Here is a 72,089-nt window from a genome sequence, read left to right as displayed (position 1 = left end):
ATCCAGCAGCGCAACTGCCTCTGCCTTACCTCTCCAAGGTTAAGCACGCATGTATATTTTAGGCGGAGGACACCCGGCGTGGGCCACTATAGTTCTGGATGCGTCGGCAAAAAGAAAAGATGAATTACTATATTTAAATAATTAGCCGACCACATCCAAATCTCTACTATAACTCCGCCTCACCTCCGTCAACAGCACCTACACCCGGGGCAGACGTGCCCACGGCACGAGCGGACTGAATGACAGGACCACAGAAGCAGGGGTCTGCCGAGAGCACCTGCAGAGTTAAGGCTCATACATAGTCTGGATTTACGGTGGTTAGGTGACCACCGAACTACAACATGACATCACGAGCCGCGGTGAAGAGCAAACCACCGCCACCGCTCCAGCCCATCTCTCTGTTTTTACTCACCACCGCTCAATGTCATTTCAGCTCCGGTGGTCAGCTCACCACCGGAGCGGTGGTCACCTCATCACCAAAAGTCCAGACTATGAATAGGCCTTTAGTGTAGCCCCCTCCGGTAGATAGATACGTCACAAGGCGTTCTTTTTTGTACAGACATTTATTTAGCGTATGCTAAATGCCGTGAGAACTGAATAAAAACATAAAAGACAATATACATTCAGTACAATATTCTCATAGAGAACAATAATGAAGAAACAATACAGGTTACAATAAACAAACACAAATGTAACAAAAATACCTCATTGGCCGCATCCACTTTGGGGGGAATAAAAGGGGGAAAACTTCTCAGTATCAGTACAATTGACTCTGATATCATGAACTGGAAAACAGCAGATCTGTGTGTGGCAGCAGCAATGCATTTTAGCTGTTGCACGCTGAAGCTCTCTCTCTGAATGAACTGGCTCTGCCCTGCTCTGCTAATTATGAGTGATCCAAACCACCCTTGCTCAATCAGCAGATCAGGCTTCCACTGCTCAGAGGTTTAAGTGACCTTAGTCAATCAATCAAACATAAATCACCCCAAAACACATTGAACACAAAGTAGAAACACATAGAAACATGAAATTGACATGAAACAAAAAACATTATGAACTTCTTAACTTATGTACTTCTTTATAAATGAACTTTTAATTCTGTAGGCAGCTTTTAATCTTGATGACAGCTACAGTTAGGGCAGTACTATATTAAGTATAAATGACGCCAAGCAGCGACAAACATTAAGTGTAGGCTACCCAAGTGCAGGTACCATACCTTGATCCCGAGACGCTCTTGCCTACGACCCCCCCAACAAACAGACAAGCAATGTCGACTACACGCCATGCCGCTCTCGGCTCCCATTAATCAGCCTGACGAGGATGTGGGCGTTGCGTTGCTAGGGGCAACCCGTAAAGCTCAACCCACTACATTAAGTTTGATTTGGACCTCTCCCGCTTAGCATTTTTCTGTAAAGCACTTTGAGCTGCATTTCATGTCATGAAAGGTGCTATACAAATAAAGTTTTATTATTATTATTATTAGCGGAGAGTGGGGTGTGGTAGAGGACATCTCCCTGAACACGTGGGTATGTCCAGATAGTTGCCTCGCGGAGGCCTCTTTTGTCCAGTGTCCACTCTGGGTCTGGAAACGGCACTTTTTTGACCGTTCGTTGACCCCAGTAGATTAGTAGATTGTAGAACAGATTCAACAATGGAAAGATTGAGCCTACTCAATCGGTGCGTGTAAAGTTCCATGGGGAACTCCCAGAAAGGATCTATGTGGATTATGTCACATACAGGGTCAGGCCGTATGATACAGGTCCTCTCCGATGCTACCGCTGTCAGGAGTATGGACATGCTGCGGCAGTTTGTAAAGGAGCCAGAAAGTGTGGGAGATGTGGGGCAGTGGGGAGGTAGAGTGCAAAGACGAGGCATGTGAAATGGAGAAGGAACCAGTCACCAGAATGTATACATTGCAAGGGAAAACATTATGCAGGGGCATTAGAGTGTCCTAAAAGGAAAAAGGAAGCAAATGTTAAGAGGATCAGAGAGAAAAGGGGAATCTCGTATGCTGAGGCAGTGAGGAGAACGGAGGGGAATGTGGAGAAGGCGGGCTGCCAGGAGGAGGCAGCTAAACACGAAAGGAAGGAAGAATTGAATGGAAACGGGCAAAACATTTGGATGGACAAGAGGAAGTTCCTTGCGTTTATCGCGATGGTTATCAACTGTGCTATCGAAATACAAGGAAAATCAGAAAGGATAAAGATGGTTCTGGATGCGGCCAGGAAATTCCTGGACATCGATGACATAACAGGAGAGGACCTTGATTATACCCTGAGAGAAAGGGTTTGCTCCGCCTGAGACCATTGGGTCTGGGCGGTATAGAGTTTAAATATTTTTGCAAGGGGATATGGTGAAGGGCACTGTAAATAAGTTGCACTGTCTGTTATGAGAATCAAAAACGACTCGTGTACAGTAGGTGGCGGTATGCACCTTTACGTTGGTGCGATCTTCCATTAAACCCAGAGAAGAAGAAGAAGAAGAGGCTGTGACGTGTTGAGGGCGTGCAGGAAGAGCCCTGCGAGTAGCATTAAATGGCACCTGTGTGAGCTGGCTCAGGCAGATTAAGCCAAGTTGCAGGGGTGAGATGAACTCGTCTCACTCCACAAAGAATGTCCATAAATAATAAGAGATAGAAGAGAATTCAGAGTAGCTCCTAAAGAATCGCAGAAGGCGCACACGGTACGTTACATGTTGTTTGGTTCTTTGTTTGTAAATATTGTCGTAGTTCCGTTGATTGTTTGTATGTTTGTTTACAATAATAATCCGGAAGTCATGATTGACCGACAAACAAGGACATTCACATTGCAATTCCACGGTGTTTAAGAGAATGTATGTATGTTTTTTGTTACAGTTTTCACGTTGTTCAACATGGGGAAAATAAAAAAGACCCTTAAAGACATCAGTCGGAGCGTTGTCATATTTCTGCTGGATAGGAGCCGCTACAGTGAAAACGTAGCCACTACCGCCGAAGAGGAAGAGAAGACCAGGTCCAGAGGAGACGTACGGGACGCCGGCCATTCCTCCTCCTCGTAACGGCGGTGAGCTTCGGGACAAAGCGTTCCGGACCTACACAACACGAGAAGATGCGCGAGTCGAGGGGCACTTTCCAAGGAGTCCGCTTCCAGTGCCACGGACCACCTGGCACCCTGTCTTTCTGCGTGCTCCAGCCAGCATGCATTTGGAGTGACATAGCGCACATGAACGAAACCTAAAGAGACGGAACGTGTGGACCTGCGGAGCAAAGAGGCGACGCTGCAGTAGTCAAGACGGCCACAAGAAGGCGGCGTCGTTCCTTTTCGGGTCCAAGTTCTACAGGAGAACGTTCATTGCGCAAAGAGTCACGTGACAGGTCAGACCGCAGCCTATATATTGTGTGGGTGAAGGAGAAGATCAAAGTTATATTAAAGTCTACTCGTGAATCAATTCACTATGGGTTATGTCCATTCTTGGACGTAAGACAGAAGAAATCTTATACACTCACGTTCTAATGGTATTAGAACGGGCTTTACGTCATGACGCAGTGCAAGTCCCTCCCCCGAGGCTATAAGTGCCTGCACTGCTGTCTGGACGTCATTCGTTTTCTTCTTCTGCGTTAAGACAGACAAGCTAAATCACAAGAGAAAGGCCCGACTTCCTTATATATCTCAACAGGACGAGTGGCCTCGGTTGCTCGGTACCACGAGGTGGAATTGGTGTTTTTTTCTTAGTGTAAGCTACACTCACGAAGAAAAAATAATAATAAAATAAGCTGTTTTTGTTTCCGTGATAGACCTACCAGCTCCGGACAAAACCAAAACTCAGCTTTCCAACGCAGGTAGGCAAAGCTAGGAGCAGCTAACCTGATAGCTAACGCTAGCCAGTTTGCAACAGGCTAACAATTAGCATTATATTGTCCAGGCGCTAGGAGCCCACAGAGACAATTTCCAACACAGGTAGACAAAGCTAAGAGCAGCTAACTTGATAGCTAACGCTAGCCAGTCTGCAACATGCTAACAATTAGCATTCTATTGTCCAGGCGCTAGGAGCCCACAGAGACAATTTCCAACACAGGTAGACAAAGCTAAGAGCAGCTAACTTGATAGCTAACGCTAGCCAGTCTGCAACATGCTAACAATTAGCATTCTATTGTCCAGGCGCTAGAAGCCCACAGCGACAATTTCCAACACGGGTAAGTAAACTAGCAGGGCTAGGAGCGGCTAACCTGATAGCTAACGCGAGCCAGTTAGCAGCAGGCCAACAATTGGCATCCTACTGTCGAGGCACTAGATGCCCACAGAGACAACTTTTTCTTTGCTGAGAACGTGGAATTCCGCAAGAAAATGGCAGAAAAGACGACAAAGTCCTGAGCGGCGGCCCGTCGCCAACGTAGAGGGGCTGTTTTTCCTGCCACAGAAGCAATGCCGAGCAGACCACTGTGGCAACGCTATGCTATGGATGGACCCGCACGACACGTGCGTCTACTCTACTGTACATCATTTTGGTTCTCACGGTATTGATGTATCGTTGTACTGTTCTCAATGCTCTGACTGTATTGTTCTCAAATGCTCTGGCAATGTAAACGTTGTTTTCTCATGCCAATAAAGCCCTTTGAAATGAACTAAAAATGACTATAGGCAGGCCGAGGCGACGCTGAACGTCCCAGACCAATGCCAGAAATGTGTGACCATAGACCGCCACATGAAACTGAGGCGCGGAGACGTCTTAGTTTCGTTCATTTTCCCAGTGTTCTTTTGCCCAGGCACGGCGCAGTGGCCTCAGGCCGAGAGGACGTTAAGGTTAGCACCGGACTCGAATGTTCATACTGCTTTACCCCTAAGAGGAGCTGCTGCTGCACAGCACTTTATAAAGAATGTGTCGCTGAATACTCTGCCTCCCATGTCCCTCCCTTGGTTCAAATAAATTTGTGCAGAACGAACCAGCTGAATCATTGCCTGTACCCCTGTGTAAACATGCGGGATATGAGCCCACTACCGCGCCGATCGTTACAACGATCAGCGGCAGTGAGACAATACAACACGATGACAAAACCTCTAGCAGGTTTTGCCATCGTGAGACGGGGCCACCACGCCAAATTTCTCAAAAGCACGATGGCAGAGCCTCTAACCAGAGGCACTGCCATCATGAGACGGGGCCACCACGCCAAATTTCTCAAAAGCACGATGGCAGAGCCTCTAACCAGAGGCACTGCCATCATGAGACGGGGCCGCCACGCCAACATTTTCAAAAGCATGATGGCAGAGTCTATAACCAAAGGCACTGCCATCATGAGACGGGACCACCACGCCAAAATCTTTGACACGGTGCCCTCCAAAATGAATAGAATGCGTAGCACACGCACACCCATGGGTGGCGGGCAGTGTACAAGCTGCAATTCACTGCGGAACCACCCACGTTCGAGAAAATAATATCCTCTCATGCGAGTGGGCAGGCGGCCGAGATCCTTCGGACCAAAATACTCTCCCTATTAGGCAATAATGCCACTCGGGAAGTCCCCCTAAATCAACCGTTTTCCCAGATCCAAAGGACAGGGCGGATTCAGCCTCACTCAAACGGATCTACGATTCTACGGCCACCCTGTAGCCGTGGCAAGAGCCCTGAATGCCGAGGCCCTTTTGTAGGGCTCCCTCACAGTGCTGACGGAGCTCATTGCTGCCGGTAAGAACAGCAGGAGGAATGCGGAGGGGCTGCGTCACCTACTACTAGAACCAGCCCCACCATATCGTCCGCCAACGGCGGGGCCCAGCCCTTCCGCCGGCTGAAAGAGGCAACACAAGAGTGCTCTGGAAGTTCCGTGCGGAGCAAGGACAGGCTCGTGCTTAGCCTGCCGACAGAGCGGCAGCTGGCCGCGCTCGCAACCAGCCAGTGCAGCCACGAGAGTACGTCCCCCAGAGGACTCCTCGTGGCAGAGGCTCTTACCGTGGATGGCGATGCGGGTTGCGGACACGCTGGATAGCATGAATTTTGAAAGGACTGCTCAAAGGTTCAAACCCAATTCCGATCATAGAGGCCACGGGCCCCACGTCGGAACCGATGGTAAGGAAGAGGAAAATGTTAATGCCTACCGCAGAGCGGGAAAGAGACTACGAACATTCCTCATTCAGCTGTTGCTGTGTTGAATACCGCTGTGAAATGCGGCTGTGTACAAACCACAAATGTACAAAATCATGTTTAATAAAGCGCTTGATTGCATCGATGCCTCTTATATTAAAGACAAAACACAATGAAACAACAACTTCGAACCACATGACAGGGGCATGAGCCCACCGCGGAAAGAGTCGCTAGACCTCTCGACAGCGGTGGGACGGACGGCGTTTTTGGCCTGTAGCGAGCAAAAGCTCGCCGCAGGCTGGAGACGTCGCGACCGCAAACTCTCCTCGCCAGCCCGATTAGGCGAGGAGAGGCTCCTAGGATAGGAGCACCACGACAGTTACATCCCCAAGCCACTAGGGAATGCTGCCACTTGCAATGAATCCCATGCTAGGGAGCTCGTGTTTTTAACAGTGGAAGCTATGTGGCGCGTCCCCCTGGGTATTACTCACAGTGAAGACGGGTTACAAACTGCGATTTGTACAGTGACCACCCAAGTTCGGGAAGATAATTCTCTCTCAAATGGGGGGCAGGCAGCGGAAGTACGTCGGGCCGAGATCCTCGAATTACTGGCCAAAATAAATGAAAAAATAAAAACAATAATAATAATAATAATATATATATATATATATATATATAAAAGCTGTCAGAGAGGTTCCTTTTAGACCAACAACACGACGGTTTCTACAGCCGCTATTTTCTGGTCAAAAATAAGGGGGGGGGGAAACTACGACCTCCTGGATCTCAGAGCTCTCAACACATACCTCAGAATTTTCAAATTCAAAATGCTGACAGCAGCGACCCTACTGCGCTCTCTGCACCAGGGCGACCGGTACACCAAGCGGTATCGATCTCGAATACGATTTTTTCCGTATCCCTATCTATCCACCACACAGGAAACTCCTGCGCTTTGGATGGGATGTCACTACCCCCCAGGGTATTCGTGAAATGCACTCAGGCGGCACTAGCTCCTCTGTGTCACCAAGGGACTCGTATTGTCTCCTCTATCTCCTGCTGTGCGCAAGTTAAGCCAACAGAGGCGCTGCTTCACACGAGACTCGTGGTGGATCAGCTATCCTCCCTGGGCCTTTTACTATAAATCATGCGAAGAGCACGATGACGACTGAGAGACGCATGAGATGGCATAGGCATAACGTTGAATTATCTCTCCTTCTCAGCCAGGCTGAGCCAAGAGGGTGGAACCGTTTCTCAAATGTGTGACACTTTTCAGGATCATGCGTCCGTCATTTCACTAAATACGTCTAGGCAGACTACATATGAGGCCATTCCAAGAATGAATGCGGTCTCTACGTTTCATTTTTCGCGCAGACGAAATGTAAGCCTGGGTATCGAGGCTAGTCTCTAGTCTACGTATTCCTTCCAACCGCCGATATCAGGAGTCAGAGTGACAGTGGGGTGCGTTCAAGCACTCAATTGGTGGGAAAACAGAGCCACGCTTACAGAGGGCGTCCCTATGAGAATAAACACTTCCAGGAAAGTGGCTACTACGGACGCCAGCACGTCGGGGTGGGGTGCCACTGTCGACGAAATGGCAAACAGGGGGGTGCGGCGCTCTGAGAAACGCCCACATCAATTACCTCGAACTGATGGCAGTATTACTGGTACTGCGTCAGTTCAAACCATTTATTCATGGCCGCCACGTCCTAGAAAGGACGGACAACACTACTACGATGTGTTATATCAACAAGCAGGGCGGACTTTAGTCCAAGACCCTGCATCTACTAGCCTACAGACTAGTCACGTGGTGCGACACACACCTCCTTTCGATCAGAGCCCGTCACGCCCCAGGGCTCCTGAATGCAGGAGCGGACCTGCTATCCAGGGGCCAGCTCCGCTACGCGGTTTGGTCTCTCCACCAAGAAGTGGCCGCTCAGTTATGGGACAGGTTTTTGGCATAGCCAAGGTGGACCTGTCTGAATCGGAAGAGAACACGAAGTGCTGTCCGTTCTTCTTCATCAAAGGGTGCTCGTCACTGGGACTGGATGCACTAACTCACAAGTGACCGCAGGGCCTGTCTTTCCTCCCCTGTCACTAATACTTTTACAACTAAAGTTTTATCTCTATAAAAGTAATACGACCCACCTTGGACAGAGTGAGAACTCAGGGCCTAGAGGTGGCTCTCATAGCTCTGGCGTGGGGGTCGTGGAGGTCAGAGATATCCTCTCTCCTATGCGACCAGGCATGGCAGCTTCCGCTGTGGAAGGATCTGCTCACACAGACTGGATAAGGGTCTTTTCACCCTTGCCCTCAGACCCTGGATCTATGGGCCTGGCCCGTGAAAGGAACTTTTAAGTGCTGAGGGTTTGCCCCTGAACGTGATGGCCACAATTCAGGGGCTAGGGCCCAGTCCACTAGGAAACAACACAATGTTGCCTGGAAGGTTTTCGAGCGATGGTGCAGGAAGACCAGGCCAGGAATAACCATTCCGGGCCTAAGTGAGGACGGCTCTGACCCTCCTACAGGGTCTGCTGGATGACGGGTAGTCCCAATCATCAATCAAGGTCAATCTGGTAGCTATGTCAGCATGTCATACTGGCATGGGGGATAAGGCCCTGGGTGAACACCCACTCATACGATAGTACATAAGAGGGGTTCGGAGGGACCGCCCGGTTACTCAGTCTCTGATTCCTTCCTGGGACCTGTCATTAGTGCTGAACGCTCTAACAAGGGCACCTTTCGAGTCATTGGATTCAGTAGGATGGAGATTCTTAATTTTAAAAGCCGTCCTTCTATTGGCTCTCACTACAGCTAAAAAAAAAAAAAAATATATATATATATATATATATATATATATATATATATATATATATATATATCTACAGAGCGATCTACAGGCGCTCTTGGTGAGCCCTGATTGCACTATCTTTAGTGGGGATAGAATGCGGGTCATGGTAAAACCAAACCTGGCCTTCATGCCCAAGAATTCCAACCTGGCTAGTGTTCCGGTGGACCTAAGGTCGTTCTATCCACCGCCACTTAGATGGAGGAGGACGAGAGGCTGCATCGTCTATGCCCAGTGCGGGCCCTACGAGTGTACATGGACAGGGTGGCTCCCTTCAGGAAGGGCAGCCAGATGTTTGTGGCCTGGGGTGCTAGCGTAAAGGGAGAACCGGTCACTAAGGTGCGGTTGTCCCAATGGATCATGGAGGCCATACAGATGGCTTACTCCACGGCTGGGTCAGTGCCACCAGTGGGGTTAAGGGCACACTCCACCAGAGGTATTTCGACATCCTGGGCGCTCTACGAAGGTATCTCGATACAGGATGTCTGTACGACGGCAAGTTGGTCCTCGCCTTCGACTTTTGCTAGGTTCTATAACCTGGACGTAACAGAACCTAATGTGGCACATGCGATCCTGCAGGTTGCTTCCCGGTGAGGCATGTCCTTTAAGATATATATATATATATATATATATATATATATATATATATATATATATATATATATAAATAAGGGAAGCGAGTATATAATATATATGTATATGTACGTATATATGTATATATGTAAACACATAAGTGAATAAACAGTCAACCTAGCTCTATATACCTTGAAGCCTGTATATTAGCGACTAGGATAAGACTGAGGCCAGAACTCATGAGACGGCTGGGACCGTCAGTGGTTAGGCCTCGGGGCACGTAAGATGACGTGGTTCATCGGCTCCTTAAGGTAGGAACAGGGACCATGTGGACGGGTCCATTTGGTTCCGCCTCTTATCAAAGTCAAAAGGTCGGTGACCTTCTGACCTCGAAATGGTTGTCTCATAGCCTAGGGGACGTGACCGTCACGCCTGTGACGTCACAGTCCGGGGACACACATGAGGACGGGTGTGTACTTCAGTGATTTGAAGGGAGTTTATTAGGTCTCCCATAGTGAATTGATTCACGAGTAGACTTTAATATAACTGGAGGTTATGCAATAACCATGGTTATATAAAGGATATGAGTGAATCAATTCACCAAATTGCCCTTCTAGCTTGTTAACGGCAGAAGGAGAAAGTATTACCGAATGACGTCCAGACAGCAGTGCAGGCACTTATAGCCTCGGGGGAGGGACTTGCACTGCGTCATGACGTAAAGCCCGTTCTAATACCATTAGAACGTGAGTGTATAAGATTTCTTCTGTCTTACGTCCAAGAATGGACATAACCCATAGTGAATTGATTCACTCATATCCTTTATATAACCATGGTTATTGCATAACCTCCAGTTATACTAAGACAAGTTTAATTGTCTTGGTAGGTGGAACATTCATCTTGTCTGAGAAAAATTAGGTTTGAGTTTGAGACATCCTGCTCATTTGCTATCCTCTAAGTGACATATTTGCTGCCTAGTGCCTACAGAGGCACACCATTAAAAATGAAATGCAGTGAAGGGCCTAAACTATGTATAAATATATTAAAAATCTTACACCCATTTTGACCCGAGATCAGATTCTAAAAAGGTCTTCTACATCCTGACAGTTTTCTGAAAAAGCTATGTTTCAGTCGTTCTTCGATTTTTCAAATAGCAGATCTACAAGCTCATAGCGCGCCACTCGGTGGCACGCTACAAGCTTGTAGATCTGCTATTTTTCAATAGCTAAAGCATAACATAATGCTAACACCAAATGGGTTAATATCTCATATAATACCTATACAGAAGGGAAAATATGTGGTCACAATTTAACACTTAGGCCTACAGAGTTAGGGAACTATATTTTTATTGTGATCAGGACATAACATTATAAAATACTTGTACACTGGAGAATGCAGGAATGCAGTGTCTGTGTTCGGATCTCCACGACTCAATTTTCTAGTAAAAAAGAAGCAATCACAATTTAGGAATCTTGTGCATTATAGTTCATGGAAAACACCCGGTAGGCTACTCCTGCGCAAAATAAATATTACTTTCGTCAGTATATAAAGACAATAAAGTGAAATCTAATGTTTGTTTTGAGGACTTAAACATTAGCAGCTTCAAACATTGTTGTAAGATGATAAGAGTGCCCCTCACTTCACACGGGTGTGATTTTTTTTAAATATAAGGACGTGCAAAACGACCTCTAAAGTGCTCCCCACGCCTTCATAAGATTCTGCGCAGGGGACCCTTGTATGGTGCATAGTAGTTTACTTGACAATCTCCAAAGAAGTTTCCTTTTTGATAACTACAATAAATACACAATAACCTACCTTTTCATAGATGGTTCCTTGTAATTTACAGCGACATGACATCTCCTCCTTGGGCGCAAGGCTCCATCATCATTCTCCCTCCCTGTTGTAGCAAACAAATTCAAATAAGCTGGAATCATATGATCAACACATTTGGCTAAAACAGACTAATAATATAGTAATGCCGATTTGAAGTGTCTGGGAGTGTGCATGTGATGGTAAAGGACATGTATAGCACCACCAGTAATGCCGATTTGAAGTGTATGGGAGTGTGCATGTGAAGTTCGACACCGATCAGTCCAGTGGTTTGCAAGATTAGCTGCAAAAACTAAATTGATCTTGATCAGTGAGGATGCATAATCTCACCTGGAGATGCTTCATCTGGAACACTAGGGCCTTCATCTACAGTTCCACTGGCTGAAGGGACTCCGTCTGTCGGGTCATGTATGGCTTGGAATGCTCCAGCACGTCTCCTTAGTCGTTTATCTCTGGCCGTAGAGTTTGGACTGTGTCTAACTGCCCAATCTGTGGATGAAGTATCTTAATATGATATAGACCTATCCAAGATGGATACTATATTGGAACTATATTTTTATTGTGATCAGAGGACATAAAATTATAAAATACTTAAAATGTAATTTAAATTAAAATCAATGAATTTACTCTAGAAACTTCTTTAGACTTTGGCTTCTTGGGTTTGGTCTTGTAGCATCCGATAGTAGACTTGTACACTGGAGAATGCAAGAATGCAGTGTCTGTGTTCGGATCTCCACGACTCAATGTTCTTTTCATAGATGGTTCCTTGTAATTTACAGCGACATGACATCTCCTTGGGCGCAAGGCTCCATCATCATTCTCCCTCCCTGGAGATGCTTCATCTGGAACACTAGGGCCTTCATCTACAGTTCCACTGGCTGAAGGGACTCCGTCTGTCGAGTCATGTATGGCTTGGAATGCTCCAGCACGTCTCCTTAGTCGTTTATCTCTGGCCGTAGAGTTTGGACTGTGTCTAACTGCCCAATCTGTGGATGAAGTATCTTAATATGATATAGACCTATCCAAGATGGATACTATATTGGAACTATATTTTTATTGTGATCAGAGGACATAAAATTATAAAATACTTAAAATGTAATTTAAATTAAAATCAATGAATTTACTCGAGAAACTTCTTTAGACTTTGGCTTCTTGGTTTTGGTCTTGTAGCATCCGATAGTAGACTTGTACACTGGAGAATGCAAGAATGCAGTGTCTGTGTTCGGATCTCCACGACTCAATGTTCTTTTCATAGATGGTTCCTTGTAATTTACAGCGACATGACATCTCCTTGGGCGCAAGGCTCATCATCATTCTCCCTCCCTGGAGATGCTTCATCTGGAACACTAGGGCCTTCATCTACAGTTCCACTGGCTGAAGGGACTCCGTCTGTCGGGTCATGTATGGCTTGGAATGCTCCAGCACGTCTCCTTAGTCGTTTATCTCTGGCCGTAGAGGTGTTGGTTATTGATTTTAATATTCTCTCTGGAAATGCTTCAGCTGGAAGTGTACCAGGCACCTCCTCTGTAGAACCTGGTACTGGTACCGAACACTGTACAGTGTGTATTGTAATGGTGTCAAATGCAGTCAGGTCCATGTCCATCATGAGCGTCGTGTGCTCTTGTTCAGCAGCAGAGTTACTGTCTACCACCACTCGATGCAGACTGAGATGATCTTTCTTTGGCTCTGGAGCTCTTCGTGACTGGGTCCATGACATCAAGCACGGGTACGACAATGTTTGGGAGATTTGAGATGGCAGAGATAAATCAAAAAGACCAGATTGTAAATATTACCATTATTTTTTTATCACTTCCTGAAGGTCTAACTATGTACAGAATAGAAAGTAGTATTAAAAAGAACACATGTAGCATACAGAATGTTACCACACCTGGAAATGCTTCAGCTGGAAGTGTACCAGGCACCTCCTCTGTATAGTGTTCGGTACCAGTACCAGGTTCTACAGTGTGTATTGCAATGGTGTCAGATAACTGATTTAATGAGCCTTTCGCAGTTTCACTGTACAAGCCGTTTGTACTTAGACATGCATGGCTTAATCTTTGAGACAAGCATATGCTACTGGCAGGTCCATGTCCATGTCCAACATGGCCATGTCCAACATGAGCGTCGTGTGCTCTTGTTCAGCAGCAGAGTTACTACCACCACTCAATGCAGACTGAGATAATCTCTGTGACATCCTCGTTAGCCTGTTGGACTAAATTATAAATTAATCACAATTTAATTAAAATGGAAAATAAAATGCTGACTCCTTTCAAATTAACCACCTTTGGAACCCCCCCCCCCCCCCCCACTTTAAAAACCTGTGATGAAGAAAGAATAATTTGAAATATCCTTACGTCATCTGGAAGGTCTGTTGTCATGCAGACATCATATAGGGTGTTGATGTCTTTGAGGAAGAGCATCTGTGGAGAACATGTCAAATACATATTTTGTATTTGACATGTTCTCCACAGACCGACCCAGACTCCCCTAGGTCTGAGGCCGGTAACACATGTGATGGTAAAGGACATATATAGCACCACCAGTAATGCCGATTTGAAGTGTATGGGAGTGTGCATGTGAAGTTCGACACCGATCAGTCCAGTGGTTTGCAAGATTAGCTGCAAAAACTAAATTGATCTTGATCAGTGAGGATGTATAATCTCACCTGGAGATGCTTCATCTGGAACACTAGGGCCTTCATCTACAGTTCCACTGGCTGAAGGGACTCCGTCTGTCGGGTCATGTATGGCTTGGAATGCTCCAGCACGTCTCCTTAGTCGTTTATCTCTGGCCGTAGAGGTGTTAGTTATTGATTTTAATGTTCTCTCTGCCAAGACACAGGATGAAAGAAGATTTTTCATGTTTTACATAATGATATAAAATCAAAAAGACCAGATTGTAAATATTACCATTTTTGTCATCACTCCTGAAGGTCTAACTATGTACAGAATAGAAAGTAGTATTAAAAAGAACACATGTAGCATACAGAATGTTACCACACCTGGAAATGCTTCAGCTGGAAGTGTACCAGGCACCTCCTCTGTATAGTGTTCGGTACCAGTACCAGGTTCTACAGTGTGTATTGCAATGGTGTCAGATGCAGTCAGGTCCATGTCCATTGTCCATGTCCAACATGGCCATGTCCAACATGAGCGTCGTGTGCTCTTGTTCAGCAGCAGAGTTACTACCACCACTCAATGCAGACTGAGAGAATCTCTCTGACATCCTCGTTAGCCTGTTGGACTAAATTATAAATTAATCACAATTTAATTAAAATGGAAAATAAAATGCCGACTCCTTTCAAATTAGCCACCTTTGGAACCCCCCCCCCCCCAACTTTAAAAACCTGTGATGTAGAAAGAATAATTTGAAATATCCTTACGTCATCTGGAAGGTCTGTTGTCATGCATACATCATATAGGGTGTTGATGTCTTTGAGGAAGAGCATCTGTGGAGAACATGTCAAATACAAAATATGACAGCATGAACAAAATCTTTAACCCCAATAAGTCTACATATTTCATGATAAATGCTTTTTATGTGATGTATGATGCTTTTGTTCTTGCTTAATGTAAATCACTCTGGATTAAGAGCGTCTGCTAAATGCCTAAATTGTAAATATACCAGCGACACAATGCAAAGCATCATGGACCTTCATTTTGTTCTTCATTTTCTGGCCAGCTGTCACGACTATGGTCGTGGTTATGATTAATTATGAGTGTTATGATTTTTTTTTTTTATAATATTTGTTTTATTCGGAAAGTGCAGTATAATTGTACATATAGCATTTCTACAAACGATATAAGAGCAGTTCCCAAGATTTTCTTCTTTTCTTTTTTTTCCCCACCCCTCTTCCCTCCCTCATCCCCCCTCCATGTGGCAACATCTCCAATGTCTCTGTATAGTATAGTCCTTTTTTCCTATATAAGACATCGAGTCCACACTCAAACAGAGACAGGCACGTCAGTAATACTTCAGGTGGTACATTTCAGGAGGACAAAGAAAAAAGAAAGAGTGGGCGGAAAAAGACATAAGAAACAAAAAACAGTGTTATGATTTATGAGTGTTATTTTGGATTATAAATATATATATATTTATTGCTAATAGTATATATATATTTATATGGTGGTATATTGTTATAGTATATATATATGTGGATTATCTTAGGCCTAGATGTCTTCTAATTTATATATATATATCTATATCTGTGCAGCAGTTGTTATGAACCTGTATTAGACTAACTCTCCTCCCATGCAGAGTATACTAATGGGTCTTCAGACAGACTGATTGTCATCAGCTGTGTGTCTGGCTTTGCCCTGTCGGTCATGACCATGGAGGTCTGATCAACCTCCCTGATTGGCTGACGGTCACGTGAGGGAGCGAACGGCCGTAGCTCCCACACTACTAAGCCCATTCATGCCCAGCCCGGCGCTGGGGAAACACTTCTAAGGTCTTTCCCCCATCCGCCGTACTGCTACATGTCGCCAACTGTTTTGTTTGTTTCTTTATTTGTGAAGTTGAACCTTTTGTTAGACAAGTTATCTCCCTTCGGAAAGGAATAACTTTAGTTTTGTTTTGGATTCCGTTTATTTGTTCATGCGAGTTAAAAGAGCCATTTATTTTGTAAACTTGTTGATTATTATAATTTATTCACTATACGTTTGAATAAATTATTGTATTAAGGCCTTGGTTTCCGTTTCTCCTATCTATATTACATTACCTTTTACCCCTAGACATATGGTTTTGTAACACCAGCCAATTCAACAGCCAATGCCTCATTGTTGATCTTCAGGGAAGACGTGAAGGAGTTGTCTGGAGTGGTGTGGTAACAGAAAAAGCAATATTAAGCATTATTAAGTTTGAGTTGGACAAACGACACAATAGCCTCAATAGCTTATGTTTTTACGCAGTAACGGCACACTTACTGAGTTTGAGACGTTTCTTGTTTTTTGCTGCTGTTGCAAGACTCGAGTTGAACTTGGAAGGGATGTTAGAAGTGCAAAGTTAAATGATTAATGAGTCAATGACGGATCGTGCATGGCTTATGTACGCTGGCTAGTGAAAGTGAAACAGTGAAAGTTAATTATTCTATTACAATATTTTGGCTATGAAGAGAAAACACTTTTTATCTCCTCAAGTGGTCCCTGGACCACTGGTTGAAAACCACTGCTCTAGTGAGAACATAGAAATAGAATATGTTTGCAGCTGATGTGGACATGAAACGAAACATGAAATATTATGCTACATCAACTAAAAACAACAATAGTGACAACAATCCTCATTCCCATACCATCTTTAAATAGAACATTGTTTCCACCTACTGGATATGTGCAGTTACTGCAGCTTGTATCACTCCCAAGCAGAGTTGGACATTCTGTTTTAGTTTAGGCCTACTAAAGAGCTGGTGAATACTCATTCCTTTGTCAATGTGAACTTCAAACACTATGTAGGGTCTTAATCATGCCCGGTATGATCTGTTGTTCTTGGATCTGGAAACCTTCTCCTTTACAACTTGAGAAATTCGCCAGTGAACCTTTTTTTAACCACCATAACCTTCACACTTTTCACAAATGAACATTTTCTAGATCCCAACTTTTGGTGGTTCTATTGTACATCTCTTCCAGGGTGACTCCAAACTGATGAACTACATTCTTACCGTTTCTCTGCATTCTTCCACCAAACAACATGTTGAAAATATGGGGGACCAATATTGAACGAAATGTAGTAAAAAGGTGCTTTGGACAAAACCACTTAACGCCATTGGACCCTCAAAATGTCTGCTAAATCAACTAACTCCACCACCTCTCCCCCTCTCATGGAAGTCATTGACAATATATAAAATCACACCAACTTTGAGGCAGTATTGCTTAGTTTTCAAAATGAAGGTTCTTAATTTCCTGAAAAATGTATACCGGTACTTAACATTTCCTGAAAAATGAACATTTACAAGCAAATTTGAAAATAGCAGAAGTGAGATTGAAGATCTGATCAGAGCTAATAAACAAAATCTACAAAGTAACTATAACTAAAGTTTTCAAATAATTAAGATCATCATTTGTATCACTCCCTCAGCTCTTGTCCAAAAATGAGTCAGTTGTTCTGCATACTGCTGGATTTATTGAAACCAACGGTCTATCCATGCATCCTCTTTACAATTATTTCTAACATTACAAATAACACACGTCGTTATTGTAGTTAAATAAACACAGGGGTCCATGTATTTGGTTATATTGTTATTATAGCTGTCTCACATCATGTGAATCTTCACTGCCTGACCACGCCCACATTAAGGACTCCCCCACGTAATTTTCCAGGCAGGATCTTTTTACTTTTTAGCCAAAACAATTGCATAGAGAGAGAGAGAGAGAGAGAGAGAGAGAGAGAGAGAGAGAGAGAGATACGTACTGTTCATCTCTCAGCCTTAGCAACAGGGATACAAGACTCTCCCATTGGCCTCTGCTTCTCCTTGATTCGTCGTCTATTGGTCATCTTCACTGCCACTCAGAAGGGGAGGCTGAAGACAGGACAACACTGTGGGGATGCAGATAACAAGGGCAAAAGGGTTGGGGAGAATCTTGCTCTGATGCGCAATAATGTCAGTGAATGCAGATGGAGAGGAATCATGTTTGTTTAGCCAGTGGAATGATTATATTTAAAAGCAAGTAGTGCAGAGTTTTAATATCAATTCAAGGCCTTGCTGAGTCGCTTCACGTTTTGTTTTAATCTAATGATGCTAATTTATATAGCCAGTAATTACCACCCTATCTAGCGTGATACGCAGCCTACACTATTGCAGCAAATGCAACATTTTTCTCAATGCAGTTTCAACCTCAACGGCCCTTGACTGTGGAATATTTGATGCACATCTCTAGTCGCCCATAAACGACAACAACCTTGCAGGTAATTAAGGATTAAATTCGCTGTCATTTTGTTGTGTTTGACTATGAGCTTGTGGTCGTGATCTAGCCTGCATCACCACAGGTAAACAACAAGATCATGCATGATTTGTTTTTTCCTTCAGAATTACAATGTAATTTGAAATGTCACGTAATGCATCGACCTTGTTCTTGCAGTCCAATTGGTACCTTTATTATACCTTAATTTCTTGCAAAATGGTAGGTAACCTGTTTATCTTGAATTCTTAATTCATTAAATTGTTTAATCTTTATGCAATTGGAATCCTAGGGACTATGATAAACTAGCTATCTATTCTATCTGTCATAAACAGTGACGTAGGCTTCCCCAAATGATGTTTTAGCAGGGACAGTGCCACCATCACCTGCGAAACATTATCTGCAAAATATGAATGGAAGAATCGTCTGCAATGTATAAAGTAGGCCTATATTTTGCAGCACAGTTATTGCATGGGCAGATCAGCTTTTAAAATGTGTAATCTGCATTTGCCACAATGCTGTGTTGCAAAAACAGTGTATATAGGCCTTGTAGAGCAGCAGCACACTGTGTGCCCACTGCCTAATGTGGGATATAGGAGTCCAGCTTATCAACCTAATTCTGCATTGCAGACCAGAAGATAATATGGTTGAATTACATTAGAACAAATTGACTTTGAGGTGAGTGAATTCTTAGATGGAACTAAGAGAGGTGTTGATTTTGATGAGCAGAACCTGCAGTAATGTTCATGGTCATGTGGTGTATAGCTGCGTAGCTATAGGTCAGAATCAACCAAACCTTGAAGCTTAAAGGATGGACTGGCTTGACACATCTTGACACATCCTCACTACTGTAGGCACCTTATTATGGAAAATGCTGTGAAGTTAAACACGCTAATAGACAATAGTGTCAAAATACGACTACAAGAACAGACATTATTTTGAACAGATTGGCATTTCAATTCCATAACACTCCTAATAGTCCAGTAACAATGTCATTTGACCTCAATCTAATTGCAAAAAAACCCCAACTAAAACTCAGCTGGTTTTGCATCTTCAATATATCCTGAATAACAGAAAAGAAGTTGCCTGGAATTGTCTGAGGGGAAAGTGTTGAAAATGGCCTGTACAGTTTGGGCAAGTTGCTATGGCCAAATTTAGCCCACTGAGTATTTGTGCAAAACTAATGCTTGGAATGGATTCAGCATCATGAAAATCCCCCTAGTTTGACATGTCACATGCTACTTAAAGAAGTGGTTAAGGACATTTAGAAAACATTGCCTTATAATAGGATGCCAATGGTGGCCAAACTGTACAGGCCATTTTCAACACTTTCCCTTCAGACAATTCCAGGCAACTTTCTTTCTGTTACTCAGGATATATTGAAGTTGAAAAATTAGCTGAGTTTGGTTTTTTTGCAATTAGATTGAGGTTGATCCTGTATCTTCCATAGATTTCTTGTACTATAGAGACCTCGCTTAGTAGTCCCTCTGCCCATTCAAAACCCATACAGTAAGCCTATTACTGTATGGGCCATATGTAGGCCTATTACACTGCAGTGTGATGATTGTGGAACCAAACAAAATGATGTCTGCTTTGGATACACAGTACAATCCGAAGTGTTAGATTCATTTCACTATAGTATCCAGCGCTTTTTCGAGGGGCACTGGCCCCTCCTATGCCCAGCTTTCCGTGTTTGTGTGGTGTACATATTGAAGACAAAAGTGAGTTGAGGACGGAAAAGTGGAGACGCAAATTGTGATGGCCGGAATCGATTTGATATATTATATATAATCTTTTGTGAATGTGATGTATATGATGTATGATGATGAAGTATTGTAGTATATCATCATAAGAGCGTGATTGTATGCTTTCATGCTGAATGTGTTGTAGACCAGTGGTTCCCAAAGTGGGGTCCGGGGACCCCCAGGGGTCCTTGAGGGAGTTCCAGAGGGTCCCCAGCTAAATGATAGTTTGGAAACAAATGGACCCTTAAGACTCTAGAAGTCTGTAATCAGAGTGTACAAATGGAACCAAATGTTAAACATTGATTTTACAAGATAAATCGGGGTCTCAGAGATAGAAATGCCATTAAATGGGGGTCCGTAGACTAATGCATGTCAAACTGGAGGTCCTTGAAATTAAACGGGTTGAGAATCACTGCTAGAGCCGTAAAAATCTTCTCGTATGGGGGTCCCTGGCATTTATTTTATTTGATACACATTTCAAATAGGGGTCTGCGGGCTAATTAGTGTCAATGTAGGGGTCCTTGACATGAAAAGGTTTGGGAACTATGCTTCTGGTTTTCTTTCCGTGTTGATTACAACTTGAAACGGGATAATGATGATGCAGATGCACTGACATTATTATAATTACGACCGCTGCCAGAATCCACCCCAAACCTTCACCCCGTCATGTTTCTTCCTCTCACAACCCTTACATAAAATCTGGGAATACATTTCTTACCGAGAATGTTCTTCACCAATGTGTTTGTAAAGGTGTCTACTAACATATCCCACAATGGTTTCTATTCAACCACCCTAGGGGAACTTTTGACAGCTGCTGAAAGTTGGTTTACATTACAACAACCACCATTAGGCAATAACCATAAGGCAAAATGTTCCAAATGTCACTATGCTTGGCCTGCAGGGCCGTGGCTCAGCGGTCCGGGCACCTTGGCTGGTGCTCCGGTCTGGCAGTGTGCCGTGGGCTCGGCTCCCGATCCCGGCGACCTTTGCCGCATGTCACTCCCCCATCTCTCTCCCCATTTCCTGTCAGCCTGAAATAAAGGTGAAAGCCACAAAAAACATTAATATTTCATTATGCTTTAAGTAGCATGTGACATGTAAAACTAGGGGGTCTTCATGATTCTGATTTTCATTATGCTTTAAGTAGCATGTGACATGTAAAACTAGGGGGTTTTCATGATTCTGATTTTCATTATGCTTTAAGTAGCATGTGACATGTAAAACTAGGGGGTTTTCATGATTCTCAGCACATTTGGGCATATTTGGGCAAATGGCTATATGGCCAAACTAGGGGGTTTTCATGATTCTGATTTCTGAACCCATTCCAAGCATTAGTTTTGCACAAAAACACTCCTTGGGCTAAAACGACCATAGCTGTGTGCTGAGGTCAGCACATTTGGACTGGAATGGATTCATAATCATGAAAACCCCCTAGTTTGACCCCTAGTTTGGCCATAGACCCCCTAGTTTGGCCATAGCCACTTGCCCAAATGTGCCTAAATGTGCTGACTTCATCACATTTTCACATTTTGCCTTATTGTAATGGTTGTTGATGTACCCCAACTTTTAGAAGAATTGAAGAATTCCCCTAGGGTGGTTGAATACAAACCAATGTGGGATTATGTTAGTACAAACACATTGGTGAAGAAAATTCTTGGTAAGAAATGTATTCCCAGATTTGACATTTATTCTGATTATATTCCCTGACTACATCTCTCGATCTGTATAACAATATCGTTCACTGAGTTTGACTGTGGTGAAGCAGAATAATTCCTTCTGCATCTCATTTGTCATTTCCCTTAACAAACCTTTAACAATTTGCCTGGGGAGCATCCTGGGTGGATATTGTAATTAACAACCCGAACGAAACCGTTAGAGATCACCAGCAGGACAATTTGTCTTCTTCCACTTATTTTCTTTGAATTAGGGATACATTTGGGGGTTAAAGGAGGATATGATTTGGGAGGAGGGGATCACTGAAAGCTTCCAGTGACAACAAAACATCAAATCTTTCATATCTTTTTATTTACGTACATATTCTAGGTATTAGCTATTAGGTACTGTGCGGTATATTGGTGTGTGGTGTTATAGCATCTGTCTTCTACTGAAGTTTGTCTATTTAGCAAAAAAACAAGTTATGCCTCCACATGTAGGTGTGACACTTCCTGTTCTGTTTCTCTGTGATAATCAGTGTATAGATATATGAAACTATTTGCCCAAGTGCCAAACCCTGCCTGAGCCATGACTGGACACAAATTCAGTAACAGTAGTCTTCACAGAGCTTTGTAAAACGATATATTGCTACTTTACACTTTACAGTGTAATGTTGTGTGTATATATATACAGCATACTGGAATGAACCATGGCATGTGTCACGGTTCCACTGAGTCTATTTATACACAAAGAAACTATAGCCATGCTGGAAAGAGATGTCTATTTATAGATTGTATCAGTAATGTGAATAGACTCAGACGGTCGGACGCCAATGAAAGGTTATTGTGTTATTGTTGTCTACTCTATGGCTTGACTTTGGATATCTGAATGCGTTAAGGCGAGTTACACTGTGAGTGAAAGGAGATGACTCTGTTGTTTGACATGGAGTAGGAATGGGTCTGTCTTTGTTAAAGATGGAGCGCCGTGGTTTTTGTACTTCTTTCTGTTTTGTATGCGTTTATGGAGTTAACATTACTCTAATAGACCCCCAGGTGTTTTGTATGTGTCTATGGAGTTAACATTACTCTAATAGACCCCCAGGTGTTTTGTATGTGTCTATGGAGTTAACATTACTCTAATAGACCCCCAGGTGTTTTGTATGTGTCTATGGAGTTAACATTACTCTAATAGACCCCCAGGTGTTTTGTATGTGTCTATGGAGTTAACATTACTCTAATAGACCCCCAGGTGTTTTGTATGTGTCTACGGAGTTAACATTACTCTAATAGACCCCCAGGTGTTTTGTATGTGTCTATGGAGTTAACATTACTCTAATAGACCGGTAATATTAAAATATGTCTTCTCTGTGTATTTTTGGTTTTCTTCCTGAAAGCTGAAAGCCTTTGAGTCAAAAGGACCAATCGAAATGCACTATACTCTCACACTCTCGGCACTCTCTCACACATCTTTAATGATGTTGACAGCAAAAAGGTCTGTTTCGGCTTCTGTCGTAGGATGGAAAAGACTGAGAAGGGAAACATTTAGGATTAAAGATTGGTTGGTTATTCACTGATGTCATGCCGCCCTATACCGTAATCACACTTGTTTCCCATCATGTCACAGCATTGAGGGTTTGTGCACACACAAACATTGTGTTGGCATAAACATTGAATTGACAATGAATGGACAGCTTTGAGTGTTTGTGTAAACGCCAACCAACATTGTTCTAAACACAAACATTGAAGACGATGGTGAGGACGCAAATTGTGATTGGCCGGAATGAGATGATGTATGACGACAAAAGCGCCCCTCACTTCACACAGGTGTGATTTTTAAGGGCCGCTAGCCCCTTCTATAAACTGCTTTTGTCCCCACACGTCTCACTATTTGCCATTGACAATGAACTGAGAAATGACGTCAGGAAACCGCGAAATATGTCGTAAATTAAACCTCAAACGCCATTGACCTTTACGTCATATATAACGAGCAAATCGGCTAACCAATCAAAGGCAACAGGCATTCTGATTGGCCAGTATGAGATGACTCATGATGATAAGAGCTGATGATAAAATAATAAATATGACATAAATTAGACATCAAAACATTAAACGCCATTGACATTGAAGGGAAAACTTAGGCATATGTAAACGAGCAAATCGGATTTAAAAAAACACATGTTGGTGGGAGCGCTTGACCAATAAGGTTACCTTATGTAGCAATGTCAAATATCCGCTTACATGAATTGATGTAGGATGATAAAATCACACCCTCACTTCACACGGGTGTGATTTTGTTACACATACATAGCCTTTTTGCTATATTCAGCTGTAGTGTAGATTGTCGTCTTACCCAAACTAAATTAAATTCCCTTTGACAATGAACGGAGAATTCACGTCTTACGTAGACGAGCAAATCGGCTATTTCTGTCCTACACAATTAAATTCCCATTGACAATGAATGGATGATCTATTCTACGATGATAAGAGCGCCCCTCACTTCACACGGGTGCGACCTTTTACTACCTAATGTTACATTTCAAAGAATACCGTTTGGTGACGATGACAAGACACGTCTGTGTTTCTGTATCATTTGCAGATTTTCCCTCATGGCCCGTTGCTTCTTTCTTTGTCATTGCAGGTAGGTGAGCACCATGCTGACCAGCATCGCCGAGGGCATCCTGTGCTGCTTAACCGGGAAGCAGACCGCCAGCCTGGTCTTGCCCCTGGACTCCTCTGAGCCCTCCGATGGCTTCGAGTTCGTCGAAGTCAAGCCCGGGCGAGTCCTGCGAGTGCGTCACATCATCCCAGAGCGTCCGCCCGCCGTAGTAACGGAAGACCCAGACGTGTCGGGGAAGGAGAGCAGCGAGTCTCGGGGTGACGGCCGCAGCAGCAGCGTGCACTGCAAGAGGAAGATCACCGTCTACCGCAACGGCCAGCTGGTGATCGACAACCTGGGCGACGTTCTGCACGCCGAGATCCTGCAGGGCCAGGACGGAGACCTGGAGCCCTGCAGCACGGTGGAGGTGGAGCTGGCCGACTACCGGGAGCTGGCGTCGTCTCCGGACGTCCCCAAGGCGCCCGCGCCGCTCCCCGCCGCCGTTCCTCCGCCCTCCTCCTCCGGGGGCGGGGGGGGGGAGCAGAAGGCGCCGGCGCCGCCCCCTCGCCGCCGCCGCCGCAAGCCCAAGCGCACCGTGCTCATCGACTCCACGCGGGAGATCACCAGCTGCAAGGGCACGCACTCGGACGTGGCGCTGTTCTTCGTGCACGGCGTGGGCGGCTCCCTGGACATCTGGGGCAGCCAGCTGGACTTCTTCTCCCGCCTGGGCTACGAGGTCATCGCGCCGGACCTGGCGGGACACGGCGCCAGCACGGGGCCGCAGGTCGCCGCGGCATACACGTTCTACGCGCTGGCGGAGGACCTGCGCGCCATCTTCACCAGATACGCGCGCAAGCGCAACATCCTCATCGGTCACTCGTACGGGTGAGTCTTTTTGTGTGTATAGTCTATTCTGTTAACCCATTCTGACCTGAGATCAGATTCATACGAGGTTTCCACATGGACACACACTGGTCTGATTAACCCATTCTGACCTGAGATCAGATTCTGAAAATGTCAGTCGCTCTTCGATTTTTCAAAAATAGCAGACCTACAAGCTCGTAGCGCGCCACTCGGTGGCGCGCTATGAGCTTGTAGATCTGCTATTTTTCAATAGCTAAAGCATGACATGATGCCAACGCCAAAATGGGTTCCCGTTCAGAATGGGTTAAAAAAAAAAATATATATATATATATATATATATTTGCAATTGATTTATCACTTTTGCAAAGTGAAGCATTTCTGTGCTAGTTCACTATAATCGGTCAATAATGGCTCATGATAGATTTGCTCCCAAAACCTCAAGACACAATAACATTTAATTTAATTGGGATTGTTCCTATCCCAAATGTCAACACATTCTGTGCGGGAACCCCTTTTGGTGTTTTAAGCATTGCGTTATACTTTAGCTATTGAAAAATAGCAGACCTAGTAGTGCCGCGCTACGAGCTTGTAGGTCTGCTATTTTTGTATGCCACAAATCTTTTAATAATAATAATAATAATATCTCAAACTTGTATAGCGCTTTTCTGAGTACCCAAAGACGCTTTACATGGGGGGGCTTTACAGAGGTAACAACAAAATTAAAAACAACTTTAATAGAAAGAAAAGGAAAAATAACACTAAAAGCTAAAGAACATTAAAAGACAGTGAAAAGGGTTAGCTAGGGAAGGCAATTTTGAAGAGGTGGGTTTTGAGGGTGGATTTGAAGGTTTGAAGGGTGGGGGCATCTCTGAGTGCCTTAGGGAGGGCATTCCACAGGGTTGGGGCAGCAAAGGCGAAAGCTCTGTCCCCCCAATATATTCTTTCAGAGCCAACGTTTTTAACTCAAATCTTTGCTTCTGGGGGGGGGGTCACTGGAACAACATATTTATATAAATATATATAAAATATAAAAATTTAGATAAATCTGGGGGTCCTTGACATGGAAAAGGTTGAGCACCACTGACATAGAAACAGACATGGGAAACTGTCAGGATTTTAGAAGGCATTTGTAGAATCGTCCCTGAGGTCTGAATGGGTTAACCCATTCTGAACGGGAACCCATTTTGGTGTTAGCACTATGTTATGCTTTAGCTATTGAAAAACAGCAGATCTACAATCATCCGAGTGGCGCGCTACGAGCTTGTAGGTCTGCTATTTTTTTAAGAAAAAGGAAACCTCGTATGAATCTGATCTCAGGTCAGAATGGGTTAACATGTTGCAACCATTCCCATCTTGTGTCTCCCGTGCAGTGTGTCATTCTGCACCTTCCTGGCCCATGAATATCCTGAGCTGGTCCACAAGGTGGTGATGATCAATGGAGGGGGTCCCACAGCCCTGGAGCCCAGTCTCTGCTCTATCTTCCAGCTACCTTCGTGTGTTCTTCACTGTCTGTCCCCCTGTCTGGCCTGGAGCTTCCTGAAGTAAGACCTGAGGACTGGACTGTTATTAAAAACACTAAGATATCTAGAAACGGAACAAAGTAACTTCTCTCGACACACATATAAGCCTAACAAAACGGACATTGTTTAGTAGAGGTGCAGAATACACTTCATATTGGCATTACCTAAGTGTCATTTTGGAGCGGGGACCCCTTTTTGGTGTTTTAAAGCATTATGTTATACTTTAGCTATTGAGAAATAGCAGATCTACAAGCTCGTCGCGCGGCACTCTGCTATTTTGGAAAAACCGTGAAAATGTAGCGCACATTTCGAATATATATTCTTTCAGAGCGAACATTTTTAACTCGAGTCTTTGCTTCTGGGGGTCCCTGGAACAACATATTATTTTGAAATGGGGGTCGGTGGCCAATGACATATAATGTTTGGGGGTCCTTGAACATGAACATGTTTGAGAACGACATTTTGTAGAATCGACTCCTCATGGTCTAAATGGGTTCATTTGACATCTAACCCATTCTGAACGGGAACCCATTTTGGTGTTAGCATTATGTTATGCTTTAGCTATTGAAAAATAGCAGATCTACAAGCTCATAGCGCGCCACCGATTGGCGCGCTACGAGCTTGTAGGTCTGCTATTTTTGAAACATCAAAGAACGACTGGCATTTTTATAATCTGATCTCAGGTCAGAATGGGTTCATCAGACCAGTGTGTGTCCAGTGGAAACCTCGTATGAATCTGATCTCAGGTCAGAATGGGCTAAAATGCATACAAACCCTCTCTCTCTCTCTACATGTCTACAGGGCTGGTTTTGCCCGTCAAGGTGCCAAAGAGAAGCAGCTGCTGAAGCAGAGCAACGCCTTCAACGTGTCTCCGTTTGTGTTGCGCGCCATGATGAGCGGGCAGTACTGGCCCGAGGGGGACGAGGTGTACCACGCGGAGCTCACCGCGCCCATCCTGCTGGTGCACGGCATGTGCGACAAGTTTGTTCCCATGGACGAGGACCAGCGCATGGCTGAGGTATTTATACCGCACGTTTCCCCAAACAGTTGTGGGTGGGTCGCAGACACATTTGTATGGGTCCCTTTTTATTTTATTGTTTCCTACATTTCGTTCTAACAAAAAAACAAGCAACAACAATACATATTACAGAATTTTGGAATCCTTACATTCATTGACAACTGGAAATATTCAGCCAATATTCACTCCATTTTTTTGCTTGCTACAAATAAAATCTTAAGTAAGTAGGAGCCTACATTTCGTTTTTAATAAATATTATTTCAAAACGTTTCTAAAAAAAACATTCATGAATTGGGAAAAAAAATGCAATAAGGTTTTTCAGCAAGTTCAGGAAGAAATAAAGGAAAAATCCAAGAATTTCCATGAATTAGAAAACGAAGAAGTAGCCGATAGAAGTAGAAGAAATAGCCGATCAACAAGCTCATAACATGGCGCGAAGCGACGTGTGGTGGGCTTGTAGATCGGCTATTTCACTAGCTTGGGTCCCGGGTAACCACCTAATTTCTCGTTTGGGTCACGTACGGTCTAAACAAGTTTGGGAACCACTGACACGATGGATCCAGAACAGATCCAAAACTTATCAAATGCAATATTGATCTACTTTTATTTAAACTTTTAAAGACTTTTATTGGAGGGAATTAAATCATACTGTAATTTCAGTCAGGACAACTCATTAATCGATTTAATAAATATTTATTGAATATAAAATGAGCATTTTTATTACAATAACATATTTATTATGGTTTAGCGATGAATTGGATCTGCTTTTTAGGCACTGAGATCAAGCGCATCAGTCCCGACCAATCTGAATCCCCCATACCTAAACGGCAGATACAAAACAACGAGGAGGAGGGTGAGCAGCAAAAGTTAAAGCAGACAGCAGCGCAGCAGTATCAGTGTGCAGCAGCAAGCAGATTGAGCAGTGCAAACTTCCAGTTTAAATTGCCGGTATGAAAATGGAATGAGTGTGTTGGATTGGATGAAGTGAATCATGTGAATGAGAACGTGATCCTGAGGCGTCCCAAGTAACGGCCGGCAGCGACTGCACTGAGTTTCCTGACTGAACTTGCTCTGCGCATGTCTGCGAACATATTCAGTTTAAGATTGCATGTCACATAAACATGTCATTTTAATCCTAACGATTGTGTTATCATGCAAACATTACTTTTGTGTTGTAGATTCTCCTGTTTGCCTTCCTGAAAGTGATCGAGGAGGGAAGCCACATGGTCATGATGGAGTGCCCGGATATGGTCAACACCCTGCTGCATGAATTCTTCTTATGGGAGCCTGACATGTCCAAAAAGGACAGTGCCAAGATAGACACGGAGAAGAACCCTAATCTCAATGGCACTAACCAGACGCTGAGAGTACACAAGTCCTTGGACAAATAATCTGTAAGGAGTTACTTGCTTCATGCTTGGGCGTCAATTAGAGGGCCTGCCTTTTAGCACGTCAGTTCTTAAGGCTTGTTTCCGGGCTGAGGGCTATAGATGAAGCCACATCTCCTGGATGTGTGCAGCTGCTGGTGTTTCGAGATTAAGAGGGGACTATAACAAAGAAGCAGGGAGAAACTTACCAGAGAAAATGTGAAGAGGAGGGGACCAGTTACAAAAAACGGAGACTGCTTGTCTCTGCTTCTCTTTTTGACATGGGTATCTGTGCTCCATTGTGTGGTGTTTGTAAACTCACAAAGTAATGGGAGGTCCACAGGACAATGACCATTTGTCATTATTGTATGAACAAACCAAAGTGCAAAAGGCATAACGTACATAAAATAGTGTTTGTTTCCTTGTTTTCATCCGATAATACCTTCTGTAAAGTGCTACAGATCTTATATAGCCCTTGTGAAATAATCACTAACCTACCATCTTACATGTTCTCAATGAAAAGGCACAGGGATACTTACTGTATGTAGTATGTACTACAGTATGTAGTCAACAACAGACAGAGGAATCATATAATGAGATTTTGCACATGTTGATGGGGAAGATCAGAGTATGAATTGTAGTTACACAAGTTGGTGATGATATTGTACAACCAAATACTGACTGGATGGTAGTGTGGAATTGGAAATTGTTTAATATGCAGTATATTGGCTAATAGTGGCTACAGAGAGGAGTTAAATAATATGCCTAAATGTAACATCCTCACCACAGTGCACCAACATGTCTTTGTCGCTATGCCAAAGCAGAGGTGATTATAAAATATCAACTGTTCAACCATAATCCATTCACTTCATCATTTGTGCCCATACACTGTGTTCCTCATCAAACTCGGTCACAGATATTGTGAGTAACAATGGATCATCTATGCACAAGTACTAGAAGATGGCCATTTAAAATTCTAAATCCTATAATACTAACTGTGTCTACTCTATGCAGTATGATAGTATTAACACTAATATAATATAATAATATATAATACTGAAAATATAAAATATCCTACTGAAAAACCTAAAGCATTTTACTATTTTATTTATATATACTGTGTATATGTGTGTGTGTGCGTGCGCGTGTGTGTGTGCGTGCGTGTCATGTGTGATTGTGTGTAACAGCAACTGCCATAGCAGATAAAACCATATGTTGTTTTATTAACAGTTGATGTTAAAACTTGAGGTGATAAATGTATATGAAGAGCATACCCCCTACTACCCTCCAGTCAACTACAGTATATATCTCTAACAGTGTTACAAGAGAGAGCTCAACCTGGTATCTAAGAAAAGGACATTCGTTCATGAATGTTGTTTTGTCAGTGTCTCATAGTGAGACAATGAGATAAGAGAGATTTTTAAGTATCAAGCACAGTCTTTGATCTCTGTTGATAGCATGGCTTGTACTGTTTGTTTTTGTTTTCCCGGTTGCAGCAAATTATAAGCAAATGGGTGGAGGATTAAAAACAGTATTTTCCAAAGCAGGAGCTCAAATATGAGTCTGTCAAAGGAGAACGTCTCCATCCGAAGGAAGCTCACCATTTACAGTATGCTATATAATATTGCCAGAAGATGCAACATGACTGGACTTATGCAACGTGAACAAAGATAGACATGAGTTCGAATGTTGAGCAATGAAAATTGAGGCTATTAAAAACTAACAAAATCAAGAGGAGCTGGCTTGGCTATGATGTCTCGGAAAAGGAAACGTCAATCATATGACTTTTAACAAAATACCAATAAATGCTGCTGATGCAATATGTCTCATTTTGGTGTAAATGCTCCATAAATGTAAAAGACTGCAGGGTGCACATACAGTATACAACATCGTCCTCTGCTAAAATTGTGCGTATAGAAACTTTCAGTGCTCCAATGTGCTATATCATTTGTGGATGATAATGTGTTAATGTTATTGTTGCAGTTATGGAAATCCTAACATATTATGCACTGCCCGACTGTAGATGCATAAGACAAATTATATATAGCCTAAAACTGTTTCATTGAACTGTCAAATGAATGTGCCTTTCCTGGCATGAAATAAAACCAATGTTTGCAGTTCATGTGTTAGTCTTTGTTTATGGTATGGTATGTGTTAGTCTTTGTTTATGGTATGGTATGTGTTGATGTATTTTAGTTAGTCTTTGTTTATGGTATGGTATGTGTTGGTCTTTGTTTATGGTATGGTATGTGTTGATGTATTTTAGTTAGTCTTTGTTTATGGTATGGTATGTGTTGATGTATTTTAGTTAGTCTTTGTTTATGGTATGGTATGTGTTGATGTATTTTATGGTTGCTTTTTAACAAAGATAGATAGACATAGCATACAGTATTATACAAGCTCTCTTTATTAGGCCTATATTTTGACCCAAGTGTGTGTGTATGTGTGTATATATATATATATATATATATCTTTGAATTATTGTGACTGTTGTCAAATAAACAGTTATGGAAAATACATGTGATATTCTTAAAATTATACGACAAAGATCACAATAATTCAAAGCTAGTGAGGTGTGCTTTTGCCTCTCAGTCATAGACTCAGTGCAGAGAAATAAGGCTTGGCTTGTGTTATGTGCATCAAGACCTCACACAGTTGTTACTTTGGTAAGGTTTTACTTTTGTTTTCAAGTGATTCGCCCATACAAGATGGGTGCCCTTCTTCCCCTGTCATCCTAGGAGAAGCGTCACTCTTGCATCCTAGGGGGGGCAAGGCAACAGAACAGCAACTCGCAGACTGGTCGAGAAGCCCCTGACTGGCACTGACTGCAGCTGGACTGGTCCGGGCATGTCATATCTGGCTTTTTGCCATAGAAAAACCGCCTGGGACCGAGGCTAGTGGAGGGAAAAAAAGCTCAGGAAATCCTAAGCCTCTGATTGGCGGGGCTGTCCATGGTGTTGGTCTTCTAAGGAGGTCCGTGGTTGGTCAATTCACATGCCTGTCAAGCATTTTTATTTTTATTTATTTATTTTGTAGGAGGCGGTCCTTCAACTACTTTTCACTAGTAGTTATGCTGCCGGAAACTGCAAAAGAACAGGACACAAAAGTTTGGTAATAAAATGTAATGGAGGACACAGACAGACATTAGTCACTGGTATAGTACCATGACCATGATAAGTAATGAAGCCATGTACAACAGCCGCGGTACATAAGAACCTGATAAGAACAACATACGCCCATCTTCATGGTTCCGTGTCCCATCCCCATGTGTGTGTGTTGGTTGTAAACAACACCGGGGAGGATGTGCGACTGTGCGTGCCGCGTGCGCATGTGTACAACAAGAAGTAATGGAGGACAGGGAGCTCGCGTTGGTTCACCACTGGCGGCTGACTGAGTGAATTGGTCCAGCCAACGTTTAATAATCGTCACGTCAGTTGGATCATATTTTATTCACGTTGTCTTCGATCATCGATGAACCACCGTCCGTGAGTGAGTGCTGATCACACCGTAGCCTGAACCCAGTTGGCACAGAGTTGGTAAGGATGTTCGCACTTGTTTTGGGCCGTTGGTTGGGGCTGCCTTGGCTACATAAATACATCATCACCAGATTCACCACCGTCCATCATCAGCAGAACGTTAGCCCCTTAAGCCCAGCTAACTGAGCTGCTGCTAAGGTGCAAGAGTCTTCTAGTTGCCGTTAGCTAAACGAGGATGCGGGACGAATCTATTTACAGCGGGACTGTCTACAACAATTCACTTACCGTATTTTAAAATGACAACATAGGGTCTATAGTTTTGCTCTTCCAGATAGCCAACACGGTGCAGTGTGCGTATTTATAACGACAATGTAATTTGCCACTTGTTTAATTAGCGTATTAGGGACATTTGCGAAAGTTTCACCCATGTTGACATTCTAACCAAGCGGTCGGTGTTCATGGGTTAAGATATGGCGCTCTAGATTAGATACTGCACGTTTTCAGGTAATAGTCGGTGTCCATCGTGCACCCCCGGCCATTCATTTGCTAGCTAACGTGAGCTCGTTTCGCGGACGTTTCATGCGAAATAAACCGAGCTGACAGCCTCATTCTTATAATGGCATACTGTATGATGGCCGTGCACTTCATATTGCACGACTGAGAGAGTGGGACACCTAATAGGCAAGCAAAGCAAGCTAGACGTGAGTTAACGTTAGCATGGTAGCTAAGTATTTGATGCTAGCTGACTACTCGGGCCGAGTTAAAGAGACGCTGCGCCTGGCCAATCAGAGAAGGCGTACGTATGTAGAGGAGGGGACAATCCTAGGTATTAGGTACATTGTTTTATTTTATATGCGTAATTTTTGAGTATTTTGCCAAAAATGGTAAACCATGTTTTACTATGGAATGGCCTTAACACACATGGGGCGCCATGTGTGTGTTAATGCCACTCCATAGTAATGCAACTCTTGCAACGAACTGCCATTGGGGATAATGCAAGGGGTTGTCTCAGGGGCCACTCGGCGAAATAGCAAAAGTCCAAGGGCCGCAAGCCCAAATAATGTTGGTCCTATATTGGATTTCTTTTGTCCGTGATTTTCTAACACACTATGACTCATGAGTAGTCTAAATATTGAGGAAACGCACAGAAAACAGACTACATTTCCATCTAGGAAAGGCCAAACCTCATTGAACAAAATTATTGTCATACTAATGAAATTAAGTTACAAAATGAGGCTTTTATTCACAAAATGTGATGAGAACATGAACCAAGAGGTATGAGATAACCAAGAGGCCAATACCACTGAAATGAATAAGCCATATCACAGTCTCCTGGATTGGTACAAATAATAACATGCCTATAAATTACAGTTTTGGAAACAAACATAATGTTTCCTACTGAATGGGTTCAGGCTCTCTGGATATAATAAGGCTCTCTGGACAAGTGGACATACTTGATTCCAAATCAAGAATCAGGCTTCATTCACCAAATGTGAATAGTAACAGTGCAACAATGTAATAAGTGCAATAAGTCAGGAAAAAAGGCAAAATACTCAAATGAAATATAGGCCTATACTTGAAAACATCTGCCTACAGCTGGCTTCAGTCAGTGGCTGACAAACACAACAGAGAATCATGAATATCTTCCAGTGACATTCAGTCACACTTTACTTTACTAATTACTGCCTACAAATTAAAACTAATACCGGTAGTTTACATCCAGCTAATCAGCTAAATCGGGTTTGATTTGGGCGACATCTGTTAAAGAGGAGGCAGGAGAGAGACGACATACATCGGGGACGGTAAACAGTAAACGCCACAACTACGTGGCGAGAGAGAGAGAGAGACGGTGGCGAGGGAAAGAGAGAGGGAAGGGGGAGAGATATGAAGAGAGGGAGGTAGAGAGTGATTTCTTACTTAATGTGACACTTTAGTCTGCATTTTCGCCACTCCTCTGACAGTCGTGCATGCATTGTGCTTGTCAATGAAAGCGTTGCGCTGTTTTGACTTAATTCACATTGTTAAGGCACTTTCACATACGTTGATCCTTTCCGAAACAAGCCAGGAGGATCTTCTTTGCACAAGCACAAAACATGCTGTTTTCTGTCCGCACCCGTAACTCAACACCACGTCATGGATGCATGCTGCAGCTAGCTTGTGGACTTGTAAATTGACAACAACACACCCACTTTTTGTCAGCAGGAAGAACAAACGGCTCAGTAGTGCATGATTGCATCATGTGGTTAGAAACGCTAGAAATGACTTTTCCTCACTGAAAGCAGAACAAAAATATGTTTTTTCGAGTTACGTGGATTACAACAGTACACACAAAGACAGACAGAGACTTGGTCCATTTATAGTAAATATCACAAAATATATGACTGGCATCATCGTCGTGACAAGTGGTTGTTGTTGCCCTTGAGAGTTGGAGAGGTTAGCAGGGTCTGTAATAATAAATTGTTGAACTATACATATCACATAAGAAATAACATCGATTTTTTGCGGGGCTGCTGGGCTTCTTTGTTGATCTTTTAGGGGTTGCCACTGGCTGGGATTTGCAATGGCTTCGGATTCAGTCTCCCTGAATCCCAAGGCCATCATGACATTTCGTCCCACTGTGGAGGAGTTCCAGGACTTCAGTCGATACATCGCCTACATGGAGTCGCAGGGAGCGCACAAAGCAGGCCTGGCCAAAGTGAGCATGGAGTCAACATAGTGTATCTATCTGCTTCAGCTTTGAGTAATTCTTTGAAATATCGCAACATTATGTCTACAATAACTGTTGGAATTACTGGAGTATGGCGGTTTGTAACAGACTTCAATTGTTTATTTTACCTTGTAGTTTTTTTACTTATTTCTAATCACTATAGTGGCCAACTGGCATGTCAAACATTGTTCATCAAGCCACATCTCGTCTCTATTGCGTTGCTTGACAGCCTTGACTGTCACTAATAATCGCATGAAAAAGGCAGTCCACGTACTGTTTAGCAGTTTAGCAGTTTTCTGAAAAACCTCATTTTCATGTCAAGGGCCCCCAAAAATATATTTAATTGGCCGCCGACCCCCATCTGAATATATGTTGTTCCAGGGACTCTTCGGAAGCAAAGATTTGAGTTAAAAACGTTAGCTCTGAAAGAATATATCTTCAAAGATTTGCACCACATTTTTGCTATTTTTCAAAAATAGCAGACCTACAAGCTCGCAGCGCGGTACTGGCACTCAGTGCCGCGCTATGAGCTTGTAGATCTGCTATTTTTCAATAGCTAAAGTATAACAAAATGCTTAAAACACCGCCCAGAATGGGTTAAATAAAACTACCTAAAACTAACTGCTGAACAGCGTGCAGACCGCCTTTCTTTTTCCTGTACGTATTTTTTTGTTACCATTACCAATAATAATCACATGCCCATCACTGTGCAATTCTCTATTCCAAAAGATTGTCCCACCAAAGGACTGGAAGCCCAGGCACAACTATAATGACATAGATGACCTGGTAATCCCAGCACCCATTCAGCAGGTGGTGACTGGCCAGTCTGGTCTGTTCACGCAGTATAACATCCAGAAGAAACCCATGGCTGTCAGTGAGTTCCGCAAGATGGCCAACAGTGACAAGTGAGCAGTACCAGATATGGTAGAACTGTATATAGCGTTGCATTTGTTCATTCATCAGGGTTGTGTCCTGCTGGAGGTTGATGGTAGCATTATTATAATATTGTTATTGTATTAATGGGTGAGCTTTATACATCACTAGTTATTCACTAAAGTTGGTTTATTGCTTTTGAAGATTTTGCAGCCCACGTTGTGCTAACTTTGAGGAACTGGAAAGGAAGTATTGGAAGAATGTGACCTTTAACCCTCCCATCTATGGCGCCGATGTCAATGGAAGCCTCTACGGCGCTGTAAGTTGTGTCATTGTTGTGGAAACTGTACATGGCAGTCGGTATTTGTTTGGGTTTTGAGTTCATGACCCTCATTTTAATTTTGCCTTCACATAATGAGCCAACGATAGCCACGATTACATCCATGTTGATTTGGTGTCATCGTTTCTCGTTTTATTTATGTATAACTGGTCCTACAAATCTCCTGCAGGATGTGAAAGAGTGGAACATTTCTCGCCTGAACACCATCCTGGACACTGTGGAACACGACAGTGGCATCACCATCGAGGGAGTGAACACGCCCTACTTGTACTTTGGCATGTGGAAGACCACCTTTGCCTGGCACACTGAAGACATGGACCTGTACAGCATCAACTACTTGCACTTTGGGGAACCCAAGTCCTGGTAAATACTCCTCTCTCTTCCGCATTAGGTCTCCCATACTGTATAACAAAGATATCAATCCACTGGTAGACTGAAAGCATTTGTAGCAATGCTAATAGAAATCAAAGGGCGTGTCTACTTGGGTAATTTCAGACGTATAAATAGGTAACTATATGCCTATTACGCTACGAGTGACTGAGCAATGTTGTTGGGGATTCTCTGCAGGTACTGTGTTCCTCCAGAGCATGGGAAGAGAATGGAGCGTCTGGCACAGGGTATGATTTTAAAACCATAAATAAAAATATCATTTTTTTTGTATGTACTTTTGAGAACTCAACAGGGATACCCTCTCTCAATGCTTCTAGGGTTCTTTCCTGGCAGTGCCCAAAACTGTGAAGCATTTCTCAGACACAAGATGACCCTCATCTCCCCCTCTATACTGAAGAAATATGGCATTCCCTTTGAGAAGGTACGTCGATCTATTAGCTCTTAATATTTGCACTTGATTGACTGTTAACTGGTGTATATACTGTAAGCATGCAAGAAAGAAAATCACACCCTTGTGAAGTGAGGGGTGCTTTCATCATCGTACATCTCATTCTGGCCAATCACAATTTGCGTCCTCCCTTTTTCGGTCCTCACTTTTTATCCGCAATACGTGCTTTGCTCAGCCAATCAAATCGTCGCTATGGGGTGATCAGCCAATCAAATCATCGCTATGATTCACACAAAGACAAGCTGGGTATAGGAGGGAAAAAAAATCAGATTCACTATGGTGTTGCTGGGATAGCTCATTTATCCCATTCTGGGCGGGAACCCCTATTGGTATCTTACCCCCTCAGGCCGGGCACCCATATTTGGGTTCTGTACAGTATGTACAGTATTCATGTTAAAAGAGCTTTGTTTTGCCAGTTTGCCAATTTTCAATAGCTAAAGTATAAGATAATGCTTAAAACACCAAAAGGGGTTCCTGTCCAGAAAGATGATCTTCATACATTGTAGACACAAATCATTATTCTTGTTAATGTTTTATTCCAGATCACTCAGGAGACCGGTGAGTTCATGGTGACCTTCCCCTACGCCTATCATGCTGGCTTTAACCATGGCTTCAACTGTGCAGAGTCAACCAACTTCGCCACCCAGAGGTGGATCGATTACGGCAAGCAAGCCATACTGGTGAGAGAACTACCATTTGGCAAATATTTTGCCCTTAAATTACCCCATGACCAGAGCACAAGGTTTTCATCGCATTAGAATTCACTGTTTTTTTTAAATTATAATGACAATAAACTAAACTAGAATATTGTTCTTTTGTAACTGCATACTATATGTCAAAGTAAGAGAACATAATATAGGGTTCCCACAACGGACATGAAATTCCTGGAAAAGTTTTGAAATTAGAAATGACTTTTTCCAGTACTGGAAAAGTTTTGAAATGTCCTGGAAAAAAAATAATTTGACTATGCATTTGTTTTGGTAATTATTTTGTAAATAAAAAACATTTCCAATAAACTTTTACACAAAATATGTAACAACCTTTGTTGCATATGCATGTAGATCTGTTCCTTTGTCAAGTGACACCAACCTGTGCAGCTGCAGCGCATGAGCGGAACGTCATAGTCCTGGAAATTGGGTTAAATATTCCGGAAAAGTTTTTAAATTTCATTGGAAAACATGTGTGGGAACCCTGATGATAATAAGAGCTCAACGAGTTTGTTTTCTGGTGGATGAGTTGCAGACAAATATCTATTGCCAAAAATCTTCCCTATCACTCAGTGCTTGGGTAATTACTTTGTATCTCCACTCTGTCACACTCTTTCAGTGCTCATGTCGCAAAGACATGGTGAAGATTTCCATGGACGTGTTTGTAAAGAAGTATCAGCCGGAGCGATACGCACAGTGGATGGAGGGCCGAGAAACGGCAGCCATTGACCACTCGCGGCCCACCCCGGAGGCCAAGGAGTTCCTGGTGGAGGGCTTCAATGACATCACAAGCCACAGTGACAGCAGCTCCCAGGAAAGCTGTGTGGAGGAGGGAGAAAGGAAGAGGTAAAAATGTTCTTGCATGATTCTTGTGTGTTTAGATCAGTGGTTTTCAACCCGTTTCATTTCAGGGCCCACAATTTATTCAGCTTTTGAGCCACGGACCACCATTTGATGACATTTGGCCTGAAAAACGAACATTTCAAACGAACAATTCCATGCTTTTGGCAAACGTTTATCAAAATAACAATTCTTCTACATTCTCTCGTTGTGTAGACTTCTTGAAAGATGAAGTAATGCAGATGTTTAAAGGAGAATTCCATAGTAAAAGTCTTGCTTACGTTTCTTTGTAGTTGTTACGTCCCCACCAAAGAGGTCCAGGGGTTATTTTGTGCAAAAGGTTTTTATTGGCTATTTCCACTACCATAAGCTCTACATGAATTGCATTGAATTGAATGGGAATTGAATGGGGCTATGGGGTGTTGTGCTAATTCGCTTATTTCCATCGCTCATACATTTGTTTTGTGGTGTATATATCCTCTCTTCATAATGTAAATAATATCCCAAGCGGCACACTTTACTACTTATTTTGATGGAAATAAGCGAATTAGCACAACACCCCATAGCCCCATTCAATTCAATGATTGAGGGCTTATGGTTTGGGGAAATGGCCAATAAGAAGTTTTTGCCCGTATGGGTCCATTTGGTTTCATTTTACGCTCAAGAGTTAAAGATCTAAAAGGGTCCATTTGGTTACCAACCCTCCTCCATCGGTCAGCTGGGGACACCTGGAACCCCCTCAAGTACCACTGGTTGAAAACCACTGGTTTAGATTGAGTGGTGTTAGCCCCAGTTCTGCTCAACAAGTATATTATCCGTTAACACGATAAACAAACATAATGAAACCTTCCCTGCTTGTTGTACAGCTAGCTAATGCACTACTCTCTGCTTGGGTGAACCCACAGCCACACACAGAGGATTGAAACCAAGAGACACCGGGTCTGTCTGGAGGTGCCTGAGGAGGTGGTTCCTAAGGAGGAGGACGAGGAGGAGAAGGAGAAGCAGTACGGGAAGAGGCCCAGGCTCAGCCTGATGCCGCCGCGCACCGCGTCGCCAGACTGCAGGAGGACTAAAGGTATCATGATGTGAACAGTTTCTAAATGATACTACGTCTGGAAGGGCTTTGGGCTAATGTTAACTTTTTTTTTATATATTTCTGATGATTTAGGACAAAAGCTAAATCACAACTTAACCCATTTAGACCTGAGCTTGATTCGACAAATGTCTTCTAAATCCTGACAGTTTTCTGTCATTCTCAAACATTTGCATGTCGAGGACCCCCCAAAAATATATGTAATTGGCCGCCGACCCCCATCTGATAATATGTTGTTCCAGTGACTTAAAACACCAAAAGGGGTTCCGGCCCCCCAGAATGGGTTTAAACTTAGAAATATAGAAATGTGGTCCTGCATCCTTCCTCTACTTTGCTGCTAGGGCTCCACTGCTGTGGAACCAACTACCTCTGGAACTTAGACAGACTTAAAAACCTACTATTATATAAAGGCTTTTAATGAGTTTGAATGAACAGTTCCCGTTTCTGCTTTTTATCTATTATTATTCATTATTTTTGTATTTTATTAATTTCCATTGTTGATTTGAATTGCCTGTTTTGTGTGTATTGTATGTGAAGCACTTTGTAAACTTAGTTTAAAAAAAAAAGTGCTATACAAATAAAGTTATTATTATTGACACCAAACATTGTCCTTCCAGGCCCACCAAAGTTGGTCGTCACACCGACCAAGCTGACCCTAATGGACCCGTTCCGCCGGTGTCTGAGCGGCGGCGGTAGCGAGGCGACTCGTCCCCCTCACTACACCAAGACCCGAGCGCCGGCCATCTCCTCTCCGTCCTGGCACCGGAACGGCCACCACCACCTGGCGCCGCCGCCGGCCTGGCGCCAAGACGACGACGCCGACGACACGTCGGCGACACAGCCCGCCCCCCGCAAGATGGGCGTCGCCAGTCTGCTCTTTCACAAGACTCTGAGCCCCAAGGAGGCGCTCCACGTGCACACGTACGCCATGCAGGACGGCGGCGGCCACCGTCCGAGCAACAACAAGCCTCACACGACGCTGCAGCTGCAGGTGCACAGCTACGCCCGAGAGCACCAGCCTCGCCACCACCTCCTCCAGCACAAGGCTCACACGCAGGTGTCCCACCACCACGCACTAACGTCGACGCAGCCGCCTACGCCGCCTCATGTCCAACGTCCAAACCTCGAGGAGACCAAAGCAGACAGTCCAGAGGCGGAGGAGGAGGAGGAGGAGGCGGTGGCGCAGAGGCAGACGCAGCCGCAGCAGCCGGCAGCAGAGCAGGCTGTGGCGCAGGCGCATCCCGCAGAGGAGGAGGAGGAGGAGGAGGAGCAGACGCAGTCCAAAGAGCCAATGGAGGCGCGGACTTATTCAGACGAGGATAAGGACGTTGATGTTGTCGATGATGATGATGATGATGCTGAGCTCCCCAGCCTGTCTGCTCCCCCCGCCCACACACCACCACCAACACAAATGCAAGTGAAGAAGGTGAAGAAGGTGGAGTTGGACACCTCCAAGAAGAATGCGCGAAAGGTTGGTTTTCTTGTGTGTGTGTGTGTGTGTGTGTGTGTGTGTGTGTGTGTGTGTGTGTGTGTTCTGTTTTTAGAACTCTCTCTCCATAGAAAATGCATGAGCTTCACAACGTTTGTCAGTATCGCATGCGCTCTGTGTGTTCTGTTCTGCGTTGTGGACTTATACGCATGCTAGCCAGATATTACATCCCTCTTCCCTTTTATTTGGACAATAGAGTCTCGAGATGGAACGTTTGATTGTGAAAGAGTGATCTGGCTTCAGAGACTATTTGGAGAATCATGTAGAGCGGATAGGGTGCACAGACTGATAATGAAATATATAATGAGTGATAAAAGCCAATCACTTTGTAATGGATTGTCCCTTTTTCATTAGGTCCACCTTTTTTAGTCGGTTAATTTCAGCTCTACTGATTCCACTTGACTACAGCATTTGTCAAACTTGCAAACCTATCAGTTGCAATGTTCTGCTGCCCTCTTGTGGCTTCAGTGTGCAAAAGAAGAACACAACCTTATGATCAATCGGCAGCAAAACAGACATTTAGATTGAGTTGATCTCCTTTTTCTAACACATGTTACACCATAGAGCGTTGCACTAGTCTCACCCCTGTCGACGGGCCCGGAAGAGAATTCCTCATAGAAGTTTCAAAAAGTATTGATTTAAAGACCCTTTTTTAAGCCTCGGACAAGTTTTATGGCATGTTTTATGGGTTGCATTTTTTTTGCATAAATATTTTTGCATAATAATATGACTCCTAACGTTGTTGAAGTGGGACTCATACAATGTCCCTGGGACTCATTACATTGAAAACCTGTTTACATCACTGTCTACCAGGCACTTACTTGCATGCCATCAAACCTTTAGCTCCAGTTTACCTTCCACTGTGTCAGTCTGAGACAGCTGAAATTGCCACGCTAAGAAAGTGACGTGGTGTCATTTCTTTCTTTATGGCCTTGCATAGAGCCAAGAAGTATTGTACGATGTCATGCCACCTGTTACCTCGGACAAATCATTTGAAATATTGCTGCTATCCTGTGACATCGTTTGAGGCTGTACAGTTGAGAATCTTTAACCCATTTAGGCCTGACGTAAAAAAGAGAAAAAAAACGTTTCTGTTTCTACATCGGTGGTTCTCAATATTTCATGTCAAGGACCCCAAAAATTATATATGTAATATGCCACCGACCCCCATCTGAAAATATGTTGATCCACTTCCAGGGACCTCCGAAACTGAAACACTGAAAGAATATATATTCAAAAATGTAAGGCACATTTTCACGATTTTTCAAAAATAGCAGACCTACAAACTCGTAGCACGCCACTCGGTGGCGCGCTACGAGCTTGTAGATCTGCTATTTTTCAATAGCTAAATTATAACATAAATATGCATTTAAAACACCAAAAGGGGTTCCCGCCTGGCTAAAATGGGTTAAAATACATGCTAAAGAGGGAGATAAGCCACTATTCCAAAGTATTGGTATTTGCCGGTGAGGTGACTGTACTGTTGCATTCTTCAGCACAATGTTGGTATTCTAATCTCTGAGAGCGCTACTTGTAACTAACGGCTGCGGCGCTAACGCAACGCTTCTTGGTCATCCTGGTGGTGGTCCTCTCACTCTGCTGGTGCTGGAGAACAAACGCTGTCTTTTTGGTCTTATTTCTAATAGTTGACTAGTTGACTAATAGTTGACTAGGGTTGCTTTTTGTGGATAACATGGCTATCATGCTGTTCAAACCACAGACCAACCACTCGTGCCTTCGGGATGGTGACACTATTATCCTTCAGGACATCACCACCACTTCCACCGGAAAAACAAAGCAAAGCGACACCAAAGCGATCACTGCTCCCAGTCCCAAGCGTCACGTAAGTAGTGCTCGCCGCCAGTGACCACAAGTGATGCCCGCAAGGGACTAAAACGGACCTAAATCCTTTGCCAGAGAAGGGGGGTCTGCAGCAGCAAGCACAGTGCTCCCAGCATGCCTCGCTAGTGTGCAGATAGAGAGACCTCCAAAGTTAGGTCTTTGCAACCATAGATATAAATAGAATTTAGATGGCTCATTGACCTTTGCCTTGCAGTTCATTGGAGCGATGTCAACGCGAGGGCTGGGAAGCACGCTACGCCAATGCTGCCACTCGAGTGACAACCGCAGCGTGTCTTTTTCTGTACGCGGAAGCTTCTGTGAAGAACCAATAGTCTCACGTGGCCACCAGACTGTGGCCTCTTCTAGTTGTCTGGCTACACGATACTGCTGATACATACAACACATACAACAACAACGCCCCAGAGCCCAAGGAAGCGTCTAGCTTTCTATAAGCCAAATTCCAATACCCCCCAAAATCTCGGCCACTCGCTCACTCACACTCGGTAACTCCAGCATGGTGGTGTTACGGTGAAATTGGTGACCTGCTGACGTATGTAACAATCGTGTAGACATGATGGATGGATACCTTTATTATCCCACAGGGGAAAATAAGTCGCCCGGAGGCGGCACAGCAGTTAAGGTTACAACATACGAGTAAGGATAAAACGGATTAAAAGGAAAAGTACTGTAGTATGCAAAAGAAACGAGGCAGAAGGAAAAGCAAGGTGCATAAAGAAACAATAATGATAATAAAAGTATATATAAACAGGGCAAACGAGGATAAACAAAAACATATATACAGTCGATCATTGTGTAACAATAAAGTGTATTACGTCTCATAAGAAAACAAGACCAAAAAAATCAACTGTGCAAGGCCAAACGAAAAAAGTGACCATTGGTCAGTGCAAGAAAGCGTGGAAAAAAACAGCACAAGATACAATCAGAAATGTCTTAAGAGGTCAGAGTCATGAATTAAAAAAAAAGGGGGAAAAAATCCAGATTAAGCTTTGATTGACCTAGCGAAGCGGCCGTTGTGGTCTGACATCACATAATGTCAGTGTCCGAATGTAAATCGTTGAACTTTGCTTATTAGAGTTTGTTTATCACCTGTTCAACCTGGTGGTATTTAGGCCTCGTATTTAAGATCTCCACACATTGGTTGTGTGAAGTCCACAAGATGGTCACATATTTTGTCAAGACGTCGGGGGTCACCAATTTCCGGCAGTGATCCTGGAGTGATCCAAGTGTGAGTGAACGAAATTTGGGGTCGTTGGAATTTGGCCCATTTATGTCTATGTTTTGCCAAACGAGCACACGCTCCACTCTGCTGACAACTTTGATCTTTCCTCTTTGCTTATACCTCTCTGTCCACCAGGGGTCAGGGGAGCAGTCGTACTGCAAGTCACTGGCGGTGAATAAGCAACAGAAGGCGGCTCAGCTGTGCAAACTGTCTCGCAACCACCCGCTGCTCCGAGAGGTCACCAGTGACGAGGGTATGACCAGACAAAACGTTTATTATATTCATTCATAAATGAATCCCTGGTTTACTGACATGTACTGTGCATGTTGACTGTAATCTAACCCCCCCCACCACCACCTTCTATTTTTATCCTATTCAATTTATTATATCTGTATCCCCTTACCACTTTTAACCATTATTTTAAGCTTTAGCTGTTGAAAAATAGCAGGGGGTGGAGCTTGTAGGTCTGCTATTTTTGAAAAATCAAAGAACGACTGACATAGTAAACATAGCTTTTTCAGAAAACTGTCAGGATGTAGATTAGAAGACATTTTTAGAGTCTGATCTCAGGTCAAAAATGGTCTTAACGCTTTCATCTCCATCCTTCCAGACGTGACCGTGCCGGTGCAGAGTGGACGCAGGGAGAGGGAGGAGTGGGCCAAGTCCGTGGCTCGGCTGTGGCAGTGTCTGCCCTGCGACCCCCAGGCAGAGAAGGACTACAACACGCTCATGGGCCAGCAGGCCCCCTACTGCTCCATATGCCTGCTCTTCCACACCCATCACCAGGTCAGGCCTGTCCTCTTTGTCATCAATTAACATCTCTTTAATTAATTGGCCATCATGGTCCCATCGTCACTGTTTTTCGAACGAGAGGCATTTTTTAGAACGCTAATATTTCGGATTCTTCTTTTTTTGGGCCAAAACGAGCTCGATTTGCGGCTCATTTCTCTAAATGATATGATACTAGCTTACAAAAAGTATGTTTTGGGGGTGGATTAAATGACATTCGCGAGACATGTCACATAGAGGATTTTTTACTTCCATTGCCAGTCAAAGAGTTAACAACAGTTAACACCCTAAAAAGGACAGAGATTATTGATATCAAAACCGATCCACAGGCTGGGTGCGCGTCTGTTGCGCAACATTCGATGTTGTTTTCCGGTGCGACGTCATCGAAAATGTTCCCCACCATTTTTGCCGACGAGACCGAAAATCTTAAAACGTGAATAACCAATTCTAAGCAAAGATTATGTTTTAGACGGCCCATCGTGATCCCGTCGCTAGTCGCGTTAGAATTAATCATACCTCCCGTTGTTGTGGATCGCATCGAGAGTGTTTTGGCTGCATTTAGCTGCTACAGACAAAGATCCGGTCCGTCGCTAAAAGTGCTCCGTGTTTATAAATCGCTGGGCACATTTTATTAAAAATGGACGGATGGTGTTTGGCCGTGAACGGATGTATTATTATTTATTCAAACTAATTCCATGAAGCATGAGTTCAAGTCCGTTGCTCTCCCCATATATGGGGGACTAGGTTGGTGGAGGGTGTGTATAGAGCCCAGGATCACATTTAGATGATTGACACAGGGGTGAAAAATGGGTTACAAAATCGTGGGATAAAAAATATATTTAAAAAAAAACAAATTCCATGTGTGTATCGGTAACCAACCTTTCTCCCCCGTCTCTCCTTCTCCTTTAAAAACAGTCTGAGGGCTCCAGCGACGGCTCCTCCAACGTGGCGGTGGTGCGTCGCTCCGGCGGCAGACAGTGGTCCAAGCCGCTCATCCCAGAGATGTGCTTCAACAGCCACAGTGGCAAGGCCACCGAGAGCCAGGAGGGACAGCTCTCCAACCCGCGGCTCACGGACGAGGGCACCAGTCGGCTGGTCAGCTGTTCCCAGTGCTGTGTCCGCGTACATGCCAGTAAGGGAGAAGGAAAAAAAATTCAAGCTCTTTTTCAACCTGGAGACCATATTCTCAGGTTCAGGTTCTTTTGTCATATGTACAGATAGAGTATAAATACAATGATTTTTTTTTGTTTGTTTGTTCTGTCTTATAGGACAAAAACAAACAACTAATAGCGGGGGGGGGGGGGGGGGGCGGACTTGTAAGAAATCAGCAAGATTTGGCTCTTGGTGACTAGTTTCTGAATTTTGGTGTGGTGTTAGGTATGGGTATAAAGATTTCAAAAAGCTGTGCAAATGCGCTGGGAGCGCCCCCTAGTGGACAGAAAGAACACAAGCCCAAAAAGTGCAATACTACTGTCAAATACTACCATCTACAAATGTCTTCTAAATCGGGACCGTTTTCTGAAAAACCCTATGTTTCTATGTCGGTGGTGGATCTGCTATTTTTCAATAGCTAAATTATAACATAATGCTTAGTTAAAAACACCAAAAGAGGTTCCCGTCCTGAATGATACGAGTTTACAGATATGTCTCTTAGTCATGCGTCCCCCTGTCATATCCTGTTACCGTAATGGGCTATTATGCACACGGAATAAGTCTTCCTACTTCCTTCTCCAGGTGTTACCGATGATACTAATTAACACTTGTACTGCTTTAAATTAGACCAAATCAAACCACCGGCTGCCGGGATCGATCTATTACCTTGTTTAGAGCATAAGCCGGAAGTATTTGCAGCTTTGATTCACGGAAATCTGCGAGAAAATTGTCCCATTGGGTTGTTGTTGAAGAGAAAAACATGCTGCCATTACGATGCCAAACCAAAACGGCATGGACAGCCTGTTGTAGTCCAAACAAACCCATCGTTCACTTGCATTGAACTCATTTTCCCAGAAGCCCTAGCAGCCCAGAGAATGGCTTGATTTCCGGTTTGGCCTCGTCACCAGGTCCGCGACAAATCCGCTTTCTTTTTAATTATTAAAAAACGAAAACCAAAAAGAAAAAAAAAAACCCCGAACCAAATGGACCCTTAGGAGTCCATTTGGTTCCATTTGTACAGTTAACCCATTCTGAACGGGAACCCATTTTGGTGTTAGCACCATGTCGTGCTTTAGCAATTGAAAAATAGCAGGTCTTCAGTCACTATATCTGTTTAGGTTTAGAAGGTTGCCAACTTTTAACGGTCACAATGTTTTGGAAACATTTCGCCCCTGAGCTCCGTGTCTGTTTTCAACTCGACTGTAGCTCTCACCATATAATTTTTAATTCTAGTTTTCGGTTGGCCTCTATCCAACTCTTATTGTATTTTTCTGTTATTGCTTTAGACAGTCTTGTTTGTCTGCCATTGGTGAGACGCCTGAGCCTTTAGAAACGCCACATTCGATGTCATTGTTCATTGGTTTGCAAACGTGAACGGCTTCACTATTTACTTGTTTTGACAACACGGATGAAAACTCTGGATTTTTAGAATACAGTGTAAACATCATTCATTGTGCTGAATGTCTCTCACGGAAATCACTCCTTCTGTGAGTGCTATACTGTACCTGAGGACTATTCTACAAATGTCTTCTAAATCCTGACAGTTTTCTGAAAAACCCTCTGTTTCTATATCAGTGGTTCTCAAACATTTTCATGTGAATCACCCCCAAGATTATATGTAATTGGTCGCCACCCCCCATATGAAAATATGTTGTTTCAGGGACCTCCCCAGAAGCGAGTTAAAAACGTTAAAAACTCTGAAATAATATATATTCAGAGATTTGCACTACATTTTCACGATTTTTCAAAAATAGCAGACCTTCAAGCTCGTAGCGCGGCACTCTGTGCTTGTAGATCTGCTATTTTTCAATAGCTATTTTTCAATAGCTAAAGTATAACATAATGCAATAAAAACACCAAAAGGGGTTCCCCGGCCCCAAAATGTGTTCAGTCCTACCTGTCTGAAACGATTCATCAGCATTCCCTACAAAAGCAGCTTCAGCTTTGTTTCTAGGGGACTCCTGATGTTTTTTATTCAATAACGTTCCGATTCAATCTTAAAATTGTGCATCATCCTGTTTTTGCCGCCGTCCAAAAATACTGCAGTGTGACCAGACCAGTGACACACACACCACGACTATGAAACCCATACCCGGTTGACCTTCTGGAACGGATAAAAAAAAGGGAGTCGCGACGGTTGATGTTTATTTCTCCTCCTCCTCCTTCCCCCTCAGGTTGTTATGGCGTGTCTGCTGAGGAGGCGAACCTGGACGACTGGCTGTGTGCACGCTGTGAGGCCAACGCCATTACGAAGGTTAGTTCATATCAGAGCCTTAGATATTCTCCATGTGCAGACGGCGGCGGCCATCTTAACCATATAAGTTAGTTAATGGCAAAGGTGCTAACAAGGTGCAACTTCCCATTGGCAGCCCATTTCATCCAAACGGAAAAGTCCTATCTGATGATTGTATTTACACACAATGTCAAACTCACCAACCTTGCAGCTCTACGGAAAGCCTTGAATTATTATCTTTCTTTTTCTTATTGTTTTTATTGTCATTGCCGGGGTAGACAATACATTTTATACATGAAGCATCATTCAGTTCTCAGTACAAAATTGTCTCCCCAAGGTTGTATTTCTGCCTCCCACTTGGCTTTTATATACCAGAATTCTTTCTAGCAGAGTTTGATATAAGATAGAAATTACTTTGGTGAATGAACCATGCTTTTATATGTCCATAAAAAGAGATTCCAAACTCGAAGGGGTTCGAATTTTGTCCCAGTCATCATGTCTTTGTAAATAGTGTTAGTTGGAGGTATCTATAAAAAATCAGTTCTGGGCAGATTAAACTCGTTTCTGAGTTGTTCAAACTTTAACTGATTGGATGAAAAGAACTGGTGGACGAACCTCAGTCGCAGCAAACTCCACCCCTGGAACCCAGCATCTAGTCTTGAAGGCACAAAACCTCCCATGCACCCAATTGAAGACAGGCCTGATGATAGTTGAGGCAGTTTAAAATCTTTCTGGACTTCCTTCCATATTTTTGAATTATTCTCTTTCTATCCTCAAAGTGTTTGTTTCATAAAAATCCACCGTAGACATGTTATGAGCTACTTTGATTCTTTTTCTAAGTGCTGGAGTTTGGAAGTGCTCGTCAGATATCACTCAACTGTCCTGCGTACCACCTGTTTTGAATTTGCACATAATGCAGGACGTTGCTTTACTGAAAACGAGTGCTTCCAAACTGATTGCAACATGGCTGCGGTCTGCAAAAGGTCAATAGACAGAGTTACGCAAACTGCGTTCACTTCGTGGGGCTTCAGTCCAATGGCGGCTCTTCTACATAGACTTCTATTGAGAATGGGGACAACCAACTGGGACAAGTCCTGGACAAGTAGGCAGAAATGCATTGGACTCAGGCAACAGCCCAGCTTTAATGATCTTAAATCCCTTTTATTTTAGGTTGTTTTGTAGTAATGGTACAACATAAACATTAAAGAGACTTTAGTTGTTACTGTACAATACTTTAAAACAGTTGTCATGTTGCACACAAGCTTAAAATAGCTCTTGTTTGCACCGCCCTCGTTGATCTGGTCTCAGTTCAGGCTGCATGAACAGCGCTCCGAGCGCACGGTTTCCGCCCCCTCATTGTCGTAACTCTTCTATTAGATGGCTCTGGTTCATATGACAGATCCATGCTCTTCTGAACGAAACACTGGTCTTGGTCACCTCTGTACCGCGAAACCTCTTTATCATGAGACATTTGACATTGCAGTATATTTGGTAACAAACAAACAAAACACAAGGTTGGATTGCAAAATGCTACTTACTGACCTTGGAACATTACTGTGTGGGCGTTTATATAACGTCTTAACCCATTTAGTCCTGATTCTACAAATGCCTTCTAAATCCTGACAGTTTTCTGAAAATCCCTGTGTTTCTATGTCAGTGGTTCTCAAACATTTTCATGTCAATGACCCCCAGAATTATATGTAGCAAAGATTTGAAGCAAAGATTTGAGTTAAAAATGTTCGCTCTGAAAGAATAATATTCAAAGGTTTGCGCCACATTTTCACGATTTCTTTAAAAAGAAATAGCAGACCTAAGCTCGTAGCAAGGCACTCAGTGCCGCGCCACGAGCTTCTAGATCTGTTATTTTTCAATAGCTAAAGTATAACGTAATTCTGTAAAACACCAAAAGGGGTTCCTGCCCGCCCTGAATGGGTTAACGTTCTCAGCCTTGCTAGTATCGACGCACACTTTTCACAAGGTACACAAATCCTGCCACACTACTGCAGTGTTGGAATAGAAATGCTCTTAATTGATTCTGCAGAAGGACTAGTGTGCAATTACGAATGTTGACTTGACTTGGAAGATAAAGAGTCTTGGAATTTAATTTTGTTGTTAGCCGAAGTGGATAATCTTTTTTCCATTATTTTTATTTTCTCAAATCTGACTGCATTGTCGATACATGGCGGTCGCTCCATCCATGGCAAACAAAATGTGCTTTGTCTCAGGTGTCGGTAACTAACCTGTGGGACATGCACACACATGTTCACAGCCAATACATCTGCAACAGAAACCACAGCAGTAGTTCTCACATGCTAAATCCAAGCATGTTAGATTTATAGTTATTCTGGAATATGTTCTGAGAGGGCAGTGTTTCATTTCATGGGCGGGAAACCCTTTTTGGTGTTTTAAGCATTATGTTCTATAGCTGTTGAAAAATAGCAGATCTACACGATTTAAAAAAAAATAGCAGATCTACAAGCTCATAGCGCAGCACCAAGTGCAGCGCTATGAGCTTGTAGATCTGCAATTTTTTTTAAATCGTGAAAATGTGTCGCAAATCTTTGAATATATATATATATATATATATATATATATTCTTTCAGAACGAACGTTTTTGAACTCAAATCTTTGCTTCTAAGGAGGTCCCTGGAACAACATATTTTCAGATGGGGTCGGCGGGCCAAATACAGATAATTCTGGGGGTCCATGAAAAAGGTTGAGCACCACTAATATAGGTTTTTCAGAAAACGATTTTTTTAAATTCAGACGCCTTTTTAGTTTTAGTTTTAGTTTTTTAATCAACCTCAGTCCAAAATGGGTTAGAATGAAAGCTCATTTTGGCACCAACACTTCCTCCCTCCTCCACCAGAGGGCAGTGCTGCCCTGAGCAATGAAGCATACCTTTGAGTGTTATTTCTGTCAGGCATATCATGTTCTTCTTCTCTATTTTTAGGGTTTAGGCCCTGATTTAGACTTGCTTGCTGATCTACAAGCTCACTCCTCTTGCTGCTGCAACACTTTGTGAGTCTGTAGATCGGCTAGCCTACATTGAACACCCACGCGCAACTAAGTATGACTCGGGCTTTTGATATGCATTCTCTTCCCATTTTGATGAGTCACAAAATGGTTTTACCCAGTTTGAGGCTTGTTAAAGTGCTCCCCGCAGAGAATGTGCTGAGACGGTCTCTAAGGCAGTGAGTGGTTCCCAAAGTGGGGTCTGGGGACCCCCAGGGGTCCTTGAGGGAGTTCCAGGGGGTCCCCCCAGCTAAATGATAGTTTGTAACCAAATGTGTTGTTAAATTAACATTGATTTTACAATATAAATTGGGGGGTCCCAGAGATGGAATTATAAATGTGGGACCGTATGGCTATACTATAATTCAAGGTCAAACCTGGGGGTCCTCGAAATGAAAATGGTTGAAAATCACCACTAGAGCCCTAAAACAATCTTCTCTTATGGAGGGGGTCCCTGGCATATCTTTTCAAATGGGGGTCCACGGGCTAATTACTGTCCATTTAGGGGTCCTTGACCGGTTGGGGAACCACTGGCAACAGAGAGCGTGCCGTGGACGGCCTCTAAAAGGATTGCCCCGAACTAACTATTGTCATTGAGAACACTTTTCTGGGGCGCTCGATCATTAATGGGAGGTTATGGGAGGTCCACCAGGCTATCGTCCAAGAACATTCAAGTGTTATCTTATGTACACACTGGTGGTGGTGGTGCCGCGTTGCATCAGAGTGAAAGCTATTGGTTAACCTCCTCTTTGCTTGACTTCGACAGAGCCAAGCCCAAGTTTTATTCGAATGTGTTCTGAATCAGAAGAAGATCCATGCAATGGAGCAAGTAAAACGGACGTGGGGTGGTGCAGCAGCGCTACATTCTTGTCTGTGACACATTAAGCTAGTTGGACTGTGTCGGTTTGTTGCTGTGCCGGGTTATTGTTTGTGTCAAAGATGTATGTCTCTTCAGACATGGCTTAACCCATTTTGACCTGAGGACGATTCTAGAAACAGTTTTCTGAAAATGTTTCTATATCAGAACCACTAGAGGTTTTTTTTAAACCTGGCCACCGACCCCCCCCACCCCCCCCATCTGAAAACATGTTGTTCCGTTCTCTGAAAGAATATATATTCATACATGTATAACATACGGTAACGCTTAAAACACCATAAGCGGTTCCCTTCCCGTCCAGCTGCATTTGCTGAGCCTTATCGGTCATTCAGTTATAAACGACACCCAACAGGCTACACTTTTTCTTCCCCCCCCACCATCTAAACAGAGTTTAGCTACATATATATATATATATACCCAATGAACAAAGTCAGGTAAGGGCCCCACATGCATATCGAAATGGACTGTCGCCGATTTTTAAAGTACACTCGTAGACTGGATCGACAAAGGTGGAGGACGGCTGTCTGCCATTAAGCTAAGCTTTATAGCGTTCCATAATGACGACAATATTATTGGCATGTTCAGATTGGAACGATTCTTTTACACCCTGTTAAAATGTACACTGAACATTTGTCTGGTGTAAATATTGGACTCGAGTCTTGATGCTGTTTTCTTCCCCACTCTCTCTCTCTCTCTCTCGCTCTCTCTCTCTCTCTCTCTCTCAGGACTGCTGTCTGTGTTCCCTGAGAGGTGGTGCACTGCACAGAGCCAACAATGACAAGTAGGTGGTGTAACGGTTTCCTCACACCCAGAGTGACACACCTGTGGCAACTATGTCCTGAGTAGTGAGATTGCCAGGTGTCAATCATCGTTACCTGGTGTGATGGCCTGTTAATTATTCAATCAAGAGTCACTTGTGACTCTGGCCGTCACAGTATAGTGCCAGTAGATGGTGCAGTCGATCTCCACCCTTTTCTTTTATATAATAACATGGAGACGCTCGGTGGGTGTGGACTATATGGTCTTCATTGCGTCGTCCCTTGATCTAATCTTCCTCCTTCTCATTACTGGAGTGCTTCATTGGCACAGTTGTGTAAACTCACCCGTGGAGTCCAAGCTAAAGTTGCCAGGAAGACTTTCAGACTATTTCTAAGGTTTGTCTTGTTAAAACCCACAAATGGCCCTCCATTGGCCTGTCACAATTATTATTACATAATTGTCTAAATCGCAAATTGGTTGAGATCATCTCGATACATGTTTTTTGCATAATCTTTAAAGGACTTTTCAGAAAAACACCACCATTTTTTTCCTACTCAGTCTGTGTCTCATAGGAGGGCTTTGGGCAGTTCGGACACCCGTCCACCAGTGACATCATCATTAGGCAGATTTTCTTTTAAACAAGATTTGTTTTAAAATATATTTAGATTTTTGTTATCGCGAGAACGATGGCTTCAACTTTTGCATTGCAACTTTTCAGGAAAAGAAAGCCTGCCGTTTCTATTAGCTTGGATTCACCATCGATGATGTCACTGGTGGACGGGTTTCTGAACTGCCCACAGTCCTCCTATGAGACACAGACTGAGTAGGAAAGAATTGTGGTATTTTATTTATCATGAACATTAGTTAGGACCAATTATAGGAAGAGAAGTTGAATAGTGGTCCTTTAACAATGTTGGAACAACATAGCGGAGATGGCAGGATTGGCTATTTTCATTTTTTCCCCTTGATTCATTCTATAAAATGTCTTCTAAATCTATGTCGGTGGTCCTCAAACTATTTAGAGTATTTGGCCGCCGACCCCCCCCCCCCATTTGAAAATATGATGTTCTAGGTAACCCCCGGAAGCAAAGACATGAGTTAAAAACGTTCGCTCTGAAATAATATATAGTCAAAGATTTGCGCCTTTTTCTAAAGATTTTAGAAAATGAAACGAGCTTAGAGGCCGATTGGAAAGTTTTCCTTGACTGCATGGACTCGATCCATGAAGCACAACACAATGGACTGATATATTCGCATGGTAAGAGACACTTTTCTATAGATATGATCACTGAAACGTATCATGATATACATTCATTCATCAATGATGTTTATAGAAGAATTCCAAGTAGCCTACCGACAGACACCACTTTGCCAAACGATGGCTCCGTGCCAAGTTCCAACTGTCTCTAAACTACTTGGAATTCACTACAGTGTGTTCTATAAACATTATTGATGACTTAATGGCTGTTGGTTTTTCATATTACGTTAAGTTTAATTGATCATATCTATATAGTGTCTCTACCAGGCGAGTAAACACAATGTTTTGTAACATGGAGGGAGAGGGAGATTGATGTCCTATTTCAGTGGTGGTTATGCTTGTGCAACTTCACGCATGCAATAAAGAGATAAGGATACTCTTGACTGTAAACCACTTTAACCCCAGGGTCCCCAGCATAAACCAAAAATCTACAAACTCACAACGCCTTGCAACTTCCGCTTTTTATTGAAAAATGCGGAAGATACAGGTACTTTTGAAGGCTCATACATAGTCTGGCTTTTCGGTGGTTAGGTGACCACCGAACTACAACATGCCGTCACGAGCCACGGTGAAGAGCAAACCACCGCCACCGCTCCAGCCCTTCTCTCTGTTTTTACTCACCACCGCTCGGCGCTCATTGTTATTTCGCGGTGGTCAGCTCACCACCGAAAATCTTTTTTCGGTGGCGGTGGTTTGCTCTTCACCGCGGCTCGTGACGTCATGTTGTAGTTCGGTGGTCACCTAACCACCGAAAATCCAGACTTACGTATGAGCCTTTACCCACCCGAGGAGGATTGTCCGGGGCTCTGGGGCGAGCACTTTATATTTGAAATCTGAACATGTATGTAGACGTTAACGTTCCAAAAGTTCCGCCATGACAGACGAGCGCCATGTAAACTATGGCTAAATCGTCTCGTATACGTAATAATAAGTCGACTTTCCGAGTGTTCCAGATGTCCTTCTGATGGATTTTTCTTGACATATACTGGATTTGGGTTTGGCACTGCTGATTTGAAACCATTGCTGATGCACAACCTCTTTTTCTCATTTACCCAAATTATAACATAATGATTAAAACACCAACAGGGGTCCCCCCCCCCCCCCATTTTTTTTACTTGTTTTATTTCCCTAATAAAATAGTTTTGTTTCTGGTTTGTAAAGCGCCTTGTGAGTATTTAGAAAAGAAAATAATATATTATTTATCTTATCTGCCCTGTGCAACTTTCATTTACAAATCCAAAAAGGCAAAACATAACATTGTAGTTTCTATTCATATATTCCAATGTTTAATGTCGCAAAATCGCATGCAAATTAACACACACATTCATCACAGTTATTAGTACTGACAAATTAATCGTCAAGTCAAATTCCATGATCGTGACAGCCCTAAGAACTCTCTATCACACATTCATACACTTACTGTAGCACAGTCCTGTTCCAGTGCTACCGTTCACTGTCAGAACAAACCCCCTCAGGCTAAAAGTGTGTTGTTGTTTTTTCTTTACATGCTTGCTCTTACATAGATTTACTAAGTACCCACCCACAGGGCAGAGGCCTCACTCTCCTCTTACGTAGATTTACTACGTACCCACCCACAGGGCAGAGGCCTCACTCTCCTCTTACGTAGATTTACTAAGTACCCACCCACAGGGCAGAGGCCTCACTCTCCTCTTACGTAGATTTACTACGTACCCACCCACAGGGCAGAGGCCTCACTCTCCTCTTACGTAGATTTACTAAGTACCCACCCACAGGGCAGAGGCCTCACTCTCCTCTTACGTAGATTTACTACGTACCCACCCACAGGGCAGAGGCCTCACTCTCCTCTTACGTAGATTTACTAAGTACCCACCCACAGGGCAGAGGCCTCACTCTCCTCTTACGTAGATTTACTAAGTACCCACCCACAGGGCAGAGGCCTCACTCTCCTCTTACGTAGATTTACTACGTATACCCACCCACAGGGCAGAGGCCTCACTCTCCTCGGTGCATGTGCGGTGAAATACGCTGAAACGAATGTCAGTCCAAAAATGACAGGAAATGCCGCTAAAAGTAAGCCACCCGTCTCGAGCTAATGGCGTAGCCATAAACTTTGCAGCGACCCATTGGTCTATCCACGGTCGAGTTTCCCCAAATGCCGTTTTTTTTTTTTTTTGATTACTTTGAGTCAATCACATGTACAATTCCTTGTAACAAATACTTTTCTTTTCACATTTGTTTCTCACATGTTTCATGTTGTTAGCTGACTTTGACCCTTTTATTATTATTATAATTTTTTTGTGCATACATACAGACAGCTATATCCCTTCACCTATTTCAACACAAGAAAAACAAAGAAATGAAAAAGAAAAAAGAAGAGGATAGGCCCACTAAAAACTTCTATTTCATTAATTTATCTGTCGACCTATAGGGCTAAGGTACACCTTTTAAATGCTGTTTGATATCCAGATCATCCTGTGTTCTCCAACGTAAAGGCAGTGAACTATTGACATTTTACAGCATTTGTTCAGGGGGCAAAGGTTGAAGGAAAATCAAAGAAGCTTGAGTGAGTTCTGAGACATTTTTGTGCCAATAGTTTGTAGGTTGAGGTTTTGATCTTTGATCAAGTTGTATCTGCAATTCTTGTGCAGACTAAACAACTGAGCCGTTTTTTTAAGAAACATAATGTCCTTGGAACGTTTGTGTTTCCTGTGGTGTGTGTGTGTGTAGGTGGGTCCACGTGCTGTGCGCCATCACCATACTGGAGGCTCGCTTCGTCGACATCACCGACCGCACTCCAATCGACCTCAGCGCCATCCCTCTGTCCAGGTTCAGACTGGTAAGATAAGACATCCATCAGGATGGTCTTTTTCTGCCATGCATTTTCTTTTAGTAGCTCTGCTGAGAAGAGGAGGGAGGCAGGTCAGGCATTTATTTTTTTTACTGTTTTTATTAGGCATTTTTTGTATGACAGTTTCAGGATAACAGGCAATGTAAATGTTCCACATACAATACATAATAAAAATGACATAAGTGTGATAAACATGAAAAAACAAAAAACAGTTAAACAATGACAAGTGTGAACAGACAAACAAAACAGACAACAGGACAGACACTCTCGCTCTCAAACTTCCAACATGTTGTTGTAAATCAAATTAATTACAGACATTATTTTTTACAGGTCAGGCATTTCTTAACCCAATTAGACCCGAGGAAGATTCTACAAATGTCTTCTAAATCCTGACCAGTTTTCTGAAAAACCCATCTTTCTATATCGGTGATTCTCAAACCTTTTCATGTCAAGGACCCCCAGAATTATCTGTATTTGGCCGCCGACCACCATCTCAAAATATGTTGTTCCAGGAGCAAATATTTGAGTTAAAAACGTTCGCTCTGAAAGAATATATATATATATATATATATATTCAAAGATTTGCACCACATTTTCACAATTTTTCAAAAATAGCAGACCTACAAGCTCGTAGCACGGCACTCGGACGGGACCGCCTATTGGTGTTGTGAGCATCATGTTATACTTTAGCTATTGAAAAATAGCAGATCTACAAGCTCATAGCTTGTAGATCTACGAGCTTGTAGATCTGCTATTTTTTGAAAAGTCGTGAAAATGTGGCACAAATCTTTGAATATATATATATATATATATATATATATATATATATATATATATATATATATTCTTTCAGAGAGCCTTTCACTGGGGGGTGTTAGTTAAAACGGTAGGAGTAGGACGGAAGGTAGTACTTCCTGCCGGTTGGGGCTCCTCTCTAGCAGATGAGCCACATTTTGGTACAGTTGCAACACAGAAATGTGTGGCGAGTATTCATTGGCATAACGGCTAATTTGGGTATCTAAAAAGGTGACTTGGTATCGGATTGTTTCAACACATTTTGTGCCCAAAGCGTCCACAGGCGTCCTATAGGAATTACCGCATGTAGTGCCCAGGACTTCTGTGGACGTCTTGTTTTAATTTAATTTTTTTATTAATGTCTAAAAGTGGGTCTAAAAGTGGGCACCCTGGGTCGCCATTTTGAAAGAATGAATGTGCTCATAATGTGTTGACATGGTTCATCATGATGACTTTATATATATGTGTGTGTGTGTGTGTGTGTGTGTGTGTGTGTGTGTGTGTGTGTGTGTGTGTGTGTGTGTGTGTGTGTGTGTGTGTGTGGCGCCTGTTAGTAGTAGTACATGCTGGGTTTTTGCTTCCCATTTCGGCTCACACCACTTCCATTGTAAGTGTTGCGTAGCCCCAAAGCACAGGGTTAGCACTATAACCGTACACTTCAACCGTGTAGAAATAGAAACTCTAAATTGTCAGACACATATATCACACCACACGTCTACAGTATGCGTGTTCCCTACAAAGGTTTTTACTGTATTCACTAGTAGCAGCATATTTTCCCTCTCCTCACATAATGAGTCAGGAGGCTATATTAAGACTTCACAGTCACTCCGGTTCGACCTTGTTGTCGCCATTGTTCTAGACGTGGAAGCTCTTGATCTCGTGTTTTTCCTGAATGAATCGTTTCAAATGGGATATGATTTAGGAAATTGTGCCACCGTTGAAAGCAACTTGTGTTGATTTCCTCTTACCACCTTCTCACATCCTTGGTTCTTAATTCCCATGACATTTAAAGACGTAGGGAAACGGAACAATGTTTTTTTCACACTTCTAGACCATATCCGTGGTCTTCACAGGGGCATATACCTACTGTAACGATCGATGCCAAAACAATGGGAAAAGTTCCATCTTTGTGTACGTCCATAAAAATCTAATTTTACTCGACTTCCTTTGAACAAAAACGGGATGACGCGTCGAGTCCTGCATGAATAAAAAAAAGATTAATCTTGATTTCAGTCACCTGGGCTGATTCCCATCGTTGCACGGTCCTCCAACACAGCTGGTTTTGATTACAGAACTACTCACGTTTTTAATCTCATTCATGATGACATCCAGACAGTGTACTGTATGTGTACGTACTCATTTTAAACTTAATCATCACGCTAAAATATGTATTTGAAAAGCGCCCAGGATTACATTAGATAATTGTCACTGGGTGAAAAAAAAAATGGGTTACAAAATCGTGGGGTTAAAATTATAAGGGATAAAAAGAAAAACACACATGCATGTAGCGGAGCTACTACGTCCCATACCCTGAAGGGATGCGACGTTCTGATTTGGTTAAAAAAAACACACAGCTTTTCGGTGCTTCGGAGTGAAACTTCCAAAATAAAATGTGCCAAAAAGCCAGTCTTTAACAACCTGTCGCATGCTGCCATCATTCCTCGCACAACCAACCTCCACGCTTCTTCTTTTTGTTTCCCTTCCCTTGACCCTTTCTCACCTCTCCTCTCCTCTTTGTTTGTCTCCTCTGGTAGAAGTGTTCGTACTGCCGGAAGCGCATGACGAGAGAGGTGACGGGCTGCTGCGTCCAGTGCTCCCACGGCCGCTGCTCCACGGCCTTCCACCCCACCTGCGCCCAGGCGGCCGGTGTCCTCATGTACCCCGACGACTGGCCCTTCATCGTCTTCATCACCTGCCACAGACACAGAACACAAGCCATACCCGAGGTACTACTGTCTGCTACTCACCATTTCTCTCTTTTCACAAAAAACCTGGTATACCATCTGCAATTATATTATTATTATTATGCCAGACGGTTTCTCAACCTTTTTCAGGGACCGGGACCTCCCGAAGAAAAAATTATCACGCCGTTGTTGTGTGAGCTTGTAGATCGGCTATTTTCAGGCATTAGTAATACAGGCATAAGCAAATAATGATTGCCATTGTGGTTTCGGAATTTGATTTTTCTTTAAATATATTTTAGGATTTCCTAAATCAAAGGTGTAGTGAAATGAAAAATACGTTTTTCACACTTTTAGAGCATATCCGTGGTCATCATTGGGTGCAAAAAAGGGGGAAAATTCACATTTCTTATATTTTTTTATATCAAACGTCCATAAAATAAAAATGTAATTACTTCCTTAAAGGGGGTGTCAGTGATTTCAGTCAAAAACCCTTAGGTTTCGTTTTTGCCTTGGGACACAAGCTTTCATCCAATCAGGATAGAGAACAAAAACGAAACCTAAGGTTTTTTGACCCCCAGGGGTTAACTGGGGACAGGGAGGAACTCCTTATATGGTCAGCACACTCTATAGTAGAGAGGATTATCACAACAAAACAAAAAAATAAGTGATATTTGAATTAAGTGTAATCACTGACTCTACCTTTAAAAGGAAAACGTGCTGTGTGGTGACGTGTAGAGATACACGTCAATAAAAGCCAATAAAAATGAAGCTTGCCCGTTTGGCTCCCATTGCTCCACGTCTGTCCAAACACAGCTGGTTTTTATTATAAACTACTTTAATCTCATTCAAGATGACGTTTTCTTGTTTTAAACTTAATCATCACGCTAGAACATGTGTATAGGCATTAGGCATGTAACGATATATCGATATTATTATTATCCCGACGATATGTATTGATTTTCAAAGAAAAGAAAAACCTATTTTGTATTTGACCCCCATCTGAAAATGTTATTCCAGGAACCCCCTCAGAAGCAAAGATTTGAGTCGAAACGTTCGCTCTGAAAGAATATATATTCAAAGATTTGCGCCACATTTTCACGATTTTTCTAAAATGGCAGACCTACAAGCTCATAGCGCGGCACCCGGTGCTGCGCTATGAGCTTGTAGATCTGCTATTTTTCAATAGCTAAAGTATAACATGATGCTTAGAACACCAAAAAGGGGGTTCCCGCCCCAAAATGGGTTAAGCAAGCAAGTGCTGGGTCCAATTAGCCATGCAGAGATCCGTTCCCATCTACTCCGTTGCCTATCTTGGACCCCGGCCATTGATTTAGTCAGTATACCAGACGAGAATGGTAAAGGCTGCAAAGCTATTTAGCTCCAATGCGCCGCAGGGGTTCTCTTGACTTTTGTGCATGTTCGTGCTGCTTTAATTCACTAATTGGCGGAGACGGAAAGCAGTTTGTTGCCATCGGGAGACACGCAAAAGACAACTGATGTGCATCTGTAAATGTCAGTGAATGTTCCCGTTTGCACTGAGATTGCTTGTAGTGCGGCGGCTGTGATGTTTACTTTCATGTTTTGTTTTCATTGCTAGAAAGATTGCTGCACTGTCTTTGTAGCGTTGATACTATAAATTGCTGAAGAACTAAAAAAAACAAGTACAGTTAACGACCCATTTTGACCGGAGGTCAATCTGACCAAATGTGGTATTTGGTCAATCTGACCAAATACAATATTATTTATCTTTTAATGATTCTCGGTGATGTAACAAACATATTTTCAGATGGTGGGTCGACGGCCAATTACATATATTTTTGGGGTTCCTTGATTTGAAATGGTTTGAGAATCCCTGACATAGAAACATGGGTTTTTCAGAAAACTGTCAGAATTTTTTGAAGACATTTGTAGAATCGTTCCCAGGTCAAAATGGGATAATAGAAGTAGATAATGGATTCAGGCATTGTAGACGTACTCCTAGGCAGGCAAAGCACTAGCTGAGGCAAGGAGGGACATCGGAGGCCGATTTATTTTTAACCCTAATTCTGACCTGAGATTCTGACCTACAAGCTCGTAGCGCGCCACTCTGTGGCGCGCTACGAGCTTGTAGATCTGCTATTTTTCAATAGCCAAAGCACGACATGATGCTAACACCAAAATGGCACAAAAAAAGCAGAAATACCTGAAATGATTTCTTGGCCAGCAATAGGTTTCAAGTTATTCCTTTGGGTGTGTGTTGGAACTTGTCTGAGTCTGCGCAGAATAATGGCAATGCCCACTGGAATGATTTCAACACACATTTCTTGTTCATAACCTTAGCTTCAGGTAAGGTTGGCACGCGTCGATGGTAGGGCTGTAATGATATAGTAAAAAATAAGATTTTTTTAACCCATTTAGACCTGAGCTCGATTCCACAACATGTCTAACCCATTCTGACCTGAGATCAGATTCATACGAGGTTTCCACCGGACACACACGGGTCTGATGAACCCATTCTGACCTGAGATCAGATTCTAAAAAATGTCAGTCGTTCTTCGATTTTTCAAAAATAGCAGACCTACAAGCTCGTAGCGCGCCACTCGGTGGCGCGCTATGAGCTTGTAGATCTGCTATTTTTCAATAGCTAAAGCACGACATGATGCTAAACACCAAAACAGGTTCCCGTTCAGAATGGGCTAATAAATCATGAAAAATTTCTGAAAAGTCTATGTTTCTATGTCAGTGGTGCTCAAACATATTTCATGTCAAGGACGCCAAAAATGTTATATAATTGGCTGCGGACCCCCATCTGAAAATATGATGTTCCAGGGACCCCCTCCAGAAGCAAAGATGAAAAGAATATGAAAGAATATATATTCAAAGATTTGCACCACATTTTCAAGATTTTTCAAAAATGGCAATTGCAAGCTGGTAGCGCGGCACTCTGTGCCGCTCTATGAGCTTGTAGATCTGCTATTTTTCAATAGCTAAAAGCATAACATAATGCTTAAAACACCAAAATGGGTTAATTTCAAGAATCGGAAGTATTAAATGTGAACGGCAACATTGACTTTGTATCGTATCGTTTTGCAATGCAAATAATCGATTGTATCGATACTAAGTACTTCTGCATTGTTTTCGATGACCTCCCACTGTTGCGCTACATCGAGTGGCGCGCAACAGGTGCTCCCACAGGGCTGTGGAGCGATGCAGATCGGGTTTTGATATCGATAACCTTCTCTTTTTTAATCAATCTTCGTCCTGGGTGTTATTAAAAAGGACGGTGAACTTCGTCCTGGACGACCAGGGTGTTGATGAGCTTCTTGTTTTGGTTTTTACTCCAGCGTGACAGAGCCTCCATGGAGCTGAAGCTGGCGCTGGGCCAAAAGGTGATCTGTAAATACAAGAATGGCCGCTACTACCACAGTGACATCACGGCGCTGACCATGCAGACCTTCTACGAGGTGGGGTTCGACGACGGCTCCTACAGTGACAACCTCCTCCCGGAAGACATTCAGGTATAGCGCGCTGCCTTGCAAACGCTTCTAAGCAATCGTTTTCCCATCTTATTGCATGCAGGACAGGAACCCCCTTTTTGGTGGTTTTTAAGCATTATGTTCTATAGTATTCATCTGTATACTGGCTGTTGTTTGTTTTTTGCAGAATCGTGACTGTGTTCGGCTCGGCCCTCCGTCCGCCGGTGACGTGGTCCAGGTGCGATGGACGGACGGGCTGATCTACGGGGGCAAGTTTGTAGCGGCTCACTCCATTCCAATGTTTCAGGTAATGTGACCTTCCCCCTCCAACACACCAGGGTTGTTTTCGACCCATTCTGACCCGAGATCAGATTCTATAAAAATGTCTTCTACATCCTGACAGTTTTCTGAAAAAGCTTATGTTTCTATTGTCTAGTCGTTCTTCGATTTAAAAAAAAATAGCAGAACTACAAGCTCGTAGCGCGCCACCGAGTGGCGCGCTATGAGCTTGTAGATCTGCTATTTTTCGATAGCTAAAGCATGACATGATGCCAACACCAAAACTACCTTTTTCCAGTGATGAACACTAAAAGGAAACAACATGAAAACTAAGCCATGATGACTAAGACTACGTAAATATGCTGAAGATTTCGTCAACAAATATAAAAACTAGTGCTGGGAGATTAATTGGCAAACACCATCGGTATCGGCCGATTCTAGTTGTTTTTAGATTAATTGTCATCGGTTCGATTGATTAATCGGTCCGATTTATCTTTACTGATAAACGAGCCCAAAGTAACGGCTTGGAACAGATCTACAAGCTCACAATATTAAATATAAAGGTATTAAAGTTAAATGTGACTTGCCTACGGATGCAGTGCAGACACCCTGTTGCATGTATTTATCAGAATGGACAAAATTATTATAATTTAATACAGAATGAGATCATATCAACATCGGTAATATCGGTTATCGATGCCACAACGGCAATTAATTCTATCGGATATCGATATGGGGCAAAATGTCTCATCGGCACATCCCTAATAAAAACTAGACTAAAATGTTAGGAAGGGACTAGTGGACAAGAGATCCAGTATATAAGTCATTTTACACTTGGTTTGCATGCTGAAAATAGCAGATCTACAAGCCCACCACAACGCATCTCCCTGCGACGCGTTGTGGGCTTGTAGATCTGCTAGTGAAAAAAAAGCAGTCATTACGACGGCATCACACACATTTTATTTGACTAAATCAACTGTAGATTTAGTCGACTAAAATCTTATGACATTTAGTCGGCTAAAACTAGACGAACACTAAAACATTCCGGGTGACCAAAATGTGACTAAATGAAAACTATTGAAGCGTCTAATGACTAAAAAAACTAAACTCAATTGCTGCCAAAAACAACACAACCACACACACACACACACCACACAGACCGGGGGGAAAAAAGGAAACGGAAAGTGCACAGTCAGCAACATTTCCTCTTTATCTCCTCATCTATGCTAAGTTTTGGTCGTGTGCGTTATCTTTATCAGGTGGAGTTTGAGGACGGATCAGCAATCTCGGTGAAGAGAGAAGATATCTACACTCTCGAGGAGGACCTGCCCAAACGAGTCAAGTCACGAATGGTAAGACTTCAGAAACAAACCGCACGCCGATATCGTATCAGCATTTTGCAATGTGTTAAATTCTCCCATTGCTAAGCCAGAGACTGCCTGGTTGACATTCTTTTATCAGTATCGTCTCAAAAGAGATTGGCTGCTATACAAGTCTTATCGGCTGTCTTTTCCAGCATAACTCATAACTTTAGAGCCCATTTATACTTCCAGGGTCCAGTTTTCCTCCATTTTTAGTGGAATCAACGGAAAGGATTTTACTGCATATTCTGGATAATTTTGTTATAAATTATGACAATATGATCCAAAACATGCAATGAGCTTATTGATACCCGGTACTCAATCAAATGTGTTATCGAGTTTCTTCGGGGTAACTTATTTCGAGCTCCGTCCCTAGAGAGCATAGGCAACAATGTATCGAAGCCCAAGCAGTCGGCACACTTAACTCTTGTGTGTGTGACTGTGTGACTGTGTGACTGTGTGACTGTCTGACTGTCTGCCTGCTTCCTGCTTCCTCAGTCTGTGGCATCGAACATGCGCTTCGAGCTCTTCAGCCAAAAGGACGTGAAGCAGAGCTCAAAGCGGCAACGCGTCATCAACTCCAAATACAGAGAGGACTTCATTGAGCCCATCATCTACAGAACCATCATGGAGTAATGGCTGTTCCTCCATCCCTCCCTCCCCGGAACCTTCCGGAAACCAAGAGGAACGAAGGCCCTTCCTTCGCCCGGCGGCTTTCATACTAGCCTAGTAGCCAAAAAGTGAAACCCGGACATGTTGAGTACACCAACGTTTTTATGTTCTAAATGTTTAGTATGGGTCCCCATCATGTAGAAACTGCCGGATGCTAAGTTGCATTATGTTGAGCAATTTTCATAATTGGCCATAATATGGGACCATACAATTAACAACCTATAGAAGGCAAAATATGCTTTATCTAGCATGTGACGTGTCAAACTAGGGGGTTTTCATGATGCTGAATCCAGTTTTTTTTGCAAAACTAATGCCTGGAATGGATTCGGCCTCATGAAAACCCCCTAGTTTTACACGTCCCATGCTAGATAAAGCATGATGAAATTTTGAATATTTTTCCTTCTATAGGTTGTAATTGGTATGGTCACATATTATGCCAATTATTAAAATTGCTCAACATATGCAAGTTAGCATCCGGCAGTTTCTACATGCTGGGGGATCCATACTAAACATTTAGAACATAAAACCTTGGTGTACTCAACATGTCCGGGTTCACAATGGGGCTCTATGGGCTGGCTACTAGACTATAACCTCTTTGGGCTTTATTATAAAACCACGGCTGGGACTTTTGAACTGACTTTATTTAGTCTGCGTTTAATTAATTGCACCAAATGAACCCTTTCTCCCGGTCTTTCTCCTATGCTGTTATCCTATACCCAACCTCCCCTCCCTCCCACTCAGCTGGGACGGAAGAACCCTGCTAGTTGGGGCAAGAGGGTTTAAGTTTAGTTGTTTGTTTTTGTTTGTTTTTTTGGTTTGTTGGTTTTTTTGCCACTTTATTCAATGTCCAGTTGATGTCATGCAGATAATTATGATCCAAACCGCTGTTGATTCGTTGGCATACAAACCGTGTTGATTCGTTGGCATACAAACCGTGTTAACCTACCAATACCTTTAGAAAGTCTAGTGTTCAGTAAGCCATCCAATCAGAATCCCATGTTTTTTTTTTTCTAGGAATCTGCTCCAATCATCACAAGGCTAGTATGAACGGGTGTATGTATGGGGTTAATCCTACTGGTGGTGGGGGGGGAAAAGAACGCTATTGCAATATTTGTATCAAAGTTGGTCGATTTATTAGCCATATATTTCAATATTCAATTAAATCCATCAAGAATCATGAACAGAACACATTAAGATCTTAATCTACGACGTGAACCCTAGAATCCCTGTTCTGGGGGGCAAACAATCTGCCAGCTCTCAGACCGTAAACATTATGTACTTGTAGATCGGCTATTTTCTGCATATGGCATATGGCCCACAGCCCCGGGAAACCCTGGTCAACTAAGTTTATAGGGTTTAAGAGGCTAATAAAATCATTTTTTGTACGTTTAAGCTTTGCAGTAAAACCCTGATTGTATTTTCCCCCTCGCGTTCTCTTCCCAACATGCAGGATTGTCGACGTGCATCTACTGTGAAGATATGAGTAAAGTAGGACTAGGTTTAGAAGCCACAGCCTTAAAAGGGTCAAGCTTATTTGTTCCGTTTTACTTTTCTCTTAATTTATATCGGCTGTGTTGATTTTTTTTATTTTTTATTTTAGATCACAGCTATTTATATAATTGCTTCGCTGTGCTTTAACAATCTTCGGAGAAAAAAACCCCCCAGATGTAAATTTATATTTGTTATATGGATGGGTTTTTCAATGATTGTGTTGGAAGTAGCAGGTTGGCACTTGGAAGAGGGTAGGTAGTGTGTTCATGTCAAGTGTCTCAGCATAAAGCGCTCCTCCAGTCTCTTAATCATCGTCTTGAATCAAAGCACTCGATAAGATTACGACAGATCAGTGACATCACCTGGCACAGTGGCCCCAACAGCAGATGACCAAGTTTCTCTTAGAACACACACCTGGTTATTAGGGGTTGGTTAATAGTTTTAAGTCCCATGTACTTTACTGAGCATTATATGCAATAAAATATTTTGTTTTGGGGTTTTGTTCGATGATGGCTGACTGACCCTTGAAATAGTTCTACTGAGGTTACAGTTAATTAACTTAATTAAGTAACTTTTTTTGGCGGGGGGTGTTGGTACGGTTTCTCTTCTCACTCTGCGTAGCGCCGTCTGTATTGTGTGTGTGTGACTCAAAGATGACACTTGACCGCAGAAACATCTCTAGCCAACACGGTTTGGTCTCCATGGCAACTGTTGTGCTTGTCCCAATGAAGTGCTTGGGGTCTGGATGTGTGTTCATATACAGCCTGAGACCAGCATTGTTTCTGTACACTCTTTGTAATAAGAAAAACTGCTATCAACTCCTTAAAGTAAAGATTTGCCACACAATAACTATCTGCTTTTTGCTTTTCACTTCTATCAATTCAAGTGTTGCTCCTGTGAGCACAGACCTCTTGCCAGGCCGTGTTGTGTTTGGGCATGTCAAGAACATGCCAGTATACTCTGTGGTCGTGCAAAGTACCCCGCCGTGTAACGCAGTGGTTCGATAATCGGATGAAAGGTTAAGGTAAGTAGCGTTTGGCAGCAAAAGGGGAAATTGTTCTTGCTCAGTGACCATTGACCGATTAGTTTAAACCCCTAAAGGATCAGTGTTGGTGAGATTAAGACTATATTCCATCAATGCCATTCCAGTGTTGCTGGATTATCTGAACTGTGAACCCTTTTCTGCCAACCGATAGATCCTGTTGTTTGCATCTGATGACTTCTCTCTCTCTCTCCGAGCCTAAGGGCCTGCAGATGTTGCTTATGTTGGGCTGAGCTTTGTGAGGTGTGCAGAATAACACCCGTGGAATGTTGTTGGAGAGAGATGGCCTCTGGGCGCTCAAGGTATTGTTATGTACTACTGATTCCTGTTGCATGTGGTTTTAAATGTAGGTGTGGTGGTGGTGGTAGATGTTTTGATCGGGTCACTGGGTTTGTTGAAGGGAATTCAGCTGTATCGCGCGCGCACACACACTGCTGCAGTTCAGTGCTCAAACTGGCGTAACTGTATGTGAAACATTGTTGAAGCCCTTGCAGTTAAACATCCACTGAAGCCACCAGTGATAATCATTCACAAGCGGTTTGCCGAGGCCTCCAGTAAAGCAAGACCATACAGAACTGTGCTCGTACACTGCAGCTGGTCCTTAAGGCCTATCTGTGTTGTCTTTTAAGATAATGACTACCGGTACATGATTTATCAACATGGGCCCAGGCAACTGCCTAATGTTCCCACCCTTGTGTATTCACCTTTTTCATCATGGCCCCTAGTGCATTGCGTTTGTGTGTGCATAAGTTCCTCTTTCTCTTGCCAGTTTTGAAAGGGAAACAAGTGGCCAGGTCTATGAAAACAACCACAAATTAAAATGGCTGATCTCTACAAGCTCACAGCGACACATTGTGAGGTTGTACATCTGTTATTTAAAAACACATTGAGAATAAATCGAAATATTTTGAATATCTTTTAAACATTCTAATAGAAAAGGCAAAAATATCTTCAGATGTATGTCCGTGGATAATTACATATTTAATCTGGGGTTCCTTGATGTGAAGAAATGTGGAAGCAAGCCCAAATAAGCAACTACTGTACACTTTAGAATCGAGCCCAAAAAACCCAGCAACCAGCAACTACCAATAATTTATTGCAAGTGACTTTACAGAAAAAGAACTAATCAAAGGTTGCTTATAATAAGCCGACATGGCAACGCAGCCTGAAGGAAGCAAAGCACACACACACAAGGAGCCCCATGTACCTTGGCGGGGAAAAACGTGGATGTGTGTGTGTGGTTCTCAAACTCTTTTATGTCAAGGACCCCTAAATGAATGTGTATCTGAAAACATTTTGTACCAAGGGACCCCATACAAGAATTGTGGTGTTAAAAATGACACGCATATTAAAACATTTTCAAAGAATGTCCAGGTTTTTGAGCGCTATAGCCTGTCCTTTATATACAGCTTTTGTCCCCACACGTCTCATATTTGCCAGAAATTGGGTCATATGTCCATCAAATATGACGGACATATGTTTTTGTTGTGGCAACACAAACATTAAATGCCATTCATTGACAATGAAGGGAAACTTTACGTCATGTCGAGCAAGTCGGCTAACCAATCGCATAAATTCGGTTGTTCATGAATTCATGAGATGATGTATAATGATAAGAGCGCCCCTCACTTCACGCAGGTGTGATTTTCACCCCCTCGGACCCACTTTGAAAACCCCTGAACATGACAGAAGTAGCCTAGAGGTGTAAATTCGAACAACCCACTATGAACTAAAACCACTCTTGTGTCACCATAGGCCTATAGTTTCTCCTCAGTCAAAAGAGAGTTTGGAACGAGGCCAAATTAGAGAATATCCTGTGTTTCATGCTTATTGCTGCTATGCTATGACACCTGTGTTTCATGCTTACTGTTGTTGCTGCTAAAGTGATGGGTACAAGGGACAGGACCAATGTAGAAAATCTGTCTATAATTCTAAGAGTTGTAAGTAAATCCATACCAGAGGAGCATCTAATTGGATTACTTGACTTGCACCAACTTGATGCGGAGTACACCAGCGCTGAGACATTAAAACACATTTCTGAGGCCGGCTACAGTGCTGACGGTATAGTTAGCCAGTGTTATGATGGTGCTTCGGTGATGAGTGGAGTACGAGGTGGTGTCCAAGCACTACTTCAAAAGAAGGTGGATAGATATGTGCCATATATATTCACTGTTCACATTTAATGTGTGTGCATGCTATGCAGGGTGAGCCATGTGCCAAAACGTTTTTTTGACCTCTGCAATTCCCTGTAGCCTATAACTTCTTCCGTCACCACTATGCGTCCGAAAGGTACGATGCTCATTAACCCATTCTGACCTGAGATCAGATTCATACGAGGTTTTCACTGGACACACACTGGTCTGATTAACCCATTCTGACCTGAGATCAGATTCTAAAAATGTCAGTCGTTCTTCGATTTTTCAAAAATAGCAGACCTACAAGCTCGTAGCGCGCCACTCGGTGGCGCGATATGAGCTTGTAGATCTGCTATTTTTCAATAGCTAAAGCATAACATGATGCTAACACGAAAATGGGTTCCCGGTCAGAATGGGTTAATTGTCTCGGATGACTAATTGGAATTCGTTGGACAAGCCATTATGATGTGACGAGGTGCATTGTTGAGAACGATGGAACGTCTTTGCACTATCACTGTCAGAGATTTCAGAGGATGATGAGGCCCTCAGTTGATTTGTGCACTGAAGCATCAGGCCTTTTTAATTCAAATGAAGAGGCTACATTTCTTTTGAGATTGGCACATTTCTAGTGCGGGTGTTTATAATCTCAATCTCTTAATCCCAGCCAATGTTATTCTACAGTCTCATGACTGCTGGTTTGGTTGTTACTGAATCACTGGAGTCCTTTCTGCAGTCTCAAACTGCTGGTTTGCTTGTTACTGAATCACTGGAGTCCTTGAAAGACATCCGCAAAGAGGATTGCTGGACTGAGCTTTCTCAGTTATCTGCGGAGGATCAGGATGTGTCACATCAACCTAAAAGAAGGAGCATATTGAGCAAACGCCTTGGTGAAAGTGTTGTTGTCAACTGTGGGTCATACAGATACTCTCAGTCTCTCAAAAGATCCTTGCTCAGCATCCTCGACAGGGCCATTTCAGAAATGGAAAACAGATTCTCAAAGAAGAATGTAGAACGAATGACAGCCATATCAAGCCTTGTACCCTATTCTGAGAGATTTCTAGACTCCACCTTGTTGCAGCCTTTGCATGCACTTGCTGGAACTGGAAACTTTCGTTTTAATATTGTGAAGAATTTACGTCGCAGCAAATGTGATTTTTAAAGATACAAAAGTCAACTTTGGCTCGAATGGAAGCTTATGAACATGGGACGTTTCTATAATGCAATTACTGTAATATTCACCATAAAAAGGATAATCTTTGGAGATGATATGCTTAATATTTTAAAATGGCAGCAAGGCAAGCCCCAGAAACCTTTTTTGCTACTGTCCCTTTTTTCTCTTTTTCTGGACATTTGGTGTGTGTGTGGGGGGGTAAAACAGCATCATTTGATATTTGTTATATTTGATGTTTGATGCCTCAGACATTCAGCCAGGCATTAACCCATTTTGGCAGGAACCCGTTTTGGTGTTCGCACTATGTTATGCTTTAGCTATTGAAAAATAGCAGATCTACAAGCTCATAGCGCTACGAGCTTGTAGGTCTGCTATTTTTGAAGAAAAGTGACATGAAAGTGATTGAGAACGACTGACATAGAAAAACAGCTTTTTCAAGAAAACTGTCGGGATTTAGAAGACATAATTTGCAGAATCG

At 42.9% G+C, this 72,089-nt stretch overlaps 2 protein-coding genes across 3 annotated transcripts; both read left to right on the top strand.

Moving 5' to 3' along the window:
• Window positions 1-17,998: 17,998 nt before the first annotated feature.
• Window positions 17,999-30,872, top strand: abhd8a (abhydrolase domain containing 8a). Its single transcript, XM_080778834.1, has 5 exons — window positions 17,999-18,193; window positions 24,222-25,064; window positions 26,414-26,584; window positions 27,365-27,581; window positions 28,760-30,872. Exons 2-5 carry the CDS (start codon window positions 24,235-24,237, stop codon window positions 28,970-28,972), a joined length of 1,431 nt encoding a protein of 476 aa, XP_080634960.1. The 5' UTR covers window positions 17,999-18,193; window positions 24,222-24,234; the 3' UTR covers window positions 28,973-30,872.
• A 1,267-nt stretch (window positions 30,873-32,139) lies between these two features.
• Window positions 32,140-66,079, top strand: kdm4ab (lysine (K)-specific demethylase 4A-b). Of its 2 annotated transcripts, XM_080777395.1 has the most exons (23): window positions 32,140-32,484; window positions 34,960-35,119; window positions 35,861-36,036; window positions 36,209-36,323; window positions 36,514-36,707; window positions 36,912-36,961; window positions 37,052-37,155; window positions 37,725-37,862; window positions 38,509-38,735; window positions 39,635-39,804; window positions 40,440-41,293; window positions 43,032-43,154; window positions 44,529-44,646; window positions 45,004-45,179; window positions 46,098-46,314; window positions 48,509-48,588; window positions 53,185-53,240; window positions 57,186-57,294; window positions 59,856-60,047; window positions 63,329-63,502; window positions 63,648-63,767; window positions 64,999-65,091; window positions 65,599-66,079. In XM_080777395.1, exons 2-23 carry the CDS (start codon window positions 34,985-34,987, stop codon window positions 65,734-65,736), a joined length of 3,759 nt encoding a protein of 1,252 aa, XP_080633521.1. In that variant the 5' UTR covers window positions 32,140-32,484; window positions 34,960-34,984; the 3' UTR covers window positions 65,737-66,079. The 2 variants fall into 2 exon arrangements, with proteins under 2 accessions (XP_080633521.1, XP_080633522.1); XM_080777396.1 differs by lacking the exon at window positions 43,032-43,154.
• The last annotated feature ends 6,010 nt before the right edge of the window (window positions 66,080-72,089 follow it).

The sequence above is a fragment of the Protomyctophum bolini genome (genome assembly GCF_963924005.1).
Source record: "Protomyctophum bolini genome assembly, chromosome: 12".
Lineage (NCBI taxonomy): Eukaryota > Metazoa > Chordata > Actinopteri > Myctophiformes > Myctophidae > Protomyctophum > Protomyctophum bolini.
Note: the sequence above shows the minus strand (reverse complement) of the source record. Positions and strands in the feature narration are given on the sequence as shown.

Bases quoted from the DNA above. Each gene is read 5' to 3' on its own strand.
- kdm4ab (XM_080777395.1), top strand. From the start codon at position 34,985: ATGGCTTCGGATTCAGTCTCCCTGAATCCCAAGGCCATCATGACATTT. The intron at 43,155-44,528 runs GTAAGTAGTGCT...TCTGTCCACCAG, and splicing joins CTCCCAGTCCCAAGCGTCAC to GGGTCAGGGGAGCAGTCGTA. The intron at 53,241-57,185 runs GTAGGTGGTGTA...GTGTGTGTGTAG, and splicing joins CACAGAGCCAACAATGACAA to GTGGGTCCACGTGCTGTGCG.
- abhd8a (XM_080778834.1), top strand. From the start codon at position 24,235: ATGCTGACCAGCATCGCCGAGGGCATCCTGTGCTGCTTAACCGGGAAG. The intron at 25,065-26,413 runs GTGAGTCTTTTT...TCTCCCGTGCAG, and splicing joins CTCATCGGTCACTCGTACGG to TGTGTCATTCTGCACCTTCC. The intron at 27,582-28,759 runs GTATTTATACCG...TTTGTGTTGTAG, and splicing joins AGGACCAGCGCATGGCTGAG to ATTCTCCTGTTTGCCTTCCT.